At 34.6% G+C, this 72,089-nt stretch overlaps 1 protein-coding gene and 1 non-coding gene across 2 annotated transcripts; both read left to right on the forward strand.

Annotated features, from left to right (window-relative positions):
- The first annotated feature begins 23,072 nt into the window (after nucleotides 1-23,072).
- LOC128280057 (small nucleolar RNA R71) lies at nucleotides 23,073-23,179 on the forward strand. Its single transcript, XR_008270238.1, has one exon. It is a non-coding gene; the product is annotated as a small nucleolar RNA R71 (small nucleolar RNA).
- Nucleotides 23,180-31,301: 8,122 nt separating this feature from the next.
- LOC108464813 (uncharacterized) lies at nucleotides 31,302-33,076 on the forward strand. The gene is made up of 6 exons (XM_017765086.2): nucleotides 31,302-31,870; nucleotides 31,968-32,070; nucleotides 32,214-32,279; nucleotides 32,378-32,533; nucleotides 32,631-32,727; nucleotides 32,835-33,076. The coding sequence occupies exons 1-6, from the start codon at nucleotides 31,411-31,413 to the stop codon at nucleotides 32,970-32,972; spliced, it is 1,020 nt and encodes a 339-aa protein (XP_017620575.1). The 5' UTR covers nucleotides 31,302-31,410; the 3' UTR covers nucleotides 32,973-33,076.
- The last annotated feature ends 39,013 nt before the right edge of the window (nucleotides 33,077-72,089 follow it).

Below are 72,089 nucleotides of genomic sequence, written 5' to 3' on the forward strand. Positions count from 1 at the left end.
TTATCAACATAGCCAAATAAGCATATTAAGCGTACATATATCAAATAAATCATTTAATAAAAATAATTAATGTATTTATTTGCATATGTACTTACCTCAGTACAAAATATTAAAAATCGAGCCTAAACCTCGTAAACCTTATTTTTTCCCGATCAAGGCCCGTATCTCGATTCTCTTGATCTATAATATCAAATTTAGCTCGTTTAATACATGCATTACTCAAAACGATCCAAAATTCATATTTGGGTAAAATTACTATTTTGCCCCTATACTTTCATATAATTGCAATTTAGTCCTTAGGCTCGAATAATACAATGTATGGGAATTTCTTAGTTACCCAAGCCTAGCCGGAAATTTTTCATGTTCATAACAGTCAACATTTTCTTTCTTTTCACATTCTTCTACGCTCTTCTACAACTTTTACAAAATAGTCCTTAAAGCCCTTTTCATGAAAATCTACTTAGTAAATGTTGTTTACCATCCTTTAAACCCTCATATCCTTCCATAAATCATCAAAACATAAGCTTCTCATGCATGGTAAATTTCTAAACATGAACCCTAGCATAAAATATGGGTAGAAAAAGAGAGAGCAAGTTACTGGGATTTCAAAATTACGATGAACATTAAAAACGTGGCTTGGGAGCACTTACTATAGGGCTTGGAAAGCTTGAAAACCCTAGCAATGGAGAACCATAAAATTTTAGTAGCAACATGGAGAGAATGAGCTGATTTTTGACTTATTTTCCCTTTTTTATTTCATTAATATACCAAATGACCAAAATGCCCCTAATGTCTTTTCTTCAAATTTTTTCATTCAAGCCTATTTTTGTCCAAAAACTTAGAAATTGGGAAAATTCTCTTTAAGACCTCCTAATTAATAATCCAAAGCAATTTCATACAAATTGCTTCTAAAACACAAATTTTGCAACTTATTCAATTTAGTCCCTAATTTCCAATTGGACACTTTTTACTTAGAATTTGTTCATGAAACTTTAACACATGCATATATTCATATTCTAAACCTCATAAAAATCATAAAATCAATATTTTAATGTCAGATTTGTGGTCTCAAAACAACTATTTTTGTGACACCCCTAAATTGACCTTAGTCAGAAAGCGGTTTCAGGACAGCTAAACCGAGTCACCAAATTATTTGAATATGATATTTATTGTCTAAAATATGTGAATATGAATGTGTGAAAGTTTTAAGCTTCGATTTAGTTAATTGCATGTGAATTTAGTTAATAGGACTTATGTATGACACTTTTAAAATGTGATAGTTAATCTATAAGGATCAATTAATGCATGTCATATGAATAAAGGGTTTGCATGTCAAATATCCATTATTAATGAGTAGTGGCCGGCCATGGATGGGTCATTGATGATAATATGATTTCTTTTATTAGCACTATGAGTTTAGAAAATAAAAGAATGAATTAAGAATGAAAAAAACATGAGGTGAGTGGGAGGAGAAACCAAAGTTGTCTCCCCCTTACTCCCCATTGCCGTGACTAGTGAAAGAGGAGAAAAACAAAGTTCTTTCTTTGTTGATCAACTTGGCCGAATAGAAGAAGCAAAAGGAGGGGAAGAAATTTCGGTCACTTGAATCCTTAGGAAGGTTAGTACATTGTGTTGAAATTGTGAAATAATTACTTGTTTTAGGTAAATTATCATGGTTCTTGCTTAGCCCATGCAAAAATTTCCACTAATGATGGGTGAATAGAGCCTTCGGCTAAGGTTATAAGGGAAGAAATTTTGATTGCTTTACTTGAATCTTGATGATGAATGTATTGAGGAAAGAACTTGGTCTTTCTAAAAATATGAATGGTTAAAGCTCATACTAGTAATAGCCGAATTAAAGAATGCTTGATGTCATGAGAAAATGCTATTCATGTTAATTGGATGAGAAAGGGTAGTTGGGTGAAGTAGAGTCTAGCAAATGAACACATATGTGCACTAGTTGCTAAATGAAGAAAAAAATCGGCTAACAAGGGAGTACTAAGGCCGAATATGATTTTGAATGTTAGTGGTGTAGTTGCCGAATTTGAACTATGAAGTTATTGAATAATGTGTGTGTTTTAAGTGATAGAATGGAGTGAATGCTTGGAATGTGATATGTATGAATTATGTGTTAAATTAAGGTTTGCTAAGCTAGCTATTAAGATGAAGTGCAAATGTTAGTATTTGATTGCTAGTGTATATATGTGTGCTAGCTTGAGCTTTGAATTTAAATAATGGTTGGAGCACCATGTGTTGTAATGAGATTTTTTTGAGTGAAATCATAGATATTTATATGATGAATTGATTGTGGATATACATGCTTAAATAAGGTGCACATGAGAAAATGTTAGATTAATTGTATTAAATTGCTCAATGTGATTAAAAATGCGTATGACCATTTTGTGTTTGAGCTAAAGGTGGCCATATGACCTATCAAACTCCTTGTCATATTCGGCCATAAGCTAGCATAATGAGACTTTAATAAGTTAAATTTGTTTGAATTAGCTCAAGAGCTTAGAGGACCAAAGTTTGATAAGGAAAGGGAAAAGTGATCGAATAGCCGAGAGATCGTTCGACCACATCCGAGGTAAGTTTTAAGTGATTAAACGTTGAGTAAATTCAATCATAATAGGACATAATGAGTTGATTTAATGAGATATGATGTGGATATGATATGTCTTAAACTCAACTGGTAAGTTCATAAGTGTTTGGACTTGGAAATTTAAGAGCAAGTTGTAATAAATTGCTTTGGACAGCAGCAGTAACGTGATTTTTGAAAATCACTATAAATTGTTGGTGTGGAATTATAGGCTGAATAAAATATGTAATCAAAGCTTAGTTAGTCTAGTTTCTTATAAAAGAGACCGTGGAAGCAAAGAAATTTCCTATAAAGAGATATTTAAAGTTGTGTGGGACAGTGTCGAATGACTCGAAATCCCTGTTCTGTTTTTGGAAAATCATTATAATTTGTACAAAAATAGTTATAAGATAATATTTATATGCTTAGACTCCTTAATGAGTTTAGTTTCAAATGAAATTGAATATAACACATTTTGAATTCTGTACAATGAGAAATCTGATTCGTAGTGAGGAGTGGTCAGATTAGTCGAACAGTGAAACAGGGGAAAACTTTAAGAAAAATCTGGTATTGATTGGCCACACCTAAAATTCTTAAAATTTTATGGATGAAAGATACATGAGTATACATTCGGGGAAAATTAACGGCAATTGATTTTGAGTTTTTTAGCTCCAGTTATAAACAATTTAGTGACTGTTGCTCAGGAAAACTGCTTGTAGTGAATATGTGATTTTGTTGTAAACTTTGATGAAACTATTTGAGTTGCTTATAAGCTATTGCTGAAATTGATGTACAAGAAAATATGAAATATGTATGAGATATATATATGTGATAAGGCCGAATGGCGATGTGATGAATGTGAAAGTGTATATATGTGATAAGGCCTAATGGCCGATGTGATGAATGTGAAAGTGTATATCTGTGATAAGGCCTAATGGCCGATGTGATGAATGTGAAAGTGTATATATGTGATAAGGCCTAATGGCCGATGTGATGAATGTGAAAGTGTATATATGTGATAACGCCTAAAGGCCGAGGTGATGAATGTGAAAGTGTATATATGTGATAAGGCCTAATGGCCGATGTGATGAATGTGAAAGTGTATATATGTGATAAGGCCGAATGGCCAATGTGATGAATGTGAAAGTGTATATATGTGATAAGGCCGAGTGGCCAATGTGATGGATGTGAAAGTGTATAAATGTGATAAGTCCCGAAGGGCATTTGTGTCAGTACTATATCCGGGTTAAAACCCCGCAGCTTTATGCGAGAATATTATCAGCGATTAATGATCAGAGGCTTCGTGCTCGTACTATATCCGAGCTCTAATGACCCGATGACTACGTGTGGAGATTTTGTCCGGGTAAGCCCCGAACTAAAGGTTTTGCTGAAGATTCAAGTAAAGCGTAAGATTATGCGACTTCACAGTGACAATTAGTAATAAATACGTTTAATGCGTTAAGTTGGTCAGGTATGTATTTTGAGATTATATTTGAGTTTCATTTAGACTAAATCACAAGGTCGTGATGCACATGTGAGTAAAGCAATAAGACTGTTCTATGATTATTGTGCATTTGGTCAATGTGGAAACTCAGGTAAAAAAAAAATATGTAATGTACCTATGATCATAAGAGGTCACCATCAAGTGAGAATTTATCTGCCTACTACATATGATGAGACGTGCATATTCGGAAAAGGGGATGGTATGCCCGAAGGAAGAGTGAAATAAAAATATGAACAACTATGTTATAATTTGATTGTTATCTGTTGACACTGCTTAAAACTTACTAAGCATTGTAATGCTTACTCCGTGTACTTTGTTTCCTCTGTTTTATAGATCTCATTTGGAAGCTACAGGCTCGGGGATCATCAGCAACTAGTCACATTATCACCATCCACTGTTTGGTACTGCTACGTTTTGGGATATCTTATGGCATGTATAGAATAGACTAGTAGTGAGAGGATATTTTGGTTAATGTATAGGACTACCCTTTTGTTGTAGGTCATGTACCTTTCGGTTTTGTGTAAATTTGGATAGCCATGCGAAAATGGCTTAAGTATACTTTGATCATAGCATTATAATCGTTTTGTATGTCGTCCGTCGAGAGGTATGGAAATGTTGGTAACGGTTAGTCATGGGAATGGTTATTCATGATCACTTTTGGTATATGTATGACAAACTCTAGTTGATCCATGGAGGATCATGAAATAGGTAAAGTTTACCTTAAAAATAGATGCTGGCAGCAGCAGTGATGTGGATGTAAAAAATCTCTAAAAATAGTAGGAATGGAATTAAATAGCGAATAAATTATGTAATCGAACCTTGATGAATCTATTTTCATAGGAAAGTAACAAAACGTTCATATGAACAGTATATTATGAGAGGTTAAAGTTTTCGTGAGACAGGGCTAGAACGGTTTCTGGATCCCCTGATCTGACTTTGGAAATTCATTATAAATTAACCAGAGACATTTAGAAGTCATGCCATATATGTATAGATTCCTTCTTGAGTCTAGTTTCTATAAAAACAAACGGCATCAGTATTGAAGCCTTGTACAGGGAGATATCCAAATCGTAATGCATGAAGGTCAGTGTAGTCGCACCCTGTAGCAGGGGAGGCTTTAACTAATAAAATGTACTAATTGGCCCGACCAAAAATTGTAGAAAAAAATATGTAGATGGATATATGAGTCTAGTTTCGGGGAAAAATTACAAAACTGATTTTCAAGTTGTGGAACTCAAGTTATGATTTTTAAGGTGACAATGACGCAGTTAGCCAGTCGTTTGGAAAATTTTTAATTGGACTGTGAGAGGAAATGAATTAAGTCGGTTAGCACCTCGTGTTCGACTCCGGCAACGGTCTCGGGTACGGGGTATTACAATTATGACTAGGTCCTATTTTGGGATGTTACACATTTAAGATTCACCGAGTTTATCCATACGAAGTTGTCGAACTTTGAAGTAAGCGAGGTAATTTTCGAGTTAATGCTTAAAGCTTAAAACATTATTGGGAAGGTAAAATTGAACAGGATCAAATCTCATTCATTTTATCAAATGATTATTTTTTCTTGTTTTCCTTTTAAAATAAATGGTTTAAGGTATATTTTCAGGATTAGTATGTTTAAATAAATTATATCTAGGAGATTGGAACTTAAGCGGGACCTCTCGTGACCCCTCCAATCTTTCTTGGGAATTAATTTTAACATAATTTTTCGAGAAATTATTCCCTAAATGGAAAAATAAATTTTTAGTTTTTCAAATAAAAGGGTCAATTTTGATCCAAATTTTAAATTGCAACTCAATTTCAAAGTTTCTTTAAGTCTAGATACTTAATTGCACTATTTTCAAAATTTGTTGCTCTTCTTGTAAATATTAAAAATTAGATGCCTCTTTTGTAAATTTTTCATTTTAATTTAATAAATAAGATGATAATCATTAATATATAATTATATCCATTATAATATATATTAATTATTATCACTTTGTATAGAATTAGGATTAGTTTAAATTTTATCATATTTTTAATAAGTATTTATCTTTAATAAATTAATAGCAAATAATAATTTAATATGCATTATATTATTTATTAATTGTTGTTAACTTTGTATAGGTTTAGAACTTAGAATATTTTAATTATTAAATTGTTCAAAGAATTCTACTTTAACTCCTACTCCCCTTACCATAAATTTCATCCACCTTTTTATTTTTTTTTTCATTCATCCAAACCCCACCAATACCTAGTGCCACAAGCTTCCAACACCACCTAGCTACTCGGCACCCTCACCCATTCGCCCAGCAGCTCTCGCCCACCGTGTGCACCGAGTAGCCTGCTCCTTGGCACCACACCTATCATACGTCCAGCTCCAGCAGCTCGCCAAGCCTGCTTAACGTACCTGCAAGGATCCGTGAGCCTCGTGTTGCCCCTAGCTCCAACTTGCGAGCGCCCACGCTGCTGCCCACTCCACGCTGTTGCCTACTCACAGGCACATCTGCGCACCAACACCCTTAGCTGTTAACCCTCAAACCTATCCTAAATTGACCTCTTTTAATTTGTAATTATTTTTTTAGGAGTTCTTGATTTTTATAAAAAGGGTGGTGGTAAGACAAAATTTTCCCCTACAATTTTAATTTTATTTAATTTTTTAATTTTTTAATTTATTAAATTATTAATAGTTTATATTAATTAAAATTTTGAGAAAGTAATTGTTTCTATCTTATGTTCAGGTTAATCATGCCTTGCAAGAGAACTCGTGCCTCTGCCCAAATCACAAAACAAATTCCATTGTGAAGAAGCCAAAGCGAGATACGAAAGTATTTTCAAGAATTAACAGATGCATCCAAAGAAAGGCTTTACATTGAAAGAAAGCAATTATATTGATTTCGTGGTGTGCATTTGTCAGGTTGCTGAAGCTCTCATTTGGAAGTTGTTCTGTGAGAAAAGACCTAATGTGGATGAGGAGTTAGTTCATGAATTTTATGCGAATTTAATCTCAAGTGAGTTGACGGAAGTTTTTGTTCTCGGAATCAAAATTTCATATTTGAACCATGGAGTCCGCTATCGAAGAAGGTGTGAAGCTATTCATGCAAAAACAAAGATGATAGAGTAAAAGATGAGTCGAAAATAAAAAAGAGAGGATCTTGATTTTACTTTATTTTTGTTCTTAGGTTATTTTAGGATTAATTTTAATTAAGAATTTTTATTTTCGTATAATAAAACAAGAGGTGGAAATCATTAATAAAAATGAACAAGTCGTAAAGTATAAAGTGTAGCAATAGATATATACATGTCTAGGATTGGATCTAGAGAGAGCTTGGTACTTAAGCAGTCAAATTGACTCACCTCCTCTTTTCTAGAATTCTACCTGGTGTATAGTATCTATTCACTTTTAACAATGAAGACATTGTTCATCTTAAGTAGGGGGGACCAAAAACTTGAAATTATTTCCACTCAAAATAAAATTTTCTTTCGGTTATGATTAGGTTATATTTTGTTCAAAAATTTGAAAATTTGTTAAGCATGCTAAACTTCAGTATGAATAAAGTTCAATTATTTCAATAATTGTTATGTTAACTGAAATATGACATAAGTGTACTTTTAATAAAGCATGCAAATCGTACCATAAAATTTTTAGTTCCTTAGGAAAGTTAGGCATGCATGAAAGTTTAAGTCTCTAGAATTGACTTAGTAGTTTCTTGAGGCGAAATCCTAGGAAGCATGGTATGTTAAAAATGATTTAGGCAACTTATGTTTGGACCGTTTGATCCTTTCAAGCCAACCTTGATGAAATTTTATCCTTTGAAACCCAACTTTGAGACTATATGGCCTAATTTGATTTCAACCCTTGCAATATCTAGCCATCACTTCTCTCTTAATTATCTTTAAATTATCCCAAACACTAGACTCAGTACTATTTAGAACATTCTTTGAAAATAAGTTTAGGGGAGTTGAAAAGAATTATCGAATGCTCAAAAAATTGTAGTACATTCAACAAAATGCTCGTAAAAGAGAGAGAGAGAGAGAGAGATCATGTGTACTTGAAAGAAATAAATGTACAAAAGAGCATGTGAAAGAAAAGTAAGTTGGTGTATTGAAGGTTAATATTTCGAAGATCTGAATGAAGCTAATTCTAGGGTTTTTAGCCTAAATTTATCTATCTTTTACCTACCCCTAGCCTAGCCACGTTACAACTTTTTAAAGACCTACTGATTCAAGTTTCTGTGCTACCTACATTAGTGGAGAGAAATTGCTATGTTCAACATATGAATGCATAAGTTAAACTTAATGATTGTAGATTAATCTTGAATAAGGGAATAAAATAATATTGGTAGGGATTAACATGTCTTTATTAGGAAGCATTTAGTCTAATTTTTGCTATCATAAGAATGATTGAGATTAATTTGAATGATATGTATGCATAAGTAGCATAAATATCAAGTTTCTTGTTCTTGAGCATAAGTATACCAAATTCATGATTGTTGGGAAGAATGTTGTTCTGAAGGAATTTTTCAAAGGTGTTTCCGAGAAATTCTTTTAAAATTTGTGCATTACTCGGGACGAGCAATGAATTAAGCTTGGGGGTGTGGAAACAAGAAAATATACACACTTTTTCATGCCCTTTTTAACTCAAATTCATGCAAGTTCGGTAAAATTCTTGTTGAAAATTATATAATTATTATAAAATAATTATTTTGTACTTAAATTATTAACATAATGAATTATAATTAATTTTATAATTAATTTTGGTTAATTTTTATAATTTTTGACAGATTTGCACAAAAGGCGAAAAAGGGCTCGGCAGACACTACTAGAAGCGCAAAACCGAGAAACAATTTTGAAGCATCAAGGCGAATTAATTTTTCAGCCTAAGACGGTCCAAATTATGTGTATTAATTCATAATATAATTAATTTTAATTTATATCCAATTTAATTTGGGTTAAATAAATTATTATTAATTAATTATGAAAAGTGGCCTAGTTTAGTTGAACCGAGAAAAACTAAACTGACCAAGTACTGGGCAGCCCAAAACCATCCCACATGCTGACCCAATCAGCTTGCTTGGCTGATTAATTAGCCTACAAAATGGCCCTTGAAAACTTTCTCAAATTGCAGGCAAACCCCTCCACTATTTGTGCCTTTCTAGATTTGCCCCTACCTTAATATAGCAAGTTTGAAAACTTCAAACTTGCCACATGGGTGGCAGGCCATGGGAGGGCTCATTGGCTGCTGATTTTGACTATTTTAAGCAGCCCTCTCAACCTATAAAAATCCCCCTTGGCTGCTCATTTGAAACACAACTTAACTTTCTCATCTCTTCTCTTTTCTCTCAATTTTCTCTCTTCATTTCTCATCCATTTTTCTTTATTCTCTTGCCGATTTCACCTCTTGAAAAAGATTCATTCATCCACCATTTGGATCAGCATTAAAGTGCTCATAGTAGTCTTGATTTGACAAGAACAAGCAGAGAAGGAAGAGTGGAGCAAATCAGTCAAGCCATGGAGAAACATCGGATTTGATTCTTGTTCCCTATCCTTTTAATTTTTGTTGTTGTTATGATGAACATGTCTATGAATACTTGTGATGTTGAAATGTTTAATTTAGTTGATATGGCTTAAATTTGATTCGTGTTAGGTTGATTGCATTTCGTCTACTTAATTTATTAAAATTGTGTATGCATTGTTATAAGCCTCGGTAAGATGTTTGATTAAGTAGAACCATGACTAAGTTATTCTTGCATTACAATTGTAAAGTAACTAATGAATTAATTATTTAAACGGATTGAAATTGTAATTAATTGACACGATACTTAATCAGGTGCATGTTTAATCATCTAAGGTAGCTGAGGGTTAAATTAGCAACGGTATCTAACGATACATTTGCCTTGTATAACTTGAAAGATTATTGTGATTAAACTGTTTCAAGGTAGAAATACATTGTTACCTCACGTAATCGTTTATGTACTTATGAGATTGAATTAATTGTTTGAATTGGCATAAAGATATGTACAAGAGATTATTTTAATTTCATAAGTATGTATGTGCATTAACACATTTTCCTATTAAAATTGTTTAATTGGTTGAATTGACATAGAGATATAGTCAAGAGATGAATGGATTTTGGTAGGTGAGTATGTTCATCAGTTAACAAATTACCGAGTTGTCGTGAATTTATTCATAACAACATAAACAAGAGTTTAATAATTCTAAGTTATGAAATGTAATTAATCTAGCACAATTATGTCATCTTGATTAAAATCATCTTTTGAAATCGTGAATTGGAAGTTTTATTTTATTTTTATTTATTTTACTTTGTTAAAATCCTAGTTTTTAATGACCTCCTCAAATCAAAATATTTTTCTTCACCAAACTAAGTCACAAATTTATTTAAATGCTCTTTTCTATGTTTATTATATGTGAAGTTTCATGTGTGAAAGTATCGTGTCTTAATTTTGTCATTTGAATGTGAAATTATTAAAAAGGACTTATGTGAGAAACTTGAAAATGTGATAGGTTAATTTGTAGTGGCCAAATATTGTATGGTTTAAAATATGGGGACTTGCATGTCAAATATCCCTTCCTTAAGTTAGTGGACGGCAAGGTTAGTGGATGATTGACAATTTATGTCCTTTATATTAATTAATTAAATGTTTAATGAATAAATAATATGAAATATGAATTTTTATTAAAATAAAAGGGTGATAAAAACAAAGTCGGTTCATCTTTTTCTTCATCCATTGCCGTACCTAAAGAAAGAAAAAAAGAAATTGAAGTTAAGGCATTTGGTCACCTTTAAGTTGATTAAGGTATGTTTAATGCTCTTTCATTGAAAATCTTTGTATATTTGGAGTGGTCATCAAGTATAGAAGCTAGCTCATGGCAAATTTTTTGTAAATTGATGAAGACGACATTCGGTCATGGATGTTTGTATTTCTTTGATGTTGTTTTTGATGCTTTTGTGTATTGAGGGTTGATAATAGATGAGTTGAGCTTGGTAAAATTGAATAATTGTGGCTTAATTGTTTAATGGCAATTGGCTATTATGGTAAAATGCAAAGTTAATATTTAGTTGCTAGTATTTATATGTGTGTTAGCCGAATTTGAACTTGAATAATGATTTAAGCAAATGTTGAGTATTAAAATATTAGATCGATTGAAATTGAATCATGAATGTGAAATGAGAAGCAGAGGTGAAGATGTCATATGTGTATGTGTGTATTCGGTCATGGTGAAAGGTTATATGAATTATGTGAAATACCATTTAGATATGAATGACGAAAGTAACTGTGGTTATGAAATGGTACAATGGCTGAATTCGATTGAATTAAAGTTGACACTGAAGTATTTAAATGCCTATTTCATATATGTGAGTAAAGGTAAAACCATCGTAAATTATCGATAAGGGTGGGCTATGTGTGGAACCATCTTATAATTGCTAATTTGAATGGTTGTGTGCGAATCATTGAGCATGATGTATTGTATTGAGATTATGCTTAAGTGAAATTATAGATATGTGATGAAATTGATTGGTGATATACATGTTTAAATAATATGAATGCAAAGAATGTGTGAAAAGAGTCAATTTATAATAAATCTGCTTGGGACAGCAGCAGTAACGTGATTTTTGGAAAATCACCATAAATTGTGGGAGTTGAGTTAGAAGCTGAATAAATAATGTAATTAAATATTAATGAGTCTAGTTTCAAATGAAATCAACGAGAACATATTTTGAATTCTTTACAATGAAAAATTTGATTTGTAGTAAAGAGTGGTCAGATTAGTCAAACAGTGAAACAGGGGAAACTTTAAGAAAATTCTGGTATTGATTGGCCAAACCAAAAATTCTGAAAATTTTATGGATAGAATATATATGAGTCTATTTTTAGGAAAAATTAACAGCAATTGATTTGGAGTTTCGTAGCTCCATTTATAAATAATTTAGTAACTGTTGCTCAGGAAGGCAACTTGTAGTGAATTTGTGATTATGTGGTAAACATTGATAAAAATTGTTAATGAGTTGCTTATTATTTTCTTATAAACTTACTATGATCTATATGTGTGAAAGTCAAATATATATATTATATTTTTTGAAGTAATGCTTGAATAGTCGAATAATGACTAGTTTAAAATTTTTGAATTTAAGCTCAAGAGCATAGAGGGGCAAATTCGGATAACGGGAAAGCTAAAGTAGTTGAATAGCCGACCCGTAGTTGTTCAAAAATACTCGAGGTAAGTTTTAAGTATTTAAACATAAGTTATTTGTGAATTAATCATGATATGTCACGAGAATTTAGCCATACCTTTAGCATATATACATATATATATACATGCATAAAGCCGAATGGTATGCATGAAAGTGAAATAAGGAAATTTGTTGTGATCATATTGCCGTAAGTTATATTCAGGAGATGGAAGATATGTAATCGTAAATTAAGAAGCAATAGTGTGATAGTTATTAAGTGATTATACGCGAATGAAGTCTAAGTGGACTAATGTGATTAACTTGTGTGAAATGCATAAATACAAGAAGTGTATATGTTATGATTTTGTGAAATTTATATTCGAATTATTATTCGGGCCTATGGCTCAGCAAGCTTTTAGCTGGTGAAATTGTTTTGGGCCATGAGCCTAGCAGCAGGCATAATGCCGGTGAATGAGTTTCAGACTTAATGTCTAGCAGGCCTCGTGCCGGTGATAAATTCAGGTTTATACCTAGCAGGCCTTGTGCCGATGATAAGTTTAGGTTATTACCTAGCAGGCTAATTGCCGGTGAAATAATAAAAGTCTATGAATATGAGATTTATGCTATACGGCATCTAGATTCATTCGATAGATTAAATTGTCCAGGTACGTATAAATTGTTTATGCATATGAGGATAATGTGAATTAAATTATGAAGTGAAACGAGAAGTATATGAAATGTGGTTGTGTATATTTATATTCGGCCATTTTGATTTTAGTACATGAAAGTATATGTTATATATATGATTATGATCATTGAAATTATATGTGAATGCAGTGATCTGAATTAATTTTATAAAGTCGAATCAAAGAATTACTTCGAGTCATTTAGATGGTGTGATTATGTAATTCGAACTTTGAAGAAATGATAAGTCAATGAAATGGATTTAATGTGGTTATGTTTATTCAGCTAATTAGTGTTGCATTTCGAATATGTTATATGTGAATAATGTGCATAAATAAGTTTTGTTGTTTAAAATACTTAAGACTTACTAAGCTTAATTGCTTACTATGAATGTTTTGTGTTTGTCCTATTTTATAGATCTTGTTTGAAAGCTACGAGCTCAAGGATTTCAAGTCCAAAGTCATCCACACTATCGTCACTATTTTGGTACTTTTTGATAGTTTATATTTTGAAAAGATGGCATGTATAGGCTTAGCTCTCTTTTGAAACAAGTTATAATTTGAAATTGTAAATATTCTAGCCATGCGAAAATGGCTTGCTTAATTCCTAAACATGAGTATATGGTTCAGTGGACATATGTGTCAATTATTTTGAAATTTATTAGTTATTTTAATTTGGTTAAAATTCGTTCATGGTTGAAAGATCAAAGAAACTATATTTTATGCATGATTGATTATGAATGGCTAGTCTGATCTGTCTTCTGTTAGGTAATACCTTGTAAATCTATTCCGACAATGGATGAGGGTCATAGGGTGTTACACGATAACTCGACATTTACTTATCACTTTATTACTTGTTTCGATTGTGTACACTTGCACATTTCATTCCATATATACTCTGTAAAAGGAGCTTCGCCAACCATTAGACTCGCCTTAACACGGACTTCACTCATGGGTGTACTCATAGTTTTAAAGCCCTTAGCGAGTTCTTAACATTTTATTTGCTTAAAATTTATTCTATAAGCCTATCTCTATACACAGTACTCAAATTCCCTAGACTACGTCAAGTGGGATGTTACAAGATTTTACTCTACTATGGTAGATTTATGTTGTCCTATTTCTAGAATTACATGCAACTCCACTCAATTACGTAAGATCTACTCTTAAACAAGGTCTATTCAACAATTGATTAATTACATCAAATACAGATTAATAATCTAGAGATATCAAATCAAGGATAAAGCAAAGATAATTGAGAACAAGAAACTAAAATCGAAGATAATTGAGAACAAGAAACTAAGAATTTATTGCATAAAATAAAAATCAAACGAAAAAATCCATCATAGGGTTTATCTCCCAAGGTATTTAGAAAATTAGATAATGCTTGAAAATAAAAACATAAAAGACACAATATAACCAAAAGAAATAAAGAAATGATAACTTCCTAAGAAATCAACTGGGAATCTTCAATCTTAACGGAAACTTACTTCAAAGTCGGCTTCAATGGTGTTTCTTGAGTTGTTTCCATGAATATTCTTTGACTGCTCACTCCTGTCTTCTTATTTTATTCATATATAAGTCTTAAAATGCCCAAAAAAACTTAAAATTTGTGACTTTTCATAGTTCAATGTAAAATCCTATGAAATCGACACGGCCTACCTCACATCCGTGTGGGTCACATGACCTACCACACGCCCATGTAGGTCACATGGTTGTGTGGAATGGTTTAGCCTCTGTGGCTCCTGCAACTTGCTCCCAAGTGCTCTATTAAGCATTAACACATGAGTTTAAAGGATTAAGAGCATAAAATTCACAATTAACATCGAATAGGCACCTAAAAACGCATTAAGAATGAGGTCGAAACATGATAATTTAAGCACTTATTAGCAAAATAGAAATTGTGGTAGCAATAATGCTTAGAACTGTGGTCATAATTTCAACCATGAAACTAAAAGTGCCTAAAAAAGATGAACATTTATATTGTTTTTGCAATTCGACCTTAGTCTATGTTTGCGGTGTTGGAAAAATCTGGTTTAGAAATACGGTCTATAGTCAATGAAAAATTAAAATTTTGAAAACTGAGTTGGTTTGTGATATTTATAGCAATAAGCCTTTTCCCCGAAAATTACTTGTGCTTTGTGCGATGCGGACCCTAGACATTCCTAACAACTTTACCATAAAAGAATCTATCAGGAAATATTTTAATTTCCATTTTCAATTGATTCACAATGAATATTTTATTTTATTTTCGAACATCAATTAATTAATTAATTAATAATTCAAAAACCTTAAATTAATTCTCTAGTCATTTCTATACCTTGTGAGACAACACATTCATTTGTGAATCTGACCAATTTCTTTAACTTCATAATTTCCATCTATTTTAGTTCATTTGGTTCTACATGCAATTCATTTATGATTTCAACGAGCTAGTGGAGGGACCGATTGGACATATGTAATTAGGGCTCAAATAACTTATAATTAAGTTTCAACTTTTCAACTATTATTTATAAACTTATTTAGTTGCAAAGTCATTCCATTATAGTATCGAGACTAAGCTCTCCCTAATTACATATCATTACAAAAGCTAATTAATTAGTGCTCGTCCAATAACATTGTTATTAATGTGTTACCCTCATAAGATATTATTAATCTATTTGGGACTGATCGCGTGATTTCGTGATAGGTTTTCAATATTTATAATTAATCATTTTGAAACTAACTATTGTTGCGATGTAGGCAAGTGTACCTATCGAACAGTAGTATAGTTTTAGCAAGACCAGATTGTCGAACCCAAAGGAACTAAAAGTACTAGTAATGACTGTCTTTTTATTATCTAGCTTGAGAATAATGGGGCTTTATTTTAACTAACTAATTATCTAAACTAAGAACTCACAAAAATTAGAATTGGGGAATTGCTTTTGGGAAAATCGATTGATTGAGACAATACCTAAGGAAAAATCCACCTAGACTGTACTTGTTATTCTGGCTCCGAATCGGACGATTTATTTATTTAACTTGTTCCGTAGAGATCCCTAAATTATGTTATTATCCCTATTCAAGACTAATAACGTCTAATCCCTAGATTGAATAATTGAGACATTTCTCTAATTAACACCCTAGGGTTGCATTAACTCGATCTATGGATCCCCTTATTAGGTTTCACCCTAATCCAGCAAAATCTTGTCACCCTATGTCTAGGTGCGCAATCAACTCTGCTTAATTATGACAAATGTACTCTTAGACAGGGTCTATTCCTCCTCTGAATAAGAGTTTATCTTGAGTCAGTATCCTAGGATATCAAAACAAGAATTAAGAACACATAATTAAGAACAAGTTAAATATTTATCATACAATTCAGAAAATAATAGCAAGATTCGTCTTAGGTTTCATTCCCCTTAAGTATTTAGGGAATTTAGTTCATAAATAAATAAGAAAACATCTAAGAATAATAAAGAATACAAAACATAAAGAAAACCCAAAACTCCTGAAGGGGAATTGAGGAGAGATCTTCAGTCTTGTGATGAATCTGGCTTTTGAGATGAATTAATCGGCTTCCTTGGAGTACTTCTTTACTCCCTCTTCTATGTGTCCTCTTTTCTTATCTTCTAAGGTGTATTTATAGGCTTTGGAATGCCTATGAGCCCTCAAAAGTGGCCTTTTCCGAATTGGACTCAACTTGGGCTCGGCAAGGACATGCCCGTGTGATACGCCCGTGTGCGATTACTTCAGGCCATATTCGAGCCTGTTAGAATGGCACGAGCGTGTGTTATACCCGTGTGAGTTGTGTTTTGATTCTGCCAGATTGACATGGTCGTGTGGGCTGCCCGTGTGAGGAAGTCCAGGCCGTGTTGAGTTTGTACTTTGGCCTATTTTCTCCGTTTTGGCCCGTTTCTCGTTCCTTTCGCTCTTCTATGCTCTCCTAAGTATAAAACATGAAATTAAAGCATTAGGAGCATCAATTCACTAATTCTAAGGAAAAATCATCCATAAAATGCGTTCAGCATGGGGTAAAAATATGTATAAATTATGGTTTATCAAATACCCCCACACTTAAGCATTTACTTGTCCTCAAGCAAAATCCTCAACTCATAATAAAAATATATTCTTCTCAACTTATAATTTCTATCGATAATATTTCAAAATAATCTATAGGTAATCATACATTGAGAATTCAACTAAAAGAACATAAAAGTTTCAAACATTCTAAGTTGAGTATTTAATTATGCAAACATAGGTGTCTCCCCTCATCTGAGTAATTACCTTTGATTCAGAATATCATAGAGTTTCACATCCTCACTAAAGATTCACTCAAATTACTCGAGGCGTTTAAGGACAATAAATGAAGCACTCAATAGTCAATAATGAAAAGTCATTACCATAGGCTTGCATGAAAATCAAATCTTCACCACTATAATTTAAGATGATACATCAATCAAAAGGTCTTTAGAGGGTTGTAACGAGGCTTGGTTAGGGGGTGTGGTCACAAGCTAAAAGAAAGGGTTAGAGTTGAGATTGAATTAAAAAATTGCCTAACTAGAAAAAGAGTTAATCTTTACTTGTATACAACAGAGCTTCTTCTCAGAATATGGAATTACTAATCTTTATACATAGTTTTTTTTTTTTAAGAACAGGTTAAATAACATAGACTAACTTATTACAAACAAGACATAGCTAAGCAATTTACTCAACTTAAATCTCAACAAAAATAGTGATCAAATTAATTTAAGGGATTTCAACAATAATGGGTTAAGGGTTAATATTGAGGGTAATATAAGGAATGGCTTGTTAGGCTCAAAGGGGTTTACAAAGGGTTAATCGTGGAGGTAGGCTTTTCATGGCATGAGTAGGTTAATCCTAAGTGCCCCTATCATTTTGACATATCAAATCAAATAGTGTGGTCTTGACATGCATAATTAGGCAAGTTCTAGAATAACATTTCGATACTGACGCACTCAAAGCAATAATAAAAATAAGTATGAAAGAATTAATAGATGCTCAAAAGGCTAAAAAAATCTCACAAAAATTATGGCTTTTTGATGTTTAGACTCATGAATTCCAATTCAAAGTAATACCTAGACTTGGGGAAACAACCTATAATTTTAAATTCTTAAAAATCAACTTGTCATGCTTGATTCTCTAATGTCTTAAAGTTTAAACAATCAATGCATAAATCCCTATGTTTTAATTCAAGATATATCAATCAAAATCATAAATCAATTAAAATTTGTCCTAAATATGATATGAGAGCTTTTCAAGAGAACAAGGTGATCATTCAGGGATTTTTCTGATAATGAAATGAATGCCCCCCACAGTTAAGATGTACATTGCCCTCAATGTACTACGGTAGATATTTAGAATATAAAAATAAGATAGGGAGAGAAGTGAAACTTCCTGTATGATGAATTCCTCGAACTAGAGTTTTGGAGAGTAATTGATGTGAGAGTGGAGGAGGATACTCCGGTGGTGGTAGAGGTTCATTAATCCATAAGTCCTACGCCAAAATAATATTATATCTAGTGGTAGCTATGGTCGTGGTCGATTAGGACATGGCAGTTGTGGAGAACCTTTCCCGATAGAGTTTTTAGTTCCTATGCGATGATGAACTTAAGAGCTCTATTTAACTGTGATAAGATCAGGAACTTTTCAGGGGATATTAGGAAGAATAATTACTCATAAAGAAATAACTGAAATTGATAATAAAATTCTAAAATCTAATAAAAATAAAAAGTAGTTTTAGTAAAAATTAAAAAACATAAAATAATAAATAAATGTTTTTAAACATCTTCATTGCTGGATGGTTCACAAGGTGGGACTGGCGATGAGATGTGGAGGTGCTGACAAATATGCTATAGAGTAGCATCAATGTTGTCAAATCGTTAAAAACACTACTGCTCGAATCGGGTTAGGCACTCAGAGATGTCAGCATATGAAGCCGCCCTATGAACTGGATGAGAGGTTGGTGGTGGCTGAGTCGGTGGGTCCTCGTGCTTCGAAGGGGCATCATTAGGAATGTCCTGTAGGTCTCCTCCTCGGTAGATTAAGAGAGATGATATTGAGGAGGGTAGGTTCCTCGGTGCCTCTCGATCATCCTCATGCTAAGCATGCTCGAGATGCCTTGTGGAGACATCTGGCCAATGAGGGTCAAGGATGATTCTGGGGCCGCGGTCTCGAGGAGCCCGAAGTGTCGAGCCAATCACGTCACATAGAGACCAATGGAGATGACCCCCTTCCTATGCCACTACATCTGGTGCTGAATCGCGAGGGCGAGGAAATAGGCAAGGTCGATGACGTACCCATGCGACATGTACCATAAAAAGTAGGCGTCGTGAGTGTTGACGACGCCAGTTCTCTCTCGCCTTCCTGTAATCGTGTGAGCCAAAATGGCGTGTAAGTACCTCAAGGAAGGTGGGAGAACTGATGCCTTGGAGCGGCTAGGATTGTAGGATGCCACGCCAAGGGCCAAAGTGTGCCAGCACTTCGAGAAGGAGAAGTGTATGTGGCGACTGAGAGTGTCTAAATCATTCTCCTCCTTGAACTCCTCCGTATATAAGCCCAGTGCAGCACCAAACTCTGGGACCCTTAGCTGGCAGATTAATCAGCCTAGGTGAAATTGAATCGTGCTGGGATCATCGTAGTTCGTCATTACGGTCTGAAGATGTAACGTTGAGCATAGTTCCATCGTGAGCTTAAGGTATGCTGGCTCGATGATCCCAAAACATAACTCCCAAGGGTCGGTGGTTAGGAGGGCCCGAATTACATCAGCCAACTAAACTTATTCTACGGTAGCCCAGTCGATACAGCGGCCCACAATTAAAGGTCGGCCCCGAAGTATTTGGAAAAGTTTTTCCTGGGGCCCACGAGGGAACTGTAGGAGAGGGTGACTAATTTCCACGCTTGGACCCGTGGAAGAGGACGCTCCTTTCCTCTTCTTTGAAGCAGGTACGGCGGTTTTCTTTCCTCTTGAAGACGACATTGTATTCCTGCAAGTGGAAACATCAATTCGTCTTTGATGAGTAGACAATTAATAATATATAAAAGAAATGCGACTAAATTCGAAAAGGAAAATGCATAAATATATTCAACCATAACTACTAAATTCAATTAAAACAATAAGTTCAATGACCCATTTCTTTGTGGCATTAGCATCATGATTTAAGTAAAAATGGCAAATAATGGAATGCAAAATACTATATGAATGAAAAGAAATGTCAACACAATATGCATGATTATTTCAACTATCTTAGCCATGAATATTCACTTCTAACTAATTAAATAAAGTGAAGGAATCATGTAATGAGTAAGTTTTAAACATGAGAAAGATGATAACTTGTTTTATAAATGAAATTTATGTGATTATCAATATGGAAATAACATGAAAAATATAGATTACTATGATAAATAGCATTATAAATCAGTGAAATAAAAGGAAAATGAGTAAACAAACGCTAAAGGAAAGAGATTGGGCATCGAGAATGGAGTTAGAGGTGGCACACGGGCGTGCTAGGGAGGCCATGTGGTCTTGCAGCAGCTAGGGTTAGGGTTTTTGAATGGGGAAGAAAGTGAATAGCGCATAGTATTTATAGATTTTAGGCCACACGGCCAGGGAACACGCCCGTGTTCCCCAATTTCTGCCCGTGTGTTTCGCGTTTTTCCTATTTGGGCTTGTTTGAAATTCGTCCCACGCCCGTGTTCCCTGGGCGTGTGGGTGCACACAGCCATGTTGAATGACCGTGTCTAGCTTCGTTCGCTTCTTCCACGCCCGTGTATGCAAGGTCCACACCCGTGTTAATTTGATAGGTTCGACCATGGGTGTTAGACACAGGCGTGTCCCACGCCCGTGCTAGTTTTTCAGTTTCAACCACGGTCCTAAGGCACGGGCGTGTCACACACCCGCGTTGTTTTGGCAGGCTCGGCCACGGCCATGTCGCACAACCGTGACGATTTGTCGCAGCCCGTGTTTGGGGAATATTTTTGCTCTATTTCGACACGGTCCTAAGGACGCCCATGTGCTTGACCGTGTCTCTGTGGTGAACCTATTTTTAAGAGCTCCATTAGTAAGTTAGGTATTATACACTAATATTTAAAGAAGTTAATGCAGTTAGTGCTTGGGTTGCCTCCCGAGGAGTGCTTATTTATAGTCTAAGCTCGACTTACCTTTCCATTGAATGGTCATGGTGGTTCGAGGAGTTTATACTCCTCATTCCTACTATCAATCTCATCAAAATAGGGTTTTAAATGGGTGTTGTTTACCTTAAAAGTGCTAAACTTGGGGTGACTCACCTCGACCGTACCAAATGGAAAAATACTAAGTACTGTGAGAGGGATTTCTTCAACCGTTCTAACAGTGACAATGTGAGGATCTACGGCATCTAATAAGACTTTATTGCCAACCTTAAGTTGATTTGGAAACATATCGAGCTCGTTTTGGCACAGTTTTGGTTTATCGTGTGTTCTTGGTTTATGTGTTCACCATTCATCTAGCTCCTCTATTTGCAGTCTTCGTTCCTCATGAGTAGGTCCTCTACTATTGCTTGAGAATGACTCATGTGCTTCCTTCAGACTCATTTCCTGCAAAGTAGGTTGCACCATATTGTTAGTTTTAGTAGAATGGTTTAAACGATCACCTTCAATTTTTGATGTGTTGCCAGAATTGCAAGGTTGAAGGGTGATTGTTTCGTCTCCTACCTGGAGTGTGAGTTCACCTATGCCAACATCAATGATCATTTTAGTAGTTGCTAAAAAGGCCTTCCTAGAATTAAGGGAGTGTTGCTATCCTCTTCTATGTCTAGAACAATAAAGCCAACAGGAAATATAAATTTATCGATTTTAACTAGCACATCTTCAATAATACCCCTAGGGAATCTTATAGTTTTATCTGCTAATTGAATGCTCATCCTTGTTTGTTTGGGTTTCCCGAGACCTAGTTGCTTAAACATTTTGTAAGGCATGACGTTGATACTAGCCCCTAGATCAGCTAATGCATTATTAACATCTAAACTACCAATTAAGCAAGGAATCGTAAAACTCCCTGAATCTTTTAGTTTGTTGGGTATTTTATTTTAGAGAATAGTCGAGCAAACTGTGTTCAGCTCCACATTCGACGCCTCGTCCAACTTTCTCTTATTCGCTAAAAGCTCCTTTAAAAATTTCATTGCGTTTGGCATCTGTGATAGAGCTTTAATAAATGGTAAGTTAATATGTAACTTTTTTAAGAGTTTAAGGAATTTACCAAATTGTTCATCTAAGCGGTCTTTCCTTGTTGCGTTGCGGTATGGCACACGAGGGACAGTCACTGGATTGTTTTTATTACAATCTACCTCACCTTTACCTTTGGTTACCACTGTTTCTTACCTCGATTCTGGCTCAGGCTCAACGACTCCTTCTTTATTTTGAACATTAATTGCATTGAGTTGTTCCCTTGGGTTAGGTTCAGTATTACTTGGCAGGCTACCTTGTGGTCATTCGGAGATTAGTTTAGAAAGCTGGTCTATCTAAGTTTCGAGCCCTTGGATTGACACTTGTTGATTTTTAAGTGCTGTTTCGGTGTTTTGAAAGCGGGTTTCTGATACCAAGATAAACTTTGTGAGCATCTCTTTAAGGTTCGGCTTCTTTTCCTATTGATAGGGAGGTTGTTGGTAGCCTAAAGGTGGTTGCTGATTTCCTTGGCCTCCCCATGAGAAATTGGGGTGGTTCCTCCAACCTGCATTGTAAGTGTTACTATATGGATTATTTTGGGATCGAGAGTTATTGTTACCCATATATTGGACTTGTTCCTCCTCGATGATAGGGTTGAAGGGTTGATACTCTATGCATGCTCCTCTTCCATTCATCTCGCACCTCATCACTGGATGAACCTGTGAAGAACTAAGAAAACCATCAATTTTCTTATTCAAGAGTTCTACCTGATTAGAGAGCATGGTGACTGAATCGACATTATAAACACCGACTGTTTTCGTTGGCTTTGTCCTCATGACTTGCCACTGATAGTTATTCATTGACATCTCTTCTATGAGCTCATAAGCATCTTCAGGTGTTTTATTATTTATGGTTCCGCCAGTAGCTGCGTCAACCATTTGCCGAGTCAAAGGATTCAGGCCGTTATGGAATGTTTGAACCTGAAGCCAAAGCAGTAACCCATGGTGGGGGCACCTTCTCAAAAGGTCCTTGTATCTCTCCCATGCATCATAGAGTGTTTCTAAATCCATCTGTACAAAAGAAGAGATATCATTACGTAATTTAGCCATTTTAGCCGGGGGAAAATATTTTAGTAAAACTTTTTCAGTCATTTGTTCCAGAGTAGTAATTGACCCTTATGGTAATGAGTTCAACCACTATTTAGCCTTGTTCCTCAATGAAAAAGGAAAAAACCGGAGACGTATGGCATCATCAAAAATTCCATTGATTTTAAATGTATTGCATTGTTCCAAAAAGTTTGCTAAGTGATCGTTGGGATCTTCATCCTGCAAACCATCGAACTGAACAAACTGTTGTATCATTTGAATTGTGTAAGGTTTCAATTCAAAAGTATTTGTAGCTATAGGAGGTCTAAGTATGCTCGATTCAATTCCTATTAAAGAAGGTTTAGCATAATCATACATAGTGCGTGGAGCAGGATTTTGATTAGCCGCAATTCTTGGTTTTTAGCCTTCTCTTTGGTTGGGGGTTGAGTATCATCCTCTTGCTCGTTCTCTGTGTATCTCAAGCTTCACCTTATTTCACTTTGGTTTTTGTGAACTGTGCGATCGATTTCTTCATCAAAAAGTAGTGGCCCTGACGGGTTTCTTCTAATCATAAACTATAAAAACAGAAATAATTGATTTTGGGAAAATCGATTGATTGAGACAATACCTAAGGAAAAATCCACCTAAACTGTACTTGTTATTCTTGCTCCGAATCGGACGATTTATTCATTTAACTTGTTTTGTAGAGATCCCTAAGTTATGTTATTATACCTATTCAAGACTAATAATGTCTAATCCCTGGATTAGATAATTGAGACCTTTCTCTAATTAACACCCTAGGTTTGCATTAACTCGATCTATGGATCCCCTTATTAGGTTTCACCCTAATTCGAAAAAATCTTGTCACCCTATGTCTAGGCGCACAATCAACTCTACTTAATTATGACAATTTTTCTCTTAGACAGGGTCTATTCCTCCTCTGAATAAGAGCTTATCTTGAGTCAGTATCCTGGGATATCAAAACAAGAATTAAGAACAAGTTAAATATTTATCATACAATTCAGAAAATAATAACAAGATTCGTCTTAGGTTTCATTCCCCTTAGATATTTAGGGAATTTAGTTCATAAATAAATAAGAAAACATCTCATAATAATAAATAATACAAAACATAAAGAAAACCCAAAACTCCTGAAGGGGAATTAAGGAGAGATCTTCAGTCTTGATGATGAATCCGGCTTCTAAGCTGAATCAATCGGCTTCCTTGGAGTAATTCCTTACTCCCTCTTCTGTGTGTCCTCTTTTCTTCTCTTCTAGGGTGTATTTATAGTCTTTGGAATGCCTATGAGCCCTCAAAAGTGGCCTTTTCCGAATTGGACTCAACTTGGGCTCGGCAGGGACACGTCCATGTGACACGCCCGTGTGCGATTCCTTCAGGCTGTGTTTAAGCCTGTTAGAATGGCACAGCCGTGTGTTATACCCGTGTGAGCTGTACTTCGATTCTTCCATATTGACACGGCTGTGTGGGCTACCCGTGTGAGGAAGTCCAGGCCATGTTGAGTTTGTACTTTGGCCCATTTTCTCCGTTTTTGGCCCGTTTCTCGTTCCTTTCACTCTCTTATGCTCTCCTAAGTATAAAACATGAAATTAAAGCATTAGGAGCATCAAATTCACTAATTCTAAGGAAAAATCATCCATAAAATGCGTTAAGCATGGGGTAAAAATATGTATAAATTATGGTTTATCAGAGAGAAATTCGTTCTTCCAATATGATCCTATTTTATCCCATGGCAACCATTACATCTTCCTTCATGAAAAGTCAATTGCTATCAAATGGTAACTAAGTCATTTATTAAAAAGACAAATTGACTTGTGACCATGCTTTCTTTTCATCTATCATGCAATGCCAATGAGAGGATATCATGTACTCATTAGTTGGACTATAAATTTTGATAAGTGTCAAAAGCAACATGTTTTAATCCCGTTCTTAATGCATTTTTGGATGACTAACAATACAAAATGGTGAATTTTATGCTCCTAATCCTTTAAATTCATATTTCTATACTTAGGAGAGCATTTGGGAGAAGAACAAGTGAAAACAGAGTGAAAAATGGACAATTAGAGTAGATTTCAGGAGCCACACGGGCTGGGCACATAGTTGTGTGAGCCACATGGGTTGCCACACAGCCATATGCTAGACCGTATGGATTTCGTGATTCGCACTCCAAATATATACCAAATATAAGAAGAGAAATGGGAGCCGTCAGAGAAATTTGAAGAAAACAACTTAGAAACACCATTGAAGCATACTCTGAAGTAGATTTCCTCCAAGATTGAAGATCTCCTATTGTTTTCTTTGAAGTTTATTATGAGTTTCTCTATTTCTTGTGGTTATTCTGTCTTTGAGATGTTTTTACTCGCGATTATTAACTAATTTTCTAAATACCTAAGGTAGATGAACCCTATGATGAATTCTGTCTTTTCATTTCTGTTTTATGAAATAAATACTTGTATCATGTTCTCAGTTATGCGTACTTAATTCTTGATTTAATATTTTTAGATTATTAATTAATGCTTGATGTACTTAATTCATAGGAGGAATAAACCCTATTTAAGAGTAGATCTGGCATAATTGAGTGGAGTTGCATGCAATCCTAGAAATAGGGTGACATAAATCTACCGGATTAGAGTCAAATCTAATAGGGGAATTCATAGATCAAGTTAATGTGATAATAGGGGTTTTAATTAGAAAGGAATTTCAATTAATCAACCTAGAGTCTGTTGCTTTTAGTCTTGAAGAGAGATATTAGCATAATTTAGGGATTTCTACGGATCAAGATATTAAGTGAATAAATTGTTTAATTTAGATTGGTAATGGCAGATGCAGTCTAGGCAGATTCTTTCCTGGGTATTGTATTCTTTCTTGGGTATTGTTTCACTTCTTGGTTATTATTTGATTATTTTTTTGATTTGTTATTTTTTGAGTTCTTAGTTAATTAATTTAGTTAATTTTAGTTTAATTCAATCATTTCAATTTTTTGGTTAAATAATAGAAATACGATAAATACTAGTACTTTTAGTCTTTGTGGGAACGATATCTTTGCTCACTGTAGCTATACTATTAATTGATAGGTGCACTTGTCTTTTTTGAATTTTTAGTTGGTTTCATGGACATCAAGTTCCACTATTGTAAATGATGCTACATGCTGTAGAAGTCGTGTACCCAACACACCAGCTTTCGGTTCCTTATCTATTTAAACTCAGGTTTTTTACTTACATTAAAGTATATAAGTCATGCATATATAATACATCAATAAATGGATATAGGATCTACTCTACTTATGTCCTGTTTGATGTACTGTCAGTCTAGTAAGTCACGTCTATGTCTCTTGCTTCTGGGAGTCATATGCTCCGGTGCCTAAGACAAAGCATTTCCTCAATTAGGTTGATAGATGGCATATTAATCTTTCAGTAAGTTTTCTTAATTTCAATTAGACTAAGGACATGCTTAGGTTCATCTACTAATACAAGTTGTATTTATGTATTACGATTTGACAGCGTAATACCTCTTAGTATTAGTTAAACATTAGATAACCAGTGAACCAATATTTGTTTTGTAACACCCTGATTTTAGGCCTAGTCAGAACAGTGGTTTCGGGACAACAAATCCGACGATGAAATTTTTATTTTTAATTATATTTTTATGGTCTACGATTTCACAGAATAATTTCGTGAAAATTTCGTTCGAAAATTTTGATGTTCGGGAACTTAATTTTGTCAAAAGGACTAAATCGTAAAAAGTGTAAAAGTTGAGTTCTACATACTAGAGGTGTCCAATTGTTATGAAACTTTAAATTGAGGGTCCTTAAATGGTAATTAGACCATTGGTTAATTGTTGGACAAAAATAGACATGAAATGGGTGTAATAAAATATTTTAAGTTAGGGGTATTTTGGTAAACTAATAATTAAAAGAATTAAAAAAGGGAAATAAGCCAAATTAGCTATCATCTTCTTCATTCAACCGTTTCTACTAGCAGCAACGATGGTTAAGGTTTGTTCAAACTCCCAAGCTTGATTGTAAGTGCTCCCTAGCCCCGTTTTTAAAGTTCTTTACATTTTTGAAATCCCGGTAACTTGGTTAAGCTTATTCTAGCAATAATTTAACCTAGGGTTTATATTTGGAAAAATATCCATAGGTGAAATGTGTTTATTTTGAAGTTTTATGATGGAATATGAAGCTTGAAATTATGTTAAACAACTTTTACTAAGCGATTTTACGTGAAAACGAGTAAAACGACATAATCAGTAAAAATACCTCATGTTCATAAGTACATGTTAGAGTGCGAATTTGAGGTTGCTATAGAAGGGAAAAATGATCAGCATTTCATAAAACATAAGGAAATAGGATGAAGTTTAATTTACGAGCCTAGGGGAAAAATGTAATTTTGACAAAGTTTAGGGGCAAAATTGTAATTTTTCCAAAATATGATTTTGGGTTAATTTGAATAATATGAGTCCTAATTAGGCTATATTTGAAATGATAAAGCAAGAAAAAATTGAAATTCGAGCTAAAATCGAAAAATATCAGGTTGTGGACAAAATGGTAAAAATGGTCATTTTCGCATACGAGGTAAGTTCATATGATTTTTAATAATGCAATGTGTAATTTAATGTTATTGCCTTGATATTAAATGAGATGCAAGTTCATGTGTAAATGTAGTAACATAATTGTCATTTTAAGTAATTTAATGTTATTTATATGATATGATGATTATTATCATGAAATATTATGCTTTGTGGATTATTATTTAGTAACATGCAAATTATGTGAGCTACTTAATAAATATGAAATGCTACTAAGTATCGGTTCTGACATTCCGTGGAAGACGGCAAAGATGTGTGATTGAGGAAAATCTCGTTTGAACCTTGGGAATAGATTAGGATACAAGTGACATGTCACTAGGATATTTGAGTTCCGAACTCGTTGAGTTGAGTCCGAGTTCGTGAGATGTAACTAGGCATCTGAACTCATTGAGTTGAGTCCGAGTTTATTTATGGGTGGGTTACATGGTAGCTTGGCTACACATATATTCCGTAGGCTATTGAGTTTGTCTAGCTATGGGCATGGCACTTATGTGCATGCATTCCGTGTATCCGATTATATTCCGAGTGTTCAACGGGTAATTTAGCGAAGTATTCATTGATGATCCCAACGAGCCATTGGTGAGTATGTCTTTGAGTTATGTTACAAGTTGTACAGGTATGTGCACTAAACTTATGTGTGATGCCTTGACATGTGATGATCTATGATGTGTATAGTGTTTGGTGAATATTATGAAAATGACATGATTTGGAATAAGTCCTTTATACTTGATGACATTGAGATTATGGATTTATGCTTATGAAGCATAATAATGTGTTCTTACCATTATGAATGAAATGATATTGTATGGATTTTTGTGAATAATAGTAATGAATGAGTAAATTTAGCCTTGGCAGTTTTGAATTACTGCAGTGGTGCAACTTTGGAAATTCACCATAAATTGTGGAAATTGAATTAGGGGTTGAATAAAAAGGTTAAAGCCCAATGAGTCTAGTTTCACACAGAAGAAACAATATATGCAATCAAATTTTATATTATGAGATATTTAAATTGTTGTGAGATAGAGTTTGAATGAATTCGTAATCCCCTGTTTCGATTTGAGAAAATCATTACAAATTGTATAAAAATAATTATGGGTTGTAATTTATATTATTAAAATCCTTAATGAGTCTATTCTCTAGAAAGATAGATGAGAGAATTATTCGAATTCTGTACTATGAGAAAAATATTTTTTAGTGAAGAGTGGTCAAAACTATTGGACAGCAAAACAGGGAAAACTTTAATGAATAAACTGTACTAATTCGCTAAACCAAAAATTCTGGAAATTTTATGGGAGAAAGGTATATGAGTCTATTTTCAAGGAAAGTTAACGAAACTTAATTTGGAGTCTCGTAGCTCTAGATATAAATGAATTAGTAATTGTAACTTGGTAAAACAGCTTAACCTGAACAAGAGTAAATTGTACAATTATGATGTTTTACCTTAAAAAAAAACACACGTGGGTAATTGCTTATTAACTTCATATGGACTTACTAAGCGTAAAGCTTACCCCTTCTCTCTACTTCTTCAATTTTGGTAGGTCAGCTCGGGAATGGAGATCATCGGAGGCAAAATCACACTATCAAGCTATCATTTTTGGGAGAGAATTAATTTAAATATTAGAAATATCAAGTGAGTGGCATGTATAGGAAGTTGGTTTGTGATATGTATTATTATTATGACTTTGACCATACATATCGGTCTACATTGAATTATTGTATATGATCATGATATGTGGTCCTTATCCATTATGGTTTGTAAGTTTAATTAATCATGCCATGTCCTATGTTTTGATGTGATGATATAGTTAGCTTTGTTTGTTATTGCATGATTGTGGGTGTGTAAATGCTCATTTATGCCACGTTATATGTCTTTAAATATGAGTCTATGCATGTGTTCGAAAAAGTTTTGAATTAAATGAAATTTTATGACCCAGTTTTCGCCTATGTATATGGTTAAGTCTGGTAATGCCTCGTACCCTATTCCGGCCTTGGATACGAGTAAAGGGTGTTACATGTTTTCATTCGTCTTTGCGTGCAAAAATGTTGAAGACAATATATAAAGGGTATTAGTATAATTAATTGATTTTTATTAAACCAAATTGTTCAAAAATACAAGTATATAAAACGAATATGCTACATATAAGGCACCAGATCCAACATACGGGGACTTGGCTAGAGCAATGATCCGATATCTTTCTTATAGTACAACCAGTGATTTTAGTCTTAACATTAGTCTAACTCTCACCAATTTAGTGACCTCACTGTTGTACAAAGGCTAGATCACTCTCCCACTAAGCTTTCTCCTCGAAAGATTAGTTTTGTAACTCAAGAGACTTTCTTGATTGCTTACGAAATTAAGGAACACATATTTTTTCCTAACTTAAACAAATTTGTGCTCTCTCAAATTCTAGGTCTCTCAGCTACAAATAACTTAATCACCTTTTTTTTAATATATAAAGTAAAGTTAAAAATCAGCATAGGATAATAATTTCATAAGAGTCTTGATGTAATCCAAAGTCATCAACTATAGGAAGTGACTTTATTTGTTCCTCAAGTAACCAAACTTAATCCGCAAGAAATCAATCTTCAAGTATTTAATTTTAATTCAATTAGTTTTCATGTTTTGGGATCTAACTCGTCGAAATATCTTCAAAACAGATAACCCAATACTTTTTGTTCTATAATTTGTCAAATTTAAGAATAGGCACGTTTGGTAAAATAGTGTCTGAAGTTGTGGCCACTGGTTCAACCACAAAAACTATCATAAAATTAATCTTGGCTTCAAATGTGTCAAAAAAAAGGAGATTAAGTTTACGTTTTATAAATAAATTTTTTATTGATTTTCAAGACTATATTAATTTATTACTTTTAAGTATTAAATTATTATATTAATTTATATTTTAGTTTTCTTCTAAATATTTCAAAATTAAAATTAAATAGTAAAATTCAATATAAAACCAGACTTTAGTGAAAAACTCAATCAAAGAAAAGTGAAGTGGCAAAATTCAAGATAAAGTTATAATATAGTAGTAAGTTTATCTTTAACTTAAATGTACAATGACAAATATTAATAAAATAGAAGTTTAACGACAAATTTCAACTTTAACTAGTAACAAAATTACACACTAATTCAATTTATTTACTTAATTATTTATTGATCCGCTAAATAGTAAATGTATATAGTAATCTAATATTAATAAAATGGTAATTATTTAGTACGCATGTGAGAAAAGTCTTTATTCCACAAGCGGCGTTGAGATATTGTCACATGTTTTATTTTTTTAATTTTTAAATACAATTTAAGAACAAATGATAAAATCTAATCACACTTGTGGGGTTTAAACTTTTCAAGACCAGTATACCCAATATTTATCCTTAATAAAATGTCAAAAATTGATGGGATTAAATATAAACCCTTCTAATTTGAGTGCTTTATGTATATGCCCCTCACCTCTAACCGTCAGTAACCGTTTTTCCCGCCACCCCACGTTCCCATCTCCATGGATTACAAATAAAATAGAAAAAATAGAAAAAAAAGGGAACGGGACTAAAAAAAAATCATTATCATCTTTATTGCATTCTCCTGCTTTTGTTATATGCTACCATCATCCAGCGATCGTTAATCCCTTTGGCTGCCATTGAATATGGCGAAGGCGATGGTTTACACCTTTCTGGCCATTGCCTTCATTATCTTCTTTTTATCCCCAAGCAAACGGCATGATCATCACCGAATGTGCCTAAATCGTCGCCTTGCTCACAAAGTTTCATTCGATCCTTTGGTGTCGAGAATTGAGAGATCGACGGATGACAAAGGCTTGAGCAAAAACATTACTTATGTTCCTGAGGTTGATGATGCCCAAGAGTATTTCCAAGATGATGGAGTTTTAAACACCACACTAAGGTTGATGATTTTGTTCCCTTTGTTAGACAATGCACCAAAAGATGGTTATATCAGTGCCAAAGAGCTAGAGGCTTGGATTAGCCAACAGACCATTGATCGTTTGAGTTATGGAACATATAAAGCCATGTTTTGGCACGATAAAGATGGGAATGGGGCTATCAGCTTCAGCGAGTACCTTCCTCAATTTTCCCCCAAAGATATAGGTAAATTTAAGTCTTTTTGTCTAGTTTGGGTTACATAAAATGTTTGATCGTTTTCGGTGTCATCTTCCATTTACAAATTTGGGTGAATTTGAAATAGAAAAAAATTCAATGGCACATGGTGACGCTGGATGGTGGATGGAGCAATTCAAGAACGCAGATGTTGATTCGAGTGGGAATCTTGACTTCAATGAATGCAAAGAGTAAATGCTTTTCTCAATGTTTGAACAACATTATTTAATTTGTAGTGAGGAACATATCTTTTATCGACCAATCACGCATGGTAAATGTCAAGCCCAAATAGTCAATCTTAAAATATCAATCCGTAACTTTTTTTTTTTCCCAGTTTCTTACATCCAGAAGATAGTGACAATGAAGAAATTCAGAGATGGCTATTACGGGACAAGATGAAGTCTGTTTTTCTGGAATTTTCTCTATCACTTTCAGCTAGTTTTATTTGAGATCGACAGGACAATGTTTTATTTTAATTTCTTTTTCCTGATTGAATAGACGTATCGACGATGATCACGACGGAAAACTGAACTTCAGTGAATTTCTACTGCACGCATACAACATTTACAAAAGCTATGCAGATTTTGAAAATTCTCCTGCTCTTACACCTACTGCTGAACAAATGTTTGCACAGCTTGATACCGACAAAGACAAGTAATTTAATTTAAATAGCGGACCAAACGCAAACAGCAATTAAATTCGGAATGTGTTTTCAGTCAACCTGTAACACTTCTAACTATGCCTTTTGCAGAAAGCTTAGCGTGGAGGAATTAAGACCCATACTTCGCTATCTCCACCCTGGCGAGCTGTTTTACGCTAAGTATTTCACCCGTTATCTGATGCGTGAGGTGAAGTAAATGATGATGTTTTGAGTTTGATTATTGACAAGAAAAACAATAGAATATAAGTCCTTGGGTTATTAAAATTTTGTTTTAATTTATTTAAACTAAATCAGGCTGATGATAACAAAGATGGATATTTGACGCTTCAAGAGATGCTGAATCACGAAAGTATATTCTACAATTCGCTCTATGAAGACGATGACGTCTATGACGATGACGACGATGATCATGACTACCATGATGATCTTTAGATTAACCTTAGATTTGTTATTAATTTCCAGCAATGTTTTTAATTTTTGTTAGCATCCAAATCCCACCCCTTTAACGGCATAATCAAAGTATTTTTCTAAAGAAAGTTTTCTCACTCCAAATACTGTTCTTTCCTCGTTTTCGGTGTTTAATTGATCTTATGATATATCCTTCGCCTAGGAAACATTCCAATCAAAAAGAAAGTTTACAGCGGATGAAAGCTGAACATCGAATATGAAATCAACACCCGCCACGATTTAAAATATTGCAAACCCAGTTTAAAAGGTTATAGACTATTTTTAAAAATAGTGGTTAATTTTAATACAGTGTTTTATAGTTTTATTAAAATTATTTATTTTATGCACTACCTAAATTCTTCATAACCTCTCAAATTTCAAATTAATTAAAGTAGTGTTTCATAAATTAAAAATTAAGTATTGAAAAATAATAAAAATTTAGTATATGTATAAAAAGTTCTAGTATATAATTTTTAAGTGCTAAATTTACATTATAAAATTAACAATTTTGTTAATAAAACTTAAATGTTGAATACAATTATTTCATTTGATAATAATAAATCTTAATTTATGAAAATGACTTATTTCATAATTTTAATATTATCATATATATATATATATATATATATATATATATATATATAACAAGGTACATGTAATGAAGTTGTCACAAGTGGCGTTATTATTATTTTATGTAATTTATATATTTTTAAAAGATAAGTTTTATAATTTTCTATTATCCATTAAATTAAAATGTTTATATTTAAAATAAATATTTAATTAGATAAGAACAACTTATTCATTAAATTTAACTTAAATAATTTTTATTTAATTAGATATTATCTATTATTAATTGTGACATGGGGACAACAGACCAAGATCAAAAGCATTTAAATTTTAGATTTAATCTAGGACTCTAGACCGAATTGAAGGAACTTGGCATGCAAGCAACTGAAAACACACAAGATGGATAAGTGAGAAAAGAAATAATTTGGCAGAATTTAATGTAAACAAATAGTGGAACAAAGAATGGATTAACTAAGATAATGATTTATTTTTTTAATTTGCAAGGATTGACATTTGGAAAAAAAACATTGGATTTATTATTCTAAGTGTAGTATTTTCCTCTATGTATACTTGTATTTTTTCTGAATAGATTGGTTTAATAAAATTATTCATGAATTTAATACTCTTTGTATATAGTTCTTAATGCTTTTTACATGCAAAGAAAAATGGAAGCAAATATTAGTTCACTAGTTATCTAATGTTTAACAAATACTAAACAGTATTACGTGGTCGGATCATATTATGGAAAGACAACTTATATTAGTAGATGAACCTAAATATGTCTTTAATCTAATCCAATTGGGGAGATTCTTTGTCTTAAGCATCGGAGTGGATGACTCCTAGAAGATAGAGACATAGATGTGACTGACTGGATTGATAGTACATCAGACATGACCCAAGTAGAATAGATCTTAAATCCGTTTATGGATTTATTTACTTGTGACATACATTGATCTTGAGTGGATGATGGACTATGTATATTGTGACTCATATACTTTGATATAAATAAAAGCCTGAGTTCGAATAGATAAGGAACCGAAAGTTGGTCTGTTGGGCATACAGCTTCTGCGACATATATCATTATTCACAATAGTGGAATTCATATTCCAATACATGGGTAAGTGATATCTTCTCATTGGCATTTCATGATACATTAAAAGTAAATGTGTCCATGGGTCATTTATCTTTGTGATGAATGACTTAATTACTATTTAATAGTAATTGACTTTTGAAGGAAAATGTAATGGTTACCATGAGATAAAATAGGATTATATTGGGAGAGTAGATTTATCCCAAAGAGATTAAGAATATCCCATGAGGGTAACACACTTATGACAAGATCATAAAATAAGCATTGATCAAGTAGCTTTCGTAATGATATGTTATTAGGGAGAGCTCAGTCATGATACTATAATGGAATGACTTCATACCTAAATGAGTTTATAATAAATAGCGAAATGCTAGAACTTAATTATAAATCATTTGAGCCCTGATTACATATGTCCAAATGGTCCCTCCACTAGCGTTGAAACAAAAAAATGAATTGCATGTTGAATCAAATGAACATAAATGGATATAAATGATAAAGTTAGAAAAATGGGTTACATTTGAAAATGAATGTGGTTTATCACTAAGTATGGAAATGACCTGAGACTTAATTTCTTTTTTTTTTTGAATTATTTAATTGAAAAATTATTAAATTTAAATTAAATTAATAAATAATGTCTATTTTAAGAAATATAAAAACATCTACTAGGTTTGATTAAATTATAAAGTATCAGGTTAAAAGTTCGAGAAGCATGTATAATTGGACTTGATACAGGATAAGCCCAAAAACCTCATATGAAACATGAGAGGTGAAAACCCTAGTAAAATAACTAGGGTTAGCCAACCCTCTCTCTCATAGTTCAACTAGGGGATTGTTTTTCTATTAAGTAGACATTAATTACATTTTACTAATTGAACTAGGGTTTCACTTTCTCTCCTTATAAATAGATAAAACTAGTAAGATTAAATACACAACTTTGAGTGTAACCTCCCTAACCCAGCCTAGATATTATGGCTAGATTAAGTAGGCTACATTAGCTACCGAAATGACTAAGTAAACCAATTAATCTCTTAAAGACTCTACTCTAACTAATTTTGGGATAAATCATTATTCTTGCTTCGAGTTAGATTAAAACCATATGTTTGTTAAGCTGCCTATACTTAGAATTCATTTTTTTATTGTCAATAGTGATATTTTAGAAAACCATTAGATTGTTGCCATTTTATTATTATGCAAAATTTAAAAAAAACTTATTGAGTTGAAATTTTGTGTTACAAAAACTGAATCTGTGTAATACAACAAAAATTGATGAACAATGTCAGTTTTTCTTAAGCCAAATATCATGCAAATACCGATTATTAAGATTTAATGATCCATGCATGAACCAAAATCCCAACATAAAAAATATACAAGCTACAGACCAAATACATTAAAAGTTACATAAACAAACCAACAGAAAACTTACTTAAAGTACTTTATTTGAAAATATTCTGATGTCCGAGGTGATGCTCTATATATCGAATCTGGACCTAGTTATGAGAGTTATTTGAAAAGTTGAACACTATGGGGGAGTGAGCTTAACAAAGCTCAGTGTGAATAAACAATAAACAGTCGTACAACCAATTATAATAAATAACAATCATCAACATCATTTCCTTAACAAACATGGAAAAACCAATCAGTATATGAGCATGTCACGTGCATGATGCCATGCAAAAAGGTTCCTACCCATCCATCTACTACACACCACGAGTTCCCTAGAACTCGTTTGCCAAACACCAAACAATATTAGCCGAAGCTACATATGGATAAACCGCCAATACAGTAGTATAGATAAAGTTCCAATAAAAATGCAGACAAGCTACCAATATTATGGAAAAGCCACCAGTAATGGTAAATGTAGTTAAATTGCCAATAGTGTCGACAAGCCACCAATAGTGCAGGTAAGATGCCAATAATGAGATAAAATTGTCAATCTCATTGGTACTCTCAGTAGTCCACTGACAACAATATTGTGGACTTTAACTGTAACATCCCAAATCTGACTTAGAAATTTTAGCTTGAATTTGGTGAGCTACATTAGCCACCGAAGTTGTAATAGCCTGATTTCAGTGAAATCGGAACAACAGTTTCGGGACCACAAATCCAAGTTAGAAAGAAAATTTATTTTAAATTTATTGCATGGTCTGCATAATGATAGGAAAGACATGAAAATTTCGATAAGAAAATTTTACCGATTTTATGTTTAATTATAGAAAGGACCAAATTGCATAAAATGCAAAAGTTGAATTCAAATAGCTAGAAGAATCAAATAGCTATAGGATTCAAAATTGGAGGTCCTTATATGAAAATTAGACCATTAAGAGAAGTTAGTGGATATTTTTGATGATTCATCCATGAAAAATTAGAAAAAGAAAAGGACTAAATTGAAAATTCAAATAAATAAAAGATGATAAATAAAATAAATATATAATATCATCATTTTATATCATCTTCTTCCCCAAATTTTATGGAAACCTTAGGAAAGAGAAGGAATATCAAGCAAGCCTAATTAGGTAAGTAATCATGTTCTGTTTTTAGTAATTTTTATATTTTTGAGATCGGAATAACCTAATCTAGCTATTTTGGGGATCAATTTGTAAAGTTATCAAAGTATTAAAATTTTTTCATGGAAGAATAAGCTAACATTTTGAAATTTATGGTAGAAAATGAAAGGTTGTTGATAGATAAACAACTTTTGTAAAGTGAATTTTCATGAAATTGTGTTTAGGGACTAAATTGGAAAGATGCAAAATTCATGGAAAATTTTTGAATTTTTATAAAATATATGTGCTATAAATGTTATATGTAAAAATCGGTTAGGCTTGGAATAAGGATTAAATTGCACAAATTTCATTTTTCGAATCTAGGGATGAAATTGTCATTTATGAAAAGTATAGGGGCAAAATAGTAATTTTTCCTAGGGTGTGAATTGAATTAAATTGAGTATGAAATGGATTAAATTGATGTTAAATTCATTTATACAGATTCGGATAGACCTAGTACGGAGTTGGATCGAGGAAAACAAAAAGTATCAGATTAGTAGATCCTCGTATACGAATGCTTGTCAAGGTAAGTTTGTGTAACTAGATTATGTATATTAATATGTTTGGAATTGAATGTTGAATATGTGTGAATTGTATAAATTTTTAATGTATAAAATTAATTACATGCCTGATATCGCTCGATAAGTATAAGTCCCGTTTGAATAGATGGAATTCGATGGATATAGGATTTCCTGATTGGTTGTGGTCTTGCATATGTTACAGACACACCATAGCTTGAAATAGCATCCCATTATAAGCCCTTTTTAGCTTTCTGTTATATGGTTCCTATGAGGATCCTGATTGGTAGTGATCCTGCATGTGTTGCGAACTACTGCAACTCTTTGTGAGCGTCCTGCTATATGATCAGTTGTGATCCAGCATATATTGCTTACACTAATTTAGCACTTTATGAGCGTCCTGATATAGGCTCTTCTTGAGCTTCCTGATATGGATCGTTTGAACATCCTATTATATGGCTATCCGGAGCTCTTTGATAATAGCTCTTCGGAGTTACCTGTTAAGCTCAATGAGCTTCCTTTTCTAAACTCTTATGAGTTTCCTATTATAGCCCTGATAAGCTTCCTGTTACATGGATCACATTAGCATCCTGTTCTATGGCTTGAGAGAGTGCTTCCTGATTATGTGTCCTATTTGGGTACCCTTGTATATGAGTTGATGGTCTACAGTGTTGTACACTTCAAGTGTACTACATGCGTATCCATTGATATTTCAAATAAATTCAACAGGCAAAGTTCTGCCATGGCTAATCTAAACTTGAGATGATTTATGTAACAGCCCGATTTTAGCTTAAATCGGAACAGTGGTTTTGGAACCACAAATCCGTGGTCTTAAAGTTATATTAATGTTATTTTTGGTGTTTACAATATTTGATTTTATATGTGTGAAAATTTCATGAGCTAAATTTAGCATTTGAATGCTTAATTTGAGAAAAGGACTTAATCCCGTAAAATGCAAAAGTAGCATGCTATACGTTAAAAGTGTTTATTTGATATGGTTTATTAAATGTGAGGTCCTTATGATGTTATTAGACCATAACTAAGGTAAATAGACAATTATGACCATGGTTTAAGTGATTTTGAAGTTATATTTTAAAGGTTAAATATGTAATTAAGTAAGTTAACATAAAATAAGTAAAACCAAAAATCAAAAATCAAAAATCATGTTTTATTATCATCTTTTAACCGAAAATAAAAGGGAGAAGAAAATATTTAGGGTTTATGAAATTCGGCACCTTTGAAGCTTGATTAAGGTATGTTATTTGCTCTATTTTTGATGATTTCTACGTTTTTGTGTTTGTTGCTTTGTGTTCTAGCTAGCCCGTGCTTTAATTTTCAAATTTGTTAATGATTTTTTCAAGTGCCATTGATAATTTCTTGAGCTCTTGAATGTTTGATGATGGAAAATGAGTATTTGTTGATAGATTATCATGTTTTGTAAAGTGATATTTAGCGAAATTGCATAAAAGGGGTTAATTTGTGAAAAGGTGAAAATGTGGGGTTGAATGTGTTAATATATGATAAATATGGCCTATTATGGAGCCTATAGATATTCGGCTAGCTTGGGTTTAGTTGAAACTATCGTAAATTGTGTTTTTTATGAAATAGGGACTAAATTGAGAAAATGTGAAATTATAGGGGTTAATGTGTAAAATATCCCAACTTGTGTGCTTTGGATGAAATTGAAAGAATTGAGGAATAATAAAAGTTAATTTTGAATTTATATAGATCAAGAACGAAAGAAATCAGATTTAAATCGAGAGAAATCGAAAGTTGACTAATAGTTGATTCCGCTCGTTTATTCCGACAACGAGGTAAGTTCATATGCAAATAAATGTCCCTAAATTGAATTATACATGTTTAATTGTCATTGAATTGTTATAAATGTTGAATGAGCAAATACGAGCAAGAGTCGACAGAGTTACGACATCTGAAGGTCCCGTACGAGCCTTAGGAATAATATAGGATACAAATGTCATGACATTAGGTTACTGAGATGGGATTACATGTAAGACCATGTCTGGGACATTGGCATTGTATTGAGATTATGTGTAAGACCATGTCTGAGACATTGGCATCGTTAATCGATTTCGTGTAAAACCCTGTCTGGGACAGTGGCATCGATATGTGATAACATGTAAGACCATATCTAGGATATGGCATTGTATGAGCTTATGTGATTTTCGAGTATACTTAATGATTCCAAATGGTTCAACGGCCAAAGTCAAGTCGAGAAAGAATATGTGAATGAGGTAAGTGACTCGGTACGTATGAAATTCATACTAGTATTGAAAAGGGGAAATATTTGATGAACTTGATTAAGACATTGAATATATGTTTAATGGAAAGGTTTGTGAATTTGAATGATATTAGCTATGTTAAACATATTTGAATTGAAATGCAAATGTTCATGTGATAGCTTTATTTAAACATGGCTTACTAAGCTTATAAAGCTTACTTTGTGTGTTATTTCCATGTTTTATAGGTCATCGAAGCTAACTCGGACTCGGGGATCATCGGGAAACATCTGTACACTATTGATCATCTTGTTGGTACTTTTGAAGCTTTGTATATATGGTATATGGCATGTATAGGCTAACGTCATTTTGGTATATTTTAGTATGATTTATAGATGATGAATTGGTATGTTTAAGAAGTATGAATTGGTTGATAGAAAGGTGAGAAAATTCATATAAGAAATATGTAAGTTGTGATGATTGTGGCTTAGTAATTTGATATGTTTTGAATAAGGATTTGAGTATTTGAAATGGTTGTGGATAGATGGCATGATATGTGAATGGAATAACATGTTTTGGTTGTATTGAAATGGTATCATATGGGTTGTTTTGTGTACATGAGATTAGGGTGGAAAATTGGCATTTCAAATGGCCTATTTTTGTCGATACGGGTGTGTGTCTCAGCCGTGTGCGACACACGGTCATGTTACAGGGTCATGTGTCCCTTAGGGTACCCTTCGAATTAAAGTCAGTATACCCTACATTTTTGACATGGCCTAGACACACGAGAGTGTCTACTGGCCGTTTGTGGCACACGAACTGGCACATAGGCGTGTGGTCGGCCGTGTGACCGAAGTCAGTAACCCCCTTTATATTTCACATGGCTTGGCACACGAGCATGTCCTCGGCCATGTGGTACAAGTCAGTATGTATGCCCTGTTTTCACATGGTTTGTGACACGGGAATATCTGCTGGCTGTGTGAGGCACACAGCTTGTTCACACGGGCGTGTGGCCCTTAAATGTTAAAAAATTTTCTAAGATTTCCACAGTTTACAAATGTTATCGGTTTAGTCCCGAACCACTTCTAAGCATGATTTTAGGTCTCGTAGGACCTTACATGGGACAATGTGTTTGATACGAATGGATTTTGATTATGATTGCATATATCTATGTGAATGAAGTGTGTTATCTAGTAATGCCTCTAACCCTATTCCGGCGTCGGATATGGGTTAGGGGTGTTACATTTAATTGGTATCAGAGCTACAGTTTAGTCAATTCTAGGACTAATATAGCATGTGAGAGTCTAGCTATACCTGCCATATATATAAATTACGATAGTGTGATGATTCCTGATAGTTAAAATGTGTTTTTCGTATAGCAAATGGATCCCGATCGAGCAATAGCTGACGATATGGAAAGTAATGCACCCGCTCCTGCTCAGGGGGTAGCGTTGGCCGATTCTAGGCCTATTTCTAGTAGCCAAGGGGGAGAGGCTAAGCAAGCCTTCTTTTAAATGATGAGTGAATGGTTCCTGGAGTTTATTCGAATGAATCCGGCTGCTCAACAACCTCCACCCCCACCTATTCCTCAACAAGTCCTAGTTGTGCTGCAAGTGTTAGATCTAATTAGATTGAGTAAGCCGCCAGTGGATAAGATACGTAAACACGGGGTCAAAGAATTTCGAGCTACAGTTGATGATGATGCTGAGAGGGCTGAGTTCTGGCTTGAGAACACAATCAGAGTAGTCAAGGAATTTTCCTATACTTTGGAAGAATGTATCAAATGCATAGTATCTTTACTTAGAGATAATGCATATCATTAGTGGAAAATGTTGACATTAGTAGTTCCTAGAGAATGGGTTACTTGGGAATTCTTTCAGATCGAGTTCCAAAAATAGTACATAAGTCAAATATTTCTCGATCAGAAACATAAAGAGTTTTTAGAGCTGAAATAGGGCCGAATGACTGTCACTAAGTACGAAAAAGAATTCATACGATTAAGCAAGTATGCCCGAGAGTATGTATCTACTGAGGAAATCATGTGCAAATGATTTGTTAATGGGATGAATGAAGATATAAAATTGTTAGTCAAGATACTTGAATTGAAGGAATTTGTCGTACTGGTTGAGAGGGCTTGTAAAGTCGAGGATCTCAGCAAAGAAAAGAGAAAAGTTGATTTTGAAGTAAGATATTCGAGAAAGAGATCAACCAGTAAATCTTATTAGTTTACATCGAAGAAATTCTGAGACTCGTTTAATTGTTCCAATGCAACTATGGGACATTCAAACAGAGATCGAGTGAGACAATAGTCGAGCTTCAAAGCTCCAACTAGTTCGATAGCTAGTGTTGGGAGTGCGAGACTGTGACAGCCCTAAAGTGACCCTAGTCGGAAAGCGGTTTCGGGACCGCTAAACCGAGTCACCAAATTATTTGAATAAAATGATTATTGTCTAAAATATGTGAATATGAATGTGTGAAAGTTTTAAGCTTCAATTTAGTCAATTGCATGTGAATTTAGCTAATAGGACTTATGTGTGACACTTTTGAAATGTGATAGGTTGATCTATAATGATCTATTAATGCATATTATAAAAATGATGGGTTTGCATGTCAAATTACCCAAAAATTGAGCTAGTGGCCGGCCATGCTATGGGTGGAAACATGTTGTAAACATGTTGTGTTAGTGTGTTATGTTAGAAAGAATAAAAAAAGGGGGTTAGTATTAAAGTAATGCAAAGGGAGGAGTGATGAAAAAAAATTGTCTCATCCATGTTCCCCCCCCCCTTTTGCCGTGAATTGAAGAAAGAAAACAAAAAAAAAGAGAGAGCATTCGGTGATGAAAACAAGTTGTGTTCTTTGGTTCTTTTTGGCCGAATTGAAAGGAGGAAGAAAGGAGTGAAGCAATCGGTCACCTTAGGTCAATATTAAGGTAAGGAAGTTGATACTAGTTCTTGAAATCCTAGTTGATATTGAGTGAGATATCAAGTTATTGTTGGTAACCCATGTTGAAATTGTGATTTTGGAATAAGTAAGGTTTTCGGCTATGGAGATTAATAAGGGTGATGGTTGTGTTTCATGCTAAATTTAGATGAACAATGGTAGTTTGCTTACATCTTGATATCTATGAGTTCCTTTCTTGGTTCTACCTTAGATCCATAAGTATGATTTATGCTTGTTATGTTACTCATGGTTAAAATGATTCGGCTATGGTTCATGTAAAAATAAATATACATGTGAATTTAGTTATTATATTTGGTTGAGGTGTTATACATGATTTGGTATTAAATATATATTAGGTTATATTCGAACATAGAAAGAGTTTATTTTGGTATGCTAATTACATGGTAGGTAAGATTTGTGTTTTGGATATATGCTTATATTTGGTTAATGATTTATTCTTGTGAAGTATAAATTTGTAACATGAATTGAGTTGGAAGCTACTATAATGTACTTGTGCATTCGGGTATATGATGAAAATATATGAGGTGGTTATAATCAACTTTATGATTCGGCTCTTGCACACATATATATATATATATTTGCACATGATGTATTGGTATGACATATATATTATCTCAAGGTATATATTTATATATGATGGTGTTTCAGATTATGGAGTAAATGTTTGAGTGCGTATTGAGTTATAATATGTAATGCATTAGTTAGTAAAATGTATGCCATTTATATGTGGTATTAAGTATATAATTAGCCTCAACGTAGACATGCATATTCGGCCACATGAGATGGATTGGTGTTGCATGTATTCAGTTAGAGGCAAGCATATTGATGCTTTTATCTTGGCTTAGATAATCGGCTAAGGAGAATATTGGCTAATATGTTGAGTTTGTGTGACAGCCCAAAATTGACCCTAGTCAGAAAGTGGTTTCGGGACCGCTAAACCGAGTCACCGAAATGTTTGAACGTAATATTTATTGTCTAGAATATGTAATTATGAATGTGTGAAAATTTCAAGCTTCGATTTAGTCGATTGCATGTGAATTCAGTTAGTAGGACTTGTGTGACACTTTTGAAAAGTGATAGGCTAATCTATAAGGACCTAATAGTGCATGTAGTCAAAAGGGAGGACTTGCATGTCAAATTTCCCCCTCCCCCAAGTGCTAGTGGCCGGCCATGACAAGGAATTATGGGCAAAACATGTCTTAGACATGTTATGTTGGTACATCATGGGAGAAAAAAATAAACAAATAAGTATGGGTAATAAAGAATGAAAAAAAAAAAGAGAATGTGTGAGTGAACCCCCCTTTTGCCGTGAGTTGAAGGAAAGCAAAGAAAAAAAAATTGTTCATCCTTTTTCATTCTTTTTTTTTGGCTGAAAATACTAAGGAAGAAAGAAGGAATTTTGCTTCATGCTTGGTTTGGAAGAGGATTAGGAGGAGGTTTGGCCATACTAGTGCCTAGATTAAGGTATGTTTGATGTTGTGCCATGAGATTCATGCATGTTTTTGGTTGCTAACTTGATGTTCTTATTAGCCCATGGTTCAAATCTTTGCTATGTCATGGGAATGATATTCAGCCAAGGTGGATGTTGTGTTAGTGCCATTGCATGCTAAATATAAAGCTTGATAATGATACATGTGATGGGGATTGAGGACTCTTGGATTTTCTTTTAGCATTTTGAGTGAGACACTAAGTTCTTTGTTTAACCATGACCAAATTGAAACGGTATGGTGTTGTGGTGTATTCGCCATGGTAGATCCATGAGTATGATTTATGCATATTGCATGGTAGGTAAGATTTGAGCTTTGGATATGTGTTTATATTTGGATATAAGCAACTTGAGATTCGGCCCTTGCACCTATATGTACATATGTTTGCATATGATGTATTGGTATGACATATATACCATCTCAAGGTATATATTTACATATGATGATGTTTCGGTTATGAAATAAATGGCTGATGCGTATTGAGTTACAATATGGAATGCGTTAGTTAGTAAAATGTGTGCTGTTTTTTTTTGTGTGGTATTAAGTGTATAATCGGCCTCAACATGGACATGCATATTCGGCCACATGAGGGGAATTGGTGTGCATGCATTCGGTTAGAGGCAAGCATATTGATGCCTATTCTTGGCTTAGAAAATTCGGCTAAGAGGAATATTAACTAATGTGTTGAGTTCGATTCATGATTTCGTACATATGCGACTTTGATGCCTAATGAGTATATATATTGGCTAAGTACCTTGAATTCCTCTTTCGATGCTCAAATGATTAAATCAATTTATTTGTCAAATTAAGCTCAAGAGCAAAGGGGAGCTAAATCCGATAAAGGGAAGGAAAAAGTAGTCGAGTAGCCGTCGAAATTGCTCGACAACATCCAAGGTAAGTCTTCGAGTAATGACCCTACTTGAATTATATTGAAATCATGCTCCTTGTGTGTGGCTATTGAGCCGAAATTGTAAAGGTTTGATAAATATTTTGTGTTTGAGCCTTAGTAACGAAAATGAAATATGGATGTGTCGTGATTATTGATATATGTGTACATGAGCATTTGAATGATACTCGGGCTAAGTCCCAAAGGCATTTATGCTAGTGATTATATCCGGCTAAGACCAAGGCATTCGTATGAAGTTGTTATATCCGGCTAAGACCAAGGCAATTGTGCAAGTTACCAAATCGGTTAAGACCAAGGCAATTGTGCTTGTGGTTATATCCGGTTAAATCTCAAGGTACGTGATTCGGAAATGAGCAATCTTGCTGTAAAATTTCAGTTTATACACTTGTGAAAATTCCAACAATGAGGTATGTTCGTATGTGCTTGAATTAGTTGAGTCCTAACAAGTAAGTATTCGCTCAGTTGATAAACGAGCTACCGGCCTTTGGCTAAGTTGTTCTTTTGTGTATAAACATAAGGGTCGGTAATGTGAAGTAAGTATGATTATGAGAATGTGTATTAATATAGTGAATAAATTATGTAAATGAACCTTGATGAATCTACTTTCATATGGAAGAAACAAAACGGTCATATGAGTTATATGTTAAGAGATATTAAAGTTCTCGTGAAACAGGGCTAGAACGGTTTCTGGATCCCCTATTCCAACTTTGGAAATTCATTGTAAATTAACCAGAGATAATTAGGAGTCATGCCATATATTTATAGATTCCTCTCTGAGTCTAGTTTCTATGGAAACAAACGGCATCAGTATTGGAGCCCTGTACAGGGAGATATCCAATTCGTAATGCGTGAAGGTCAGTGTAGTCGAACCCTGGATTAGGGGAGACTTTAACTAATAAACTGTACTAATTGGCCCGACCAAAAATTCTAGCAAAAAATATGTTGATGGACTTATGAGTCTAGTTTCAGGGAAAATTTACGAAACTGATTTTCGAGCTTTAAAACTCAAGATATGATTTTTAAGGCGACAGTGATGCAGTAACCAGCTAGTCTGGAAAATTTTTTTTTTATGGACTGTGAAACAATTAAGTTAAGTCTGTGTGCACCTTGTGTTCGACTCCGGTAACGGACTCGGGTACGAGGTGTTACAGTTTGATTCATGATTTCATATATATGTGACTCTAATGTCTAATGTATATATGGGTTAAGAACCTTGAGTTTCTCTTTTTGATGTTCAAATGATTAAATCAATTTATTTGTTAATATTAAGCTCAAAAGCAAAGGGGAACTAAATCCGATAAAGGGAAGGAAAAAGTGATCGAATAGCCATCGAAATCGTTCGACAACATCCGAGGTAAGTCTTTGAGTAATGGAGCTTAGATTATGATTTGATTAGATCATGTTTTAAGTAAATCAAAATCATGCTCTTGTATGTAGCTATTGAACCAAAATGATAATGCTTGATAAGTGACTTGTGTTTGAATTCTAGTTATGAAATTGAAATAGAGATGTGTCATGATTTATTGATATGTGCATAAATATTCGGATGATAACCGGGCTAAGTCCCGAAGGCATTTGTGCTAGTGACTAATTCGGCTAAGCCCAAGGCAATTGTGCGAAGTTATTATATCCGGCTAAGTCCCAAGGCATTCGTATGAAGTTACTATATCCTGGCTAAGTCCCGAAGGCATTTGTGCGAGTTACTATAACCGGGCTATGTCCCGAAGGCATTCGAGCGAGTAGCTATATCCGGTTGAATTCCGAAGGTACTTGATTTGGGAATGAGCGATCTTGCTGTAATAATTTCAATTAATACGCTCGTAAAATCCCAACAATGAGGTATGTTTCGTATGTGCATTGGAATAGTTGCTTCCTTTTGAATATTATTCGCTCAGTCGATTAATGAGCTTCCGGTCCTTGGTTAAGTTGATCCCTTATGTATGAATATAAGGGTTGGAAATGTGAAGTAGGACTGATTTTTGAAAATATGTGTATATGAAATTATCCGTTTAGTTATATGAATGCTATACTTCAGTTGTGTTTAATTTCATTGCTCAAAACTTACTAAGCATTAAATGCTTACTCCGTCCTTTGAATCTCTGTTTTATAGATTTTGGTTCGTCAGCTATCGGACTCGGGATTGTCGAAGTCGAAGTCGTCCACACTATCAAAGCCCTTTTGGTACACTTTTGGTTGAACTCTGAAAATGGCATGTATAGGACTACCCTTTTTGTTGTTGGTCATGTACCCTTTGGTTTTGTATAAATTTGGATAGCCATGCGAAAATGGCTTATATACACTTTGAGCATAGTATTATAATCATTTTGTATGTTGTTCATTAAGAAGTATGGAAATGTTTGGAAACGATTAGCCATTGGAATGGTTAATCATGATCATATTTTGTGCTATATATGCTAAAGGGCTAGTTGAATCATGGAAACTATGAAATAGGTAAAGTCTACCTTAAAAACAGATGCTGACAGCAGCAGTGGTGTGGATTTGAAAAATCACTAAAAATAGTAAGAATGGAATTAAATAGTTAATAAATTATGTAATTGAACCTTGATGAATCTATTTTCATAGGGAAGTAATGAAACGATCATATGAACAGTATTTTATGAGATTTTAAAGTTTTTGTGAAACAGGGCCAGAACGGTTTCTGGATTCCCTGTTCCGAATTTGGAAATTCATTATAAATTAACCAGAGATAATTAGAAGCCATGCCATATATTTATAGATTCCTTTTCGAGTATAGTTTCTATAGAAACAAACGGCATCAGTATTGAAGCCCCGTACAGGGAGATATCCAAGTCGTAATACATGAAGGTCAGAATAGTCGAACCCTGTAACAGGGGAGACTTTAACTAATAAACTGTACTAATTGTCTTGACCAAAAATTATAGAAAAAAAATTTTAGATGGATATATGAGTCTAATTTTAGGAAAAATTTATGGAACTGGTTTTCGAGTTTTGTAACTCGAGATATGATTTTTAAGGCGACAGTGACGCAGTTAGCCAGCTCGTCTGGAAATTTAAATTGGACTGTGCAAATAAGTGAATTAAGTCTGTTAACCCCTCGTGTCCGACTCCGGCAACGGTCTCGGGTACGGGGTGTTACAGAGACCAACCTGTAACACCACTTACCTGTACATGAGATCGGGACAAGTACGAGGTGTTACCAGACATATACTTGGACACTTTCGGAAATTACATGTTAAAAAATTTCATTCTAAATTCATATTGACTAAACAACATCATAGTGTCCCAATTATGGACCTACAAGATCCAAAACATACATTAAAAGAGATCCGGGACTAAACCAAGACCTATAGAAAATTTTAGAAAAATTACTAGGGTTATGCCTCACATGCCCGTGTGGAGGTAAAGAACACGTCCGTGTGCTTAGGGACACACCTATGCCCCTCACCCGTGTTGAATTATTTGGATTTATTTTTAAATTCGAACCTACAGGGGCTTTTACTCGGCCAAGCACACACCCGTGTTCTTGGCCCGTGTCCCTCACACGGCCTAGACACGCCCATGTCATCGCCCGTATCCAAAAACAAGGACATTCTATTTATGACGTCATCATTCATTTTAAGGCACATGGCCAAGGCAGACGCCCGTGTGCTACGCCGTGCCTTCCACACGGTTGAGACACACAGCCATGTCTCTACCCATGTGTTTACTACCATGAAAACTGACCTAAATATTTTAAGTGTAGGGGACACACGACCAGGCAACACGCCCATGGGGCTGACCGTGTGTCACACACGGCCTAGACACATGCCCATGTGTCAACCTGTGTGGACCTTTTTAGGGCTATTTTCCAAGCCTTTGGTCACCCTCTTTTCTCCATACACAGTTAGAGACTTCAATGGAATTTTACATGGGCTAATTATACTCTCAAACAACCTTGACATAACTCATTGCATGTTAACCTCATCTCTTTGGTTTAGTATATGCTAAATTATCCTTTTTGTATTAGGGATTACCATAGCACATTTTACATTTTTCACTTAGGCTTTATTATAACCATATACCATTATATGCTATGTCCACTCTCAAATTATTAGGTCCCATTTCAATCATCCATTCATGATAAGCCTCATTATCATATCTCATGAAATATTTAAATATAGACATGCATCATTAGTAGGTTTACAACCTACATCAATATGAGCCATTTCTCATGGCCATATACAAAAGAATAAGCATACCATTTAGGCCATTACATTGGCTAGCCAAATGACCCATATAAAAAAATAACCAAAAATCCTATACATGCCATTAAACAAAATGGAAGTATCTATATACCAAAGCAGGACAAGTCGATAGTGTGTTGATTCTCCAACAGCCTTCCAATCTTCACGAGTCCACGAGCTCTGTAAGACAGGGAAAAGAGAAGGGGTAAGCATTTATATGCTTAGTAAGTCTGGATAACTGGAAAGTAAACTTACCCGTTAATTAGCATACAACCATATTTAGGCAATAATTCCAACAAGCATGAAATAGTTTCCCTATCAAATACACTCAATCATCAAGTTAGTCTCATAACAATACATCGTGTCATTAGTCTTAGATGACTCATCAATTCAATATTTCCATTTCTATTTCTCATGTTAATCCCATTGAATTCCTCAGAAATCTCAATGGATAGCCCAATTACCGTCAAGTCATACAAGTGATCATCTCAAGTACGCACTCCCGTGAACCTTATATCTTACGGCGAGATTACCAGTCCAGGCTAAATACCTCTTAACAACAATTACTCTCATAGGCTCGGATTTGAACTGCAAGTCCAGGCTAAATTTAGTCCTCAATCGGATTAACCGTCTGGCTAAATCCTTAATGCACTCATATTCTTTGGGAGGCTCGATCACTCAAGGAACACCCGTTCGGGTAAGATCCTTTCTATTTTGAGATCATCAGATTACCCGTCTGGGCTAAATCATTTTTTACAACACATGCAGGATCTCATGTCATGTAAGCCATAATTTATCCATCGGATCTCCCTTTCTATTTCAACCGGGACATTTATCGTCTTTCATTTACACAAGCATATTTCATGAATTATCATGCCATGAATATCTAAATTTTCATACATTCAATAACATGATTGTTTAAGTATATTAAGAGTTTACTTCGGGTTATATGAACTTACCTGGTAATTGCTTTAGTTTCATATTTCGGTTATTTCGAAACCTTTCGTTTTCCACGGTCGACCTCTGGAATTGGTTCCTATAGGTCTATATTAATAAAATTTGACTATTAATACATCACATTTTTCATTTTAGAATTCAAAACTCACCCTCGGGCAAAATGACTAATTTGCCCCTAACTTTTCACACTTTTACAATTTAGTCCTAAGGCTCGTATGATGAAATGCATGAAATTTCTAAGTTACCCAAGCCTAGCTGAATGTATTATAAGCTCATACTAGCCCAAATTTTCTTCTATTTTACATTTTTACCCCACATTTTATACCTTTTTTTTTTCATTTAGGTCCCTTTTTGGTGTTTTTATGAAAAATCACCTAGCAAAAGATGTTTATCCAACATCTAACTTTCATAACCCTCCATAAATCATTAAAGAGCAACCATCTATGCATGGGTCAAATTTCTAATGTGAATCCTATCTTGAAATTTGGGTAGAAATGAATAGAGCATGTTGCGAGGGTTTCAAAAATACAAAGAACATTAAAAACGGGGCTAGGGAACACTTACTATTGAGCTTGAAATGTTGGAAAACCCTAGCTGTGGAGATCCCTTCGAGAGCATGGAGAAGAAAATGAGTGAATTTTTGCTTGATTTTCCCATTTTATTTCATTAATTAACGAAATTACCAAAATGCCCTTCCTTACTAAACTTTCCAAATTTTCCATGCATGCCTATTTTTGTCCAAAAACTTAAAAAAAGGGAAAATTACTCTTTAAAGACCTCTAATTAATATTACAAAGCAATTTCATACAAATTGCTTCTAGAATCCATGTTTTGCAATTTATTCAATTTGGTACTTAATTTCCAATTGGACACCGTACACGTAGAATTTCTTCATGAAACTTTAACAAATGCTTATTTTCATATCCTAGACCTCATAATGATCATAAAATAATTATTTTAATGTCAAATTTGTGATCCCAAAACCACTATTCCAACTAGGCCCTAATTCGGGATGTTACATTTCTCCCCCTTAGGGACTTTCATTCTCGAAAGTCTTACCAGTGAACAAGTTCGGATATTGAATTCTTATGGTTTCTTCAGGTTCCCATGTAGCCTCTTCCACTCCGTGTCAATGCCATAAAACTTTTACCAAGTCTATATTTTGTTTCTCAACTGTTTGACTTCTCGAGCCAAAATTTTAACAGGTTCTTCACCATAGGTCATATCAGTTTAATCTCAATTTTCGTGGGTGAAATCATATGGGAGGGGTCTGATCAATATCGTCACAACATGGATACATGGAATACATCATGAATCTTTTCCAATTCGGGTGGCAGTGCTAAACGGTAGGCTAATGGTCCAAGTCTTTCAGTGATCTCATATGGTCCAATAGATCGCGAACTCAGTTTGCCTTTTCGACCAAATCTCACCTTTTCCATGGAGATACTTTCAAGAACACTTTGTCTCCAACTTGAAATTCAATCCATTTTCTTTTCAAATCAGCATATGCCTTTTGCCTATCCGATGCCGCTTTCAAATAATCACGTATCACTTTAACCTTTTTTCAGTTTCCTTGATCAAATCAACTCCATGAATCTGGTGTTCTTTGATTTTTGTCCAGTACAATGGTGTCCAGCACTTCCGGCCATACAATGCCTCATAAGTTACCATTTTTAAACTCGTCTAGAAACTATTGTCGTAGGAAAATTCCAGCAATGGTAAATATTTTTCCCAACTGCCTTGAAGTTCAAGGATACTAGACCTTAACATGTCCTCAAGAATTTGAATCATTCGTTCAAGCTGACCATCTATTTATGGGTGGAATGCTGTAATGAAACTCAACTTTGTACCCAGAGCTTCTTGCAACTTCTTCAAAAATCTTGAAGTGAATCTTGGATCCTTATTTGAAATGATCGACAACGGTAGCCCATGTAGTCTCACAATCTCAGATATGTACAAGTCGGCCAATCTATCAAGAGAGAAATCTGTCCGTACAGGAATAAAATGAGCCAACTTTGTTAGTCTATCAACTAACCCAAATGACATCTTTCTTCTTCGGTGTTAATGGCAATCCTATCACAAAATCCATAGTAACCCTGTCCCATTTCCATTTAGGAATCATCACGGGCTGTAATAAACCTGAAGGTACTTAGTGTTCAGCCTTGACTTGTTGACATATCAAGCATTTCGATACAAACTCGGAGATGTCTCTTTTCATGCCATTCCACCAATACATTTTTTTCAAATTATTGTACATCTTGGTACTTCCCGGATGAATAGATAAACAGCTATCATGTTCCTCTTGCAAAATTTTCTGAATCAGCTCGTTGTCTTTCAGTACACAGACCCTATCTCTGAACACCAAGCAACTGTCAGAACTAATCCAAAAATCTGATTCAGTGCCTGACTTGCATTGAGCTCCCTTGGCTTGAAAGTTACTATCATTGATCTGAGCATTGAAAATTTCTTGTAGAAACATTGGTCTGGCTCTTAACTCTACCAAAACTGAACCATCATCAAACAAGGCCAACTGTGTGTTCAAGGCTCTCAAGGCAAACAAGGATTTTCTGTTTAGTGCATTTGCGACCATATTTGCCTTTCCCGGGTGGTATTCAATGATCAGTTCATAATCTTTAATCAACTCTAACCATCTCTGTTGCCTCAGATTCAATTCTTTTTGAGTCATCAAATATTTCAAACTCTTGTGATCCGTGAATATACGACAAGTTTTGCCATACAAATGGTGCCTCCAAATCTTTAAGGCAAATATAATGGCAGCTAGCTCCAAGTCATGTTTTGGATAATTTTTCTCGTGTGGCTTTAGTTGCCTTGAAGCATATGCTATTACTTTTTCCTCTTGCATAAGCATGCAACCCAATCCATTTAAGGATGCGTCACTAAAAACCAGAAATTCCTTTCATGGCTCGGATTGCACTAAAATTGGAGCTTCGGTTAGCAACGTTTTCAATTTCTCGAAACTCTGTTGACACTTCTCTGATCATTCAAACTTAACATCTTTTTGCAGCAACCTCATCAAAGGAGTTGCAATCATCGAAAACCCTTTAACGAAGCGTCGTTAGTAACCAGCTAAGCCCAAAAAGCTTCTAACCTCAGTTACATTCTTCAGTGGCTTTCACTCAACAATAACAGATATCTTATTTGGATCAACTCGGATGCCATCACCTGACGTAATGTGACCGAGGAATCCAACTTCTCGGAGCCAAAACTCACTCTTGCTAAATTTAGCATATAATTGTTTGTCCCGTAAGATCTATAAAACCGTTCTCAAATGTTCCGCATGCGTAGCCTCGTCCTTGGAATAAATCAGGATATCATTAATAAACACAACAACAAACTTGTCTAAGTATTGTCGAAAAACATGATTCATTAAGTCCATAAGTGCAGCTGGGGTGTTCGTCAGACCAAAAGGCATGACCAGAAACTCGAAATGACTATACCTTATCCTGAAAGTGGTCTTAGGTACGTCCGACTCTTTAACTTGCAACTGGTAGTAGTTGGATCTCAAGTCTATCTTAGAAACCATAGTGGCTCCCCTCAATTGATCAAATAGGTCATCAATCCTCAGCAACAGATACTTGTTCTTAATAGTTACCTTGTTGAGTTGTCGGTAGTCTATACATAGCCTCAAAAACCATCTTTCTTCTTTACAAATAACACTGAAGCACCCCAAGGTGAACTAATCGGTCTTGTAAAACCTTTATCCGTCAGTTCTTGCAACTGTACTTTTAACTCTTTCAGCTCGGTTGGTGCCATCCTATACGGAGCAATAGAAATAGGAGCTGTTCCAGGTACTAGCTTAATACCAAACTCTACTTCTCTAACGAGAGGTAATCTGGGTAGCTCCTCCAGAAACACATCCGGATACTCGCATACTATCGATATCGATTCCAATTTCAACTCTGATTCTTTAGTATTCAACACAAAAGCAAGGTAGGCTTTATATCCTTTTCTCATATACCTTTGAGCCATCATTGAGGTAATCACAACTGATGGAGTATCCAACTCACTTGAATCAATCTGGAGAATCTCACCATCTGAGAATTTCAATTCAATATACTTGCTACCACAATTTACAATTACATCATGCACAGCTAACCAATCTATGCCAAGTATTACATCAAACTCATTGAATGGAAATAACATAAGGTTAGCTGGAAAATAATGACCTAGAATCGTCAAAGGACGATTCTTATAGACTCTATCGACCAGGACTGACTTGCCTAGAGGGTTTGACACCTTAATCACAAATTCTGTAGGTTCTATAGGCATATTCACACTAGACACCAATGTCATGAAAATGTACAAATGGGTTGAACCTGGGTCAATTAAGGCAATGAAATGAGTATTATAAATAGAAAATGTAACCGTGATGACATCAGAAGCAGAGGCTTCCTCTCGAGCACATATTGCATAAGTTCTTGCCGGGGCTTGAGCGTCTAATTTTCTAGTAGCATCCTTGGAAACAGTTCGACTGCCACTTGCACTTCCAGGATATCTCAGTGGTCTACCTCGAGAAATAGGGGCATTCAGTTGCAGAGCTAATTCAACCTCTTTATTAGCTCACTCCGAGTAGTCTCTGAGAAAATGGTCAAGAGACCCACATCTGAAACATGCACCACTCTTCATTCGGCACTCCTCGAAGTGAAATTTGTTACAGCTTTTACACTTTAGCTTTTGATCATCTACGCTTCCCATACTAGTTACCATATGGGAAGAAGACTTCGGGCTATGTCACTTGGAGCTTCTTGCTCTACCCAAATATCCTACTGATGAAGTGGAACGTTCTTGGTGACTTCTCAATTTCTTTGTGAAGAAGAAGTGTGCTCTGCTGCTAGACCTTTTACTCGAAACTCTAGCTTCTCTCTTAGCTTTCTTTTTTTTATTATTTAGCTCTTCGGCCTTCTTGGCCCGGTCAGCTAATGCGGAAAATTCTCGTATTTCAAGGATCCTGATCAGCAATTTAATTTCCTCCTTCAAGCCTTCCTCGAAACGCTTACACATTTTTGTCTCTGATTGGACCCACTCCGCTGTATACTGTCTTAACCTTATGATTTCCCTTTCATACTCCGACACAGTCTTATTTCCTTGTTTTAGTTCCAGGAACTCCTTTCTTTTCGAGTCCAAAAACCTTTGACTGATGTATATCTTTTTTTAATCAGCTTGGAAGAACTCCCATGTAATGTCTTCCTTCGGTACAACTGAGGATACCGACTTCCACCAATGATATGTTGTATCTTTGAGAAGAGATACATCACACTTCAAGCATTCCTCAGGTGTACATGACAATCTATCCAAAACTCGTACAGTATTCTCGAGCCAGAACTCAGCTCGTTCAGCATCATCATGAACCTTAGTTCTAAACTCTTCAGCCCAATATTATCTAAGTTTGACCACTAGGGATTTACCAATTCTCGTGGGTGTCATACCCTGTGGCACTTCTCTCTCAGGTCGAGCAAGGGGCAGAGGAGGTCGTGGTAAATTGGGACAGTTTCTCAAATAATCCTCAAACCATTCATCCATCATCTCGAAGAAGGCAGCTTTTTCCTCTTTTCGGCTATCAAACATTAGCCTTCTGCTGCTGCTAGAAACAGCTCATTGTATGGAAGCTGAAGCATAGCTCTCGGCTCCCTCGGACTCATCTTGGGCTTGATTGGAAGACATTTACTATATTCAAATACAATTAAAAATGGTTAGAAGATGTCACACTATCATAACTTGTATAATGGTATGTACAACTATACTTAATACATGCTACGTTAGTTCGAGAATCAACTAAACCGTAGCTCTGATACCACTAAATGTAACACCCCTTACCCGTACTTAAGTCCAGGACAAGTACGAGGCTTTACCAGGCATATACTTGGACACTTTCGAAAATTACAAGTTACAAAATTTCATTCTAATTTAATCCCAATTATGGACCTACAAGGTCCAAAACATACATTAAAAGCAATCTAGGACTAAACCGATAACTATAGAAAATTTTAGAAAAATTACTAGGTTATGCCTCACACGCCCGTGTAGAGGTAAACCACACGTCCATATGCTTAGGGACACGCCTGTGTCCCTTACCCGTGTTGAATTGTTTGGATTTATTTTTCAATTCAAACCTACAGGGGCTTTCACACAGCCAAGCACATGCCCGTGTTCTTGGCTCGTGTTCCTCACATAGACTAGACATGCCCGTGTCATCACCCGTGTCTAAAAACCTGAACATTCTGTTTAGGATGTCATCATTCATTTTGAGGCACACAGCCAAGCCACACACCCATGTGCTAGGCTGTGCCCTCTACACGGTTGAGACACACGGCCGTGTCTCTACCCGTGTGTTTACTACCAGAAAACTGACCTAAAAATTTAGGTACAGGGGACACACAGCGAGGCAACACGCTCATGGGGCTAACTGTGTGTCACACACAGCCTAGACACATGCCTGTGTGTCTACCCGTGTGGACCTTTTTAGGGCTATTTTCCAAGCCTTTGGTCACCCTCTCTTCCATACACATTTAGAGACTTCAATGGAATTTTACATGGCCTAATTATACTCTCAAACAACCTTGACATAACTCATTGCATGTTAACCTTATCTCATCAGTTTAGTACATGCTAAATTATCCTTTTTGCATTAGGGATTAACATAGCACATTTTACATTTTTCACTTAGGCCATATTATATCCATATACCATTATATGCTATGTCCACTCTCAAATTATTAGGTCCCATTTCAATCATCCATTCATGATAAGCCTCATCATCATAACTCATGAAATATTTAAATATAGACATGCATCATTAGTAGGTTTACAACCTACATCAATATGAGCCATATCTCATGCCCATATACAAAAGATTAAGCATACCATTTAGGCCATTACATTGGCTAGAAAAATGGCACATATAACAAAATAACCAAAAATCCTATACATGCCATTAAACAAAATGGAGGTATCTATACACCAAAGCTAGACAAGTTGATAGTGTGTTGATTCTCCAACCGTCTTCCAATCTTCACGAGTCCACGAGCTCTGTAAGACAGGGAAAAGAGAAGGGGGTAAGCATTTATATGCTTAGTGAGTTCGGATAACTGGAAAGTAAACTTACCCGTTAATTAGCATACAACCATATTTAGGCAATAATTCCAACAAGCATGAAATAGTTTCCCTATCACATAAACTCAATCATCAAGTTAGTCTCATAACAATACATCATGTCATTAGTCTTAGATGAGCTCATCAATTCAATATTTCCATTTCTATTTCTCATGTTAATCCCGTTGAATTCCTTAGAAATCTAAATGGATAGCCCAATTACCGTCAAGTCATACAGGTGATCATCTCAAGTATGCACTCCCGTGAACCTTATATCTTACGGCGGGATTACCAGTCCAGGCTAATCCCCCATAGTAGTAACTCATAGAGCAATGTCAGGATTACCATTCTAGGCTAAATCCCTCTTAGCGGCAATTGCTCTCATAAGCTCAGATCTATATTGCCAGTCCAGGCTAAATTCAGTCCTCAATCGAATTATCCATCCGGGATAAATCCTTAATGCATCCATATTCTTCAAGAGGCTCGATCACTTAAGGAACACACGCCTGGGCTAAATTTTTTCTACACCACATGTAGGATCTCATGTCATGTAAGCCATAATTTATCCATTGGATCTCCCTTTCTATTTCAACCGAGACATTTATCGTCTTTCATTTACACAAGCACATTTCATGAATTATCATGCCATGAATATCTAAATTTTCATACATTCAAGAACATGCATGTTTAAGTATATTAAGATTTTACTGCGGGTTATACGAACTTACCTTGTAATTGCTTCGGTTTCATATTTCAGTTATTCTGAAACCTTTCGCTTTCTACTGTCGACCTCTAGAATATGTTCCTCAGGGTCTATATCAACAACATTCAACTATTAATACATCACATTTATCATTTTGGGATTTAAAACTCACCCCCGAGAAAAATGACTAATTTTCCCTTAACTTTTCACACTTTTACAATTTAGTCCTAAGGCTCGTATAATGAAATGCATGAAATTTCTAAGTTACCCAAGCCTAGCTGAATGTATTATAAGCTCATACTAGCCCACATTTTCCTCTATTTAACATTTCTACCCCACATTCTATACCTTTATTCATTTAGGTCCCTTTTTGGTGTTTTCATGAAAAATCACCTAGCAAAAGATGTTTATCCAACATCTAACTTTCATAACCCTCCATAAATCATCAAAGAGCAACCATCTCATGGATGGGCCAAATTTCTAATATGAACCCTAGCTTGAAATTTGGATAGAAATGGATAGAGCTTGTTACGAGGGTTTCAAAAATACGAAGAACATTAAAAACGGGGCTAGGGAACACTTATTATTGAGCTTGAAATGTTGGAAAACCCTAGCTATGGAGACCCCTTCAAATTTGGCAGCATGGAGAAGAAAATGAGTGATTTTTTGCTTGATTTTCCCTTTTTATTTCATTAATTAGCTGAATGACCAAAATGCCCTTCCTTACTAAACTTTCCAAATTTTCCATGCATGCCCATTTTTGTCCAAAAACTTAGAAATTGAGAAAATTATTCTTTAAGGACCTCTAATTAATATTCCAAAGCAATTTCATACAAATTGCTTCTAGAATCCAAGTTTTGCAATTTATTCAATTTGGTTCTTAATTTCCAATTGGACACCTTACACATAGAATTTCTTCATGAAACTTTAACACATGCTTATTTTCATATCCTAAACCTCATAATGATTATAAAATAATTATTTTATCATCATATTTGTGGTCTCGAAACCACTATTTTGACTTGGCCCTAATTCGGGATGTTACATAATCGACCTGAATGTAAACATTATGGTAAACAACATCCCAGTGATTGTAGATTGAATGATAGTGCTTATTTTAAATGTGGATTGTTAGATCATTTTATTAGAGATTTCCCAGAGTTAGCAAAAAAAGAAAATGTTCAGAGTAGGACACCAAATAACACGACAGTTAGAGGGAGACCATCTGTAATGTTATAAATGTGAGTGGTGGTGGAGGTGTTACATGAGACACTGTTGCGAGATCTGATGCTAGAGCACCTGCACAGGCATACGCTATTCGCGCTCACGAAGAAGTGTCATCTCCAAACGTCATTACCGGTACTTTTACTCTCTACGATACTAAAGTTATTACATTGATAGACATCATATCCTTTAAGACTTTTCCTGTAGAGTCTACTGAATTTGTAATTAGAGTATCGAACCCCTTAGGCAAGTGCATGTTGGTTGATAAAGTGTGTAAGAACTGTCTATTGATGATTCAGGATATCTATTTTCTGGCTAATCTCATGTTGTTACCATTTAACGAGTTTGATATAATTCTAAGTATGGATTGGTTAACACTACATGATGCTGTTGTGAATTGCAAACGAAAAATTATTGATTTGAGATGTCAGAATAATGAAATTATCCAGATTGAGTCAGATGATTTGAGTGGTTAGCCAGTAGTGATTTCATCGATGTTAACTCATAAATATGTAAGAAAGGGCTGCGAAGCTTATTTTTCTTATGTGCTTAATACAAAAGTGATTGAAAAGAAGATTGAATCGGTGCTAGTTGTATGTGAGTATTCAGATGTGTTTCTTGAAGAGTTATCGGGTTTACCACTAATTCGAAAGGTTGAGTTTAGCATTGAGTTAATGTCAGGTACTACGCCGATATCGATAGCTCTGCACAGAATGGATCCAACAGAGTTAAAATAATTGAAAGCTCAATTGCAAGAATTGTCAGATAGAGGTTTTTCAAGACCGAGTTTCTCGCCTTGGGGTGCTCTTGTGTTGTTTGTGAAAAAGAAAGATGGCACGATGAGAATGTGTATAGACTACAGCCAACTTAACAAAGTGACGATCAAGAACAAATATCCTCTACCGCGAATAGACGATTTGTTTGACTAGTTAAAAAGGGCTACAAGGTTTTCGAAGATAGATTTGAGATCGAGCTATTATCAGTTGCGGCTTAAAGACTCTGATGTGCCAAAAATTACATTTATAATGAGGTATGGTCATTATTAATTCTTAGTTATGCCTTTTGGACTAATGAATGCACCTGTTATCTTTATGGATTTAATGAACCAGATTTTCAGACCGTATCTAGATCGATTTGTTTTTGTGTTCATATATGATATTTTGATCTATTTGAGAGATGAAATAGATCATGTTAAGCATTTGAGAATTGTATTGCAAAATCTACGAGATAAGTAGTTATATGGAAAGTTTAGTACATGTAAATTCTGGTTGCGTGAGGTTGGTTTTCTGAGGCATATTGTGTCAGCATCGAATATTTGAGTTGATCCGGGCAAGATTTCTACGATTTTGGATTGGAAGCCTTCGAGAAATGTATTTGAAGTTCGTAGTTTTCTGGGACTAGTTGGCTATTACCGATGGTTTGTAAAAGGTTTTTCAATGATTGCGACTCCATTGACGAGATTGCTTTAGAAAGATGTAAGTATGAATGGACTGAGAAATGTCAGAAAAGTTTTAATCAGCTGAAGATTCTTTTGACTGAAGCTCCAATGTTAATACAGCTAGAATTAGGTAAAGAATTTGTAATCTATAGTGATGCATCATTAAATGGTTTGGGCCGCGTTTTGATGCAAGAAGGCAAAGTCATAGCTTATGCCACGAGACAGTTGAAGTCGCATGAAAAGAGTTATCCGACGCACAATTTAGAGTTAGTAGCCATTGTGTTTGCGTTATAGATTTGGCGCCATTATCTGTTTGGTGAAAAATGTCATGTTTATTCAAATTACAAGAGTTTAAAATATTTGATGACTCAGAAAAATTTGAATTTGTGACAGCGGAGATGGCTAGAATTGTTAAAAGATTACGAGCTAGTGATTGACTATCATCCGAGAAAAATAAATGTTGTTGCTGACGCATTAAGCTGAAAATCTTTATTTGTTTTACGTACAATGGATACTCAGTTGTCTTTATCTGATGACAGCTCGATTGTAGTTGAGTTAAAAGTGAGACCGTTATTTGTATAGTAGATTTATAAAGCTCAAAAGATTGATAATGAAATGTAAGCTAAAAGAGCTCAATGTGATTCTAACCTTGATTCAGAGTTTCAAGTTGATTTTGAAGATTGTTTGAGATTCAGAGGTCGAATATGTTTTCCGAGGAATTCAGAGTTAAATCATATGATTTTGAGCGATGCATATTGTAGTCGTTTATCTGTTCATCCTGGAAGCACGAAAATGTATAATAACTTGAAACAACTTTATTGGTGGCATGGTATGAAACGTGACATTTCAGAGTTTGTTTCTAAATGTTTGATTTGTCAGCAAGTTAAAGCTAAGCATCAAGCATCGTCTAGATTATTACAGCCTATTATGATTCCTGAGTGGAAATGGGATAGAGTGAGTATGGATTTTGCTTCAGGTTTGCCCCTATCTCTGAGTAAAAAAGATGCGATCTGGATTATAGTGGACATATTGACAAAATTGGCTCATTTTATTTCGGTACGTACAGATTATTCGCTTGACAAGCCTGCTAAGTTGTATATCTCCGAAGTTGTGAGATTACACAGAGTACCTATTTCTATTATTTCAGATAGAGATCCGAGGTTCACATCGAGGTTTTGGAAGAAACTACAAGATGCATTGGGTACAAAACTACATTTTAGTACAGCATTTCACCCTCAGACGGATGGTCAATCCGAACGAGTTATACAGATACTCGAGGATATGTTAAGATGTTACGTTCTTGAGTTCGAAGGTACATAGGAAAGATATTTGTCATTGATTGAATTTGCATATAATAATAGCTTTCAATCGAGTATTAAAATGGCACCGTACGAAGCTTTATACGGTAGAAAGTGTCGAACACCATTTTATTGGACTTAACTTAGTGAGAATAAGATTTTTGGGGTCGATTTGATTAAAGAGATTGGGCAGAAAGTGAAAGTAATTTGTGATAGTCTAAAAGCAGCGTCAGATCGTCAGATATCATATGTAGACCTGAAAAGAAAAGATATCGAGTTCAGATCAGGGATAAAGTGTTTTTGAAAGTATCTCCGTGGAAGAAAATACATCGATTTGGTCGTAAAGGCAAATTGAGTTTGTGATTCATCGGACCTTATGAGATTATCGAGCGAGTTGGACCAGTTGCTTATCGGCTAGCATTACCCTCTGAGTTAGAAAAGATTCACAATGTATTTCATGTATCGATGCTAAAAAGATACAGATCTGATCCTTCGCATGTTATTTCCCCAACCGAAGTTGAGATTCAGTTAGATTTATTGTACAGTGAAGAACCGATCTGAATTCTAGCTCGAGAGATCAAAGAGCTAAAAAATAAAAGAATAATGTTAGTAAAAGTGTTATGGCATCGAAACGGGGTAGAAGAAGCTACGTGGGAACCCGAGGATGCTATGAGAAAGCAATATCCAATCCTATTCACTGGTAAGACTTTCGGGGACCAAAATCCCTAAGGGGGAGAATTGTAACAGCTCGATTTTAGTTTAAATCAGAACAGTGGTTTTGGAACCACAAATCTAAGGTCGTAAAATTATTTTAATATTATTTTTGGTGTTTACAATATTTGATTTTATATGTGTCAAAATTTCATTAGCTAATTTTAGCATTTGAATACTTAATTTGAGAAAAGGACTTAATCGCGTAAAATACAAAAGTAGCATGCTATAAGTTAAAAGTGTTTATTTGATATTGTTTATTAAATGTGAGGTCCTTATGATGTTATTAGACCATAACTAAGGTAAGTGGATAATTATGACCATGATTTAAGTTGTTTTGAAGTTATATTTTAAAGGTTAAATATGTAATTAACTAAGTTAACATATAATAATTAAAACCAAAAATCAAAAATCATGTTTTATTATCATCTTTCAACCAAAAATAAAAGGGAGAAGAAAACATTTAGGGCTTATGAAATTCGGCACCTTTAAAGCTTGATTAAGGTATGTTATTTGCTCGATTTTTGATGATTTCTACGTTTTTCTAATCGTTGCTGTGTGTTCTAGCTAGCCCGTGCTTTAAATTTTTGAATTTTTTGATGATTATGTGAAGTGCCAATGATGAGTGCTTGAGTTCTTGAATGTTTTATAATGGAAAATGATTATTTGTTGATAGATTATCATGTTTTGTAAAGTGATATTTAGTGAAATTGCATAAAAGGGGTTAATTTGTGAAAATGCAAAATATGGGATAAAATGTGTGAATAAATGATAAATTCGGGCTGTTATGGAGCCTATAGATATTTTGCTAGATTGGGTTTAGTTGAAATTGTTGTAAATTGTGTTTTTATGAAATAGTGACTAAATTGAGAAAATGTGAAATTGTAGGGGTTAATGTGTAAAATGTCCCAAATTGTGTGCTTTGGATGAAATTGAACTTTGAGGAATAAAAAAGTTAATTTTGAATTTATTTAGATCAAGAATGAAAGAAATCGGATTTAGATCGAGGGAAATCGAAAGTTGACGAATAGTTGATTCCGTCCGTTTATTTTGACAACGAGGTAAGTTCATATGCAAATAAATGTCCTTAAATTGAATTATACATGTTTAATTGCCATTGAATTGCTATAAATGTTGAATGAGAAAATGCAAGTAAGAGTCGATAGAGTTACGACATCCAAAAGCCCCGTACGAACCTTAGGAATAATATAGGATACAAATGTCACAACATTAGGTTATTGAGATGCGATTACATGTAAGACCGTGTCTGGGACATTGGAATTTTATTGAGATTATGTGTAAGACCATGTCTGGGACATTGGCATCGTTAATCAATTTCGTGTAAGACCTTGTCTAGGACAGTGGCATCGATATGTGATAACATGTAAGACCATATTTGGGATATGACATTGTATGAGCTTATGTGATTTCCGAGTATCCTTAATGATTTCGAACGGTTCAAGGAGCAAAGTCAAGTCGAAAAAGAATATGTGAATGAGCTAAATGACTTAGGTACGTACAAAATTCATACGAGTATTGAAAAGGGGAAATATTTGATGAACTTGATTAAGACATTGAATATATGTTCAATGGAAAGGTTTGTGAATTTGAATTATATTAGCTATGTTAAACATATTTGAATTCAAATGCAAATGTTTATGTGATAGATTTATTTTGCAATGGCTTACTAAGCTTATAAAGCTTACTTTGTGCATTCTTTTCATGTTTTATAGATCATCGAAGCTAACTCGGACTTAGGGATCATTGGGAAACATCATCACACTATCGAGCATCTTGTTGGTACTTTATGGCATGTATAGGCTAATGTCATTTTGGTATATTTTGGTATGATTTATAGATGATGAATTGATATGTTTGAGAAGTATGAATTTGTTGATAGGAAGGTGAGAAAATCCATATAGGAAATATGTAAGTTGTGATGATTGTGGCTTAGTAATTTGATATGTTTTGAATAAGGATTTGATTATTTGAAATGGTTGTAGATAGATGGCATTATATGTGAATGGAATAGCATGTTTTGGTTGCTAAAATATGTATTGAAATGGTATCATATAGGTTGTTTTGTGTACATGAGAGTAGGGTGGCAAATTGGGTTTTCAAATGGCCTATTTTTTTCCACATGGGCATAGATACGTGCATGTGTCTCAGCCATGTGCAACACACGGTCATGTTACACGGTCGTCTGTCCTCTGGGGTACCCTTCGAATTAAAGTCAGTATACCTTACAGTTTTGACACGGCCTAGGCACATGGGCGTGTCTACTTGCCGTATGTGGCACATGAGCTGGCACATGGGCGTGTGGTCGGCCGTGTGACCCAAGTTAGCAACCCCTCTTAGATTTTACACAGCCTGGCACACGGGCGTGTCCTCGGCCGTGTGGTACAAGTCAGTATGTATGCCCTGTTTTCACACGGTCTGTGACACGTGCATATCTGATGGCCGTGTGAGGTACACGACCTGTTCACACGGGCGTGTGACCCTTAAATGTTGAAAAATTTTCTAAGATTTTCAAAGTTTTCAAATGTTATCGGTTTAGTCTCAAACCACTTCTAAGTATGTTCTAAGGTTTCGTAGGACCTTACATGGGACAATGTGTTTGATATGAATGGATTTTGATTATGATTGCATATATGTGTGTGACTGAAGTGTGTTATCCGGTAATACCTCGTAACCCTATTCTAGTGTTAGATACGGGTTAGGGTTGTTACACTTTATCATAGAAATGTATATGTTTAGGGAAATATGATAAGAAAACTATATGTGTATGAAAGTTATTTGTAACAGCTCATTTTTAGTCAAATCAGAACAGTGGTTTCGGAACCAAAAATCTATGATGAAAGAATTATTTTAATATTATTTTAAGTGTTTATAGCATGGTAGCATGTATGTGTGAAAGTTTCGTGAATTAATTTTATCGTTTGAATGCTTAATTTGGTAAAAAGGACTAAATCGCGTAAAGAGTAAAAGTTCTATTAGCTAAAAGTGTCTAATAGCTATAGAACCTTAAAGTAAAGGTCCTTATGTTGTAATTAGACCATTAATGACATAAGTGGACATATATGGACATGTATTAAGGTGTTTAAATGGTTTTATAATAAGGTTAATACAGTAATTTATTAATAAAGGTTAATTAAAACAAAACAAAAGCAAATTTTTGTCCTTCTTTCTCACCATAGCCGAATATTGAAGAGAAGAAAAGCCTTTTTCTTTATGGTTCATTTAGCCAAGCTATTTTGTTCAATTAAGGTACAATTTTTGTCCCATTTTTAATAATTTCTATGTTTTTGTGATTATTTGCAACTAGTACTAGCTAGCCCAGAGACTATTTTACAAACCTGTTAAAGATTTTGAATGATTCCATTGATGAATACATGTGTATTTTGAAGTTTCTTGATAGACTATAAATGCTTGTTGATAGATATACAAGTTTTGTTAAGTGATTTTTAGTGAAAAAGCAAAATAGAGATTAAATTGAGAAATGTTGAAACTTTGTGGTTGAAATGTGAAATAAATGAAAAATATGGGCTGCTAGGGGTATAATGGTAATTTGAATAAGCATGGGTGTTTTGAAATTTCCATGAATTTGTGATTTTGTGTAATAGGGAATGTAAAATTTTAGGGGCTAATGTGTAAAATAGCTCAAATGTGTATTTTGGATTGAATTAAATAAATAGATGATTAAATGAGTTGATTTTAATATTATATAGATCAAGAAAAATGAAATTTGGAATTGGATTGGGGAAAAGATAAAGTACTCGACTAATCGACTCATTTCGTTGTTTCCACATTTGAGGTAAGTTCGTATGTGATAAATTTCAATAAAATGTATTTCATATACTTTGATATTGTATAATTGCGACTACGAGACTGTGTATATGAACTATAGTGATTTGACTACGATTCAACATTCGAAATCCCAGTTGAACCTTAGGAATAGTTTAGGATGTTAGTGACATGTCATTAGGAGATACATTAAGCTGGCTTCGGGCCATTATATAGCACTTCGGGTACGAGTTATACTGATTTGGCTTCAGGCCATGCACATTGGTTGATTTGGCTTTGGGCCATGATATCAATACTTCAGAGATAAGTTACCTTGATTTGGCTATGGGCCATGGTATAGGTACTTATCGTGTGAGACCCTTGAGTATCCGACTTCTATTCCAAATGGTTCAATGGGTACATGAAAGATGAGAATGTGAATAAGATTGATACGAGATAGTACAGGTATGTGCATAAACTATTTTAGCGTTGAATAGAAGAAAAGATGATGAAAGTATATAATTTTGTGAATGAGTATTTGAAAGGATTGTTAGCTAACGTAAGCTACATATTAGTGTTTTCAAATTATTGAAGTATTTTTTATGTGATTGCACTAAGTTTATTTCATACGAGCTTACTAATCTTTATAGCTTACATCATTTAATTTTCTATGTTTTATAGTGAATACAAAGCTAGATCGGATTCGGGGATTGTCGGAGATCATTTCACACTATCCACCTATCTTTCTGTACCTATGAACTTGGTAATTTAAGTATATGGCATGTATAGGGACTTCGTGTCATTTTGGTTATGTTTTGGTAATGATTTTGGCCATTTTAATTGGCTTGTAAATATATACGTTTTGGTTTGTATATATATGTATATAGTCATATGAGTTGGCTTAGGATGATGAATTTGATGATGTATATAAGTGTGCAAATGACTTTTGTTTTGAGTTGGTAATTGACCTATGTTGTGTGATTGAGGTGGATTCATGATGCTCATTGATATTAGGAAATTTTGAATGTCAATAGGTGATGATTTGTGAATTGGTATGTTTATGGAATTGAGCATAATATTGCATATTGGTAAATGGTCATTTTGATGTTTTGAAAAGACAAAGATTGGCTTCAAATTAGATGGCAATATGTGGTATTTATTTTTTGTATTGGTTAGTGTTGGAATTGGTATAAATCATGCTTGATTGGAATTGAAATATATGCCTATTGATGCTATCTTATCTGCTATTTGAGAGGTGTAGGTGTACTTAAATTTGGGTGGCAAAATGGCTTAGTAAATAGCCTATTTTGTCCACACGAGCAGAGACATGGGCTTGTGTCTTAGCCGTGTGTGACACACGCTCAAGTACACTGCCGTGTGTCCCCTGGTGTTGATTTTAAAATTAAGTCAGTATGCTCCACACGGCCTCACACACGGGCGTGTGATTTGGCCCTGTGGCATAAGTCAGTATACCCTATAGATTTAGCACAGCCTAGCACATGGCCTGGCACACAAGCATGTGTGGCTATTTTTAGGGCAGACGGGCTAGCCACATGGGTGTGTATGTTGGATGTGTAACCCAAGTCAGAGAGTTACATGGGATCGGCACGGGCTGGGACACAACCATGTGCTTCCATTTTGAAGGGCGTGTATGGTGGCCTTATGACACGGGCGTGTATGGTGGCCTTATGAGACATGCAGCCTGTGTCACCTATTTTGAGAAAAAATTTCAAAGTTCGTAAAAGTTTCTTAAGTTATCGGTTTAGTCCCAAACCTTTCACAATGTATGTTTAGGGCCTCATAGGCTCGTATTAGGAACAAATTGATTGAGATTGATGATGATTGTATGATTTGATTAAATGTATGTGAAATGTATGTTTGAATGTATTATAAGTTTGATAATGCTCCGTAACCTTATTCCAGCGTTGAATACGGGTGAGGGTGTTACATTTATTGGTATCAGAGTTACGGTTTAGTTGAGTCTAGGACTAACATAACGAGTGTGAGATTCTAGCTATACATGCCATATATAAATTGTGATAGTGTGATGACTCTTGACATTTTAAAATGTGTTTCCATATAGTAAATGGATCCCAGTCGAGCTATAGCTGATGAGGTTGAAAGTAATGAGCCAACTCTGGCTCAAGGGACAACGTCATCTGATTCTAGACCCGTGTTGGGTAGCTACGGAGAGAGGCTAGAGAAGCCTTCTTTAGAATGATGAACGATTGTTTTTTCTGCAATATATCCAAACAAACCTGGCTACTCAACAACCTCCACCCCCTCTTAATCCCCTACCAATTCCCATAGCTCCTCAAGGAGTCGATATTTTAAGATTGAATAAGCCTCTAGTTGATAAGATCCATAAACATAGGGTTGAAGAGTTCAGAGCTAATGTTGACGATGATACTGAGAGAGCCGAGTTTTGTCTTGAAAACACTATTAGAGTACTTGATGAGTTTTCTTGCACATTGGCTGAATGTTTAAAATGTGCTATATCACTATTGAGGGACACCGTGTATCAGTGGTGGAATATGCCAGTATCAGTGTTAGTTGTATATAAGTGTGCCGAGAGATAGAGTCACCTAGGAGTTCTTTCAGACCGAGTTCAGGAAGAAATATATAAGCCAACAGTTTCTAGATCAAAAGCATAAAGAGTTTTTAGAACTAAGTATGACCGTAATCGAGTACGAGAGAGAATTTGTTTGGTTGAGTAAAAATGCTCGAAAGCTTGTTTCTACCGAAGAGATCATGTGCAAACAGTTTGTTGATGGGTTGAACGAAGACATTAAACTTCTAGTTGGGATTTTAGATTTGTAGGAATTTGTTGTGTTAGTTGACGGGGCTTGCAAAGCCAAAGACTTTAGCTGAATTCAGAGGCTAGAGATTCGAGGAAAAGACCAATCAATAAACCTTATCATTCTTCATCAAAGAAATCCCAAGATTCGTATAGTTGATCGAATGCATCAGTGTGATACCGAAATAGAGATTGTGGAAGTCAACATGTGAGTTCTAAAGCTCAAGCTACTTCCATCTCTAGTGTTGGCAGTGTGAGAAATAACAAACCCGAGTGTCAACAGTGTGGGAGGAGACATTTTGGAGAGTTCTGGAATAAAAGTAATAGAGCTTGTTTCAAATGTGGTTCGCTAGATCATTTTATTCGAGATTGCCCAGAGTTATCCGGGAAAGATAAATTTCAGAATGCAAGATCGAGTAATAAGCCTGTGAGAGGGAGACCACCGCGAAATATAGGGAATGTGTCTAGTGGCAGTGGTGTAACTAGGGATTCAGCTGTGAGATCTGAGGCTAGAGCACCCGCTAGAGCTTACGCTATTCATGCTCGCGAAGAGGTGTTGTCCCCAAGTGTTATTACTGGTACATTCTCTCTTTACGACACTAATGTGATTGCTTTAATTGATCCTTGATCAACACATTCATTTGTTTTTGAGAATTTAGTGTCTAGTAAGAAGTTACCTGTTAAGTCTACATAATTTGTAATTAAAATATCGAACCCCTTAGGCAAGTATGTTCTAGTTGAAAAAGTATGCAAGAACTGTCCTTTAATGACTCGAGGTTACTGTTTTCTGGCTGACTTGATGCTTTTGCCATTTGATGAGTTCAATGTGATTTTAGGTATGGATTGGTCGACTCTACATGATGTAATTGTGAACTGCGGAAGAAAGATTATAGAGTTGAAATGTTAGAATAATGAAATTCTTCAGATTGAATTTGATGAGTCAAATGGATTTCCAATAGTGATTTCGTCAATGTCGGCTCAGAAATATGTGAGAAAAAGTTGCGATGCGTACCTAGCATATGTTTTAGATACAAAAGTGTCTGAAATGAAGATTGAATCTGTAACATCCCGAATTAGGGCCTAGTTAGAACAGTAGTTTCGGGACCACAAATCTGACACAGTAAAATTTCTTTTTATTACATTTTTATGGTCTACAATTTCACAGGATGATTTCGTGAAAATTTCGTTAAAAAATTTTGATGTTTGGTCACTCAATTTGGTCAAAAGGACTAAATTGTAAAAAGTGCAAAACTTGAGTTCTAGAAGATAGAGGTGTCTAATTGCTATGAAAATTTAAATTTGAAGTCCTTAAATGGTAATTAGACCATTGGTTAATTTGTTGGACAAAAATAGAGATGATATAGGTGAGCAAGAATATTTTTAAGTCAAGGGCATTTTGGTCATTTAGTAATTAAAATGAATTAAAAACAAAATTAAAAGCCAATTTTTTTCCATCTTCTACCCCATGGCTGAAACTTGCATGGAGAAGACATAGCTAGGGTTTTTCAAGCTTCCAAGCTCGATTCTAAGCCTGTTCTAGCCCCGTTTTTAATGATATTTACGTTTTTGAAATCCTCGTAACAAGATCTCTCTATTTCTACCATTTATTTGAGCTAGGGTTGACGTTTAAAAATTTACCCATGTATTTCATGCATGTATTTTGATGTCTAATGGTAGAAAATGAGTGTTGGGTGTTTAATAAACAGCTTTTGCTAAGTGATTTTTGGTGACATTGCTTAAAAGGATTCAATCGTAAAAGTTATAAAATTTGTCATAAAAGTGTGTTTTAGTGGAAATTGGGGACTGCTATAGTTATGAAAATGATTCGGCTAGGCTTAAAGTACAAAGAAATTGAATGAAAATCATTTTACGAGCATTGGGGAAAAAGTGTAAATATGTGAAAGTTTAGGTGTCAAAATGTGAATCTGTAAAAGTATGATTTTTGGACCCATATGAATAATGTGACTAATTAGTAAGCTAAATATGATATTATAGATCAAGGAAAATGAGATTCGGGCATAGATTAGGAATGAATGAGATTATGGACTAAATTAGAATAAACAGCCGTGCTCGCATTCGAGGTATGTTCGTATGTCAATAATAATGCAATGATATTATTGTTTATGCTTGAACTTAAATTGATGTGTTAACATTATGTGGTGAATATTTATATAGTTGATATGATAACTGTATTATGCGAGAAATGCCTAAATGTTATTGTAAGCAATGCCATGTTTATTTCATGAATATGAGAATGGTGAATTTGTAAGCATAAATGATATTATGGTTGTTATCCACGACGTTATGAGCAATTATGATGGATATGCTATGTGCAATGAGAAAAACCTCGTTTGAACATTAAGAATAGTTTAGGATACAAGTGACATGTCACTCGGAATTAAGAAGTCTGAACTCGTTGAGGGGTTTGGGTTCGTGACATATATGACATCCAAGCTCGTTAGTGGTCTGAGTTCGTGATATATATGAGAAATCTGAACTTGTTGAGTGGTTCAAGTTTGTGATATACATGGCATCCAAGATCATTGAGAGGTTTGAGTTCATTATG

This window comes from Gossypium arboreum, chromosome 8 (genome assembly GCF_025698485.1).
Source record: "Gossypium arboreum isolate Shixiya-1 chromosome 8, ASM2569848v2, whole genome shotgun sequence".
NCBI classification, from domain to species: Eukaryota; Viridiplantae; Streptophyta; class Magnoliopsida; order Malvales; family Malvaceae; genus Gossypium; species Gossypium arboreum.

Coding starts and splice junctions, on each gene's coding strand:
- LOC108464813 (XM_017765086.2), top strand. CDS start 31,411: ATGGCGAAGGCGATGGTTTACACCTTTCTGGCCATTGCCTTCATTATC. Junction 32,534..32,630: donor CTTGATACCGACAAAGACAA/GTAATTTAATTT, acceptor TGCCTTTTGCAG/AAAGCTTAGCGTGGAGGAAT. Junction 32,728..32,834: donor CCCGTTATCTGATGCGTGAG/GTGAAGTAAATG, acceptor AAACTAAATCAG/GCTGATGATAACAAAGATGG.